At 39.0% G+C, this 72,089-nt stretch overlaps 1 protein-coding gene across 3 annotated transcripts; it reads right to left on the bottom strand.

The window, feature by feature from the left end:
• Positions 1 to 2,197: 2,197 nt before the first annotated feature.
• On the bottom strand, positions 2,198 to 31,461 carry SNX16 (sorting nexin 16). 3 transcript variants are annotated; one of them, XM_080610296.1, is made up of 8 exons: positions 31,342 to 31,461; positions 26,033 to 26,496; positions 22,163 to 22,249; positions 16,827 to 16,975; positions 10,674 to 10,743; positions 6,089 to 6,225; positions 4,231 to 4,347; positions 2,198 to 3,961 (listed from the first exon to the last, which is right to left on the bottom strand). In XM_080610296.1, the coding sequence occupies exons 2-8, from the start codon at positions 26,402 to 26,404 to the stop codon at positions 3,853 to 3,855; spliced, it is 1,041 nt and encodes a 346-aa protein (XP_080466422.1). In that variant the 5' UTR covers positions 26,405 to 26,496; positions 31,342 to 31,461; the 3' UTR covers positions 2,198 to 3,852. The 3 variants fall into 3 exon arrangements, with proteins under 3 accessions (XP_080466422.1, XP_080466424.1, XP_080466423.1); XM_080610298.1 differs by lacking the exon at positions 31,342 to 31,461 and adding an exon at positions 30,791 to 30,898; XM_080610297.1 differs by lacking the exon at positions 31,342 to 31,461 and adding an exon at positions 26,975 to 27,586.
• Between the last annotated feature and the right edge of the window lie 40,628 nt (positions 31,462 to 72,089).

Consider the following 72,089-nt stretch of genomic DNA (forward strand, 5'->3'; position numbering starts at 1 on the left):
TTCTCCTTCAGCTAGGAGGTTAGGATCCTATGCATTTAAAATGCGATGAAGATGAGAAATAAAAATGTAGACAAAGGACTCCCCTGGTCAGTACATGGAGACTGCTCATCCTGAACACAGACTGTTGAAGAGAGACGTGCTTTGGATACAGCTGCACTATCAGTTCTCCAGGTTCAAAGTTAAAAAAACCAATGGATGTGAGGATGTAGTTCAGTTACCCAGCATCCCTTTAAAGCAAGTCCTTTTCCTCACAGGAAAAGTACGTGTGTAGCTTTGAATGTTGGCTCTATCTGGCAATCTGAATGCACTGATCTCTGACACAAAGATTTAGCTGAAATGTAGAAAGGAATGGTAAGAAGAAAGACCCCTAGAGCTGGTATTCTGTAAAGGGAGTGATTCCTACAAGATTCTTCCCTTCCTTGGTGATTCCTGACCTTGAACTACTTACCTGTGTTACCTGACATTTCTTAAAAGAAATCAGAAATTATTGCAGCAGCAGCAACTTGAGACTCTTCAGAATTCCTCCTCCAGAACTGTGTATTAGAGCCAGCTGTAGCATAGGAAAAAGAACCCCAAACCAAACCAAACCACCTAAGACTTCCTTCAGAAAGTTGCATTTGTTATCAGCTCTACTAGAAATGAAACTTTCTGGCAGCATAATTGCTACTGCTTCAGAGCTACATCTCATCAAAGGAACAGAAACCACAGAGCAAAAAATCAAACTACTTCATGGTCTACTCAGAGGCACAGAGGGAAACCAATTTAGGACAGACAGAGCCTAAAGCAGGAGCTTTCCATGTCCCTTTTCCCTGCAACTATGACCATTGCAACAGTCCCATTGCATCTCTTTGTTGCTTAACACAAGGAGGTGAGGACAATAGCCTACTGGAAAACACTCGATGTAGGCTGTTCTCTCCTACAGCTGTCAAGTGCAGTTTGGTGGATTAGTGAATTTGCTCCCTTCCTTGAGCTGGTTCAATGGGATTGCTGTACTCACAGAAACCAGCAGCTGTTGCAGTGGGAAAGGTACAAAGCGGGAGTTTTATAGGGCTCATTCTTGAGTCAATACTAGTCAGCATTTTAACTGATTTAGAAGTGGCGTGGGCAAATTGCAAGTGCTTTGGAGGAGAAAAAATCCTGCCAGATTATTAAAGATGTATTTAAAAATTTAAACCAGTAAGGTTAAGCTGGATACAATGTGTTAAAATCTAACACTAAGGGAAAAACCAACGTCGTAATTCAGTGGCTGAACTATTAAAACAATTACCTTTGGAATGATTTAGCTACCACAGAAAAGAACAAAGTGCAATTCTTGTAATCAGCTCACTCTGCTACAATTCCAGTCTGAATCCTCTCTGCTCCTTGTGAAGAGCAGAGACTGCACTGTCACATTCTCATGAATGAAATAATTGAAAGTTGGCTGCTTCTGAACTAAAACTGCAGCAGCAACTGAAATGAGAGGAAGTGGGTGGAAAATAGTGCCAGAATGGGAGCAAGTGCACCAGAAAAAAATCAATATGAGATGAACACCCCTTGATCAGAGTGTTCAAGGGCACTGTGGGTTGTACACCTCAAGTTGTACATGTCCTTTTTGGGGCAGGAAAATCATGTATTAACCAGTGACATACGCCAAGTGATATCACATGACTGCTGAACAAATGCACATTTTTCAGCTTAGTTTCATTAAAAATCAAGATTCCTTTAAACATAAATGTCTGTTCATGTTATTAAATATTCTGGATCAGCAAAATATCTTACAAGCCTTAAAGACACAACAAAATTTCCATTCCTTTGTTCTCTCATGACTGAACTGTAAGTTATATTAATGCTTTCTTTAGTGACTAGGTTTACAGATTTACCTGAAGTACTCTAGAAAACACCTAGCATGTATGACCCCAAGTACCTTTTCAATGTTTTAAATACATTTATAGAATCACAGAACGGTTTGGGCTGGAAAGTACTTTAAGATCATCCTGTTCCAACCCCCTGCCATGGGCAGGGCAACCTTCCACTAGAGGAGGTTGCCCAAAGGCCCATCCAACCTGGCTTTATGTTCTGCAGTTTCACCTTCCCTCCTAACATTACTTTAAAATATACAGTTCAGTCTTCAAGTATGTAAGTGATGTTTGACAAAAAGATTTCATGAATTCTCAATAAGGTGTCAAAACTTTATTGAGTTCACTTGACATCTGTGAGGATTCATGTAGAATATTAAAAAAAGATCAGCTCCTTTTTAATCTTCAAGTACAGCAAGTTTTCTGGTGTCATTACAGCATTCGCATTCTTTTTCATGCAGACATTTTTGGTACAAACAGAACATAGACCAAAGAGTAACTGTAGGAAATCACTGAGGTAAAAATGTCTGTAATAGTATTTTTATCCTTTATTAGACAAGGCATTGAACTTTTTTCCTACAATGGAAAAAAGATGACAGGTGTTTTATCCATAGCTTTATTTCACCAGGAAGGTTTATACAGTTCTGCATAAAGGTCATTGTATGCACAGCCTAAAGTACAAAGCTCCCTTTGAAAACTCCAGCACAAAGACACTGCATATTGACAACATTAAACAGCAATGTGGGTGGTATAGGGTGAAAAGAAACAGATTAAAACAAAACAGCATTCTTCCTATTGAAAAAGCAGAATAAAACAAGGCACTTTCAGTAAATAAGTGAAGAACAGAAAACAAGCTGTATCAAAGGTTCCACAGAACTGACCCAGAGCACTGTAACAAAATTCTGCAGTAATGAACAAGTAAAATACAAAAAGGCACTACATAATCCTCTCCCTGCAACTACCCTTTCTCAACCAATTAGCCAACTAAACTTGGCACAATGGAGTTTTAATTATAAAGTGCATCTCCTGTCTTAATACATTTTGAAAAATAGGCTATAGAACACATGTAGAATTATCCCCATGTGTACAATATATTGAAACAAAAATACATTGCAACTAGATTCAATCTAGTTATGAACTGTGCAGGAAAAAGATATGGCTTCTTTACAAGTCTTTCAATAACCTCCACAAAATCTGGAATATTTTTAAACAAACTTGAATGCATTAACAAGATGGTAAGAGGTAGTGTTCCAAGTAAAAGGCAAACTCACTGATTTTATTGTTACATGGGTATATAGCAAAGGTATCCCAGATTTTCAAAGCAGCATTACCAAACAAAAGTATTACAGCATGCTCTCTTGGGATGAAAATACACAGTGTTTTGGGGGTCTCGTATTAGTTCCTTCAGCAAAAATGACCAGGCTTCTTAAGATGTCCAACTACAATCCCATTTCGTAAGTACTCTTCTCTTGGTACTGTCAGGGTTCCTATTGCATTGGATTAAAATTTCCAGAGAAATATCCTTCAACTTTAGAATTTAAAACCAGCATATTCTACACTCTTATTAAGCAAAAGATGAGTCTGTTTTTACTTCAACAAACATTAATTTATGGCTATAAGAATATGAAACCACAAATACCGAACAGATGAACACATCAAGTGTGTCACATAAGTGGCAACAGATGACATGCTAGTTAGACGGTTGGTGATTCAATGTGAAGCTTTTGTCACCCGGCTAGGGAAGTCAGTGTACATACACAATTTGGCTATCTAAACTTCAGCTGATTTTAGCCCTTATTAGACTTTAATATATTAAATATATAAAGGCTAGATAAAAACTGAAATCAAAGCAGCAATGGGTATATTTCTTATGTTAATAATTCGTAAAGATTTATGTAAACATTCAATATGTGCATTCTTGCTCTTTGCTGTAAATTCCTCACAGCTACTCTATACCCTACCCAAAGAGTATGTCCCAAACATGAAGCTTTCCCAGGTACCAGCAGCTGCTACTGATCTATTCTTCTTCATCAGCAGTATATGCTACTTCAGCAACTTCAATTTCTGGTACAGAATTTTCAGGCAAAGAGCCACTCCAGCATGCATCATGGTTCTCTTTATCTGAGCTGCAACAACAGATCAATAATAAGCTTTGTCAAATGGAAACAAACATGATTCTCCACAGTAATTTTATGCTGTCAATCCATGTAAGTTGAACAAGCTTTATAAATGTTATCACTTACTCCAGATCTAAAATTATCTATCCTGAAAGCCTTTATGCATCAGAGAGATGCATTAAAATGCTGAATTCCTCAGCTGTGCAGGATTCATGTGAGAGCAAGCATTTAAAAACATACTTTAAGAAAAAAAAAAAAAAAAAAAAAAAAGTATTTACCAGCTGTCCTCACCCAGGGTACCCTGGTCTGCTTCTACTGCAGAAGACTCCACCTCACCACTGCACTCACTTCCTTCTCCTGACATTTGACGAGTCATTTTTCCTAAAGATAAATCCCTACAACAAATAAGAAGAGAGTACCATCAATCCATACAGCGAACATTCATCACCGAAAAGCTGTTTGATTAAACTTCGCAGTTTCTGGGAACATATCAATCTCACTCCTACATGTCTCATTTCTTTTATCACTACAGGGATGCAGGGCTTGCACTGGATAGCTATTTAAACAGTTTATTTGCTCTAGTTGCTTATTCCTACACTAAATTAAATCCTCTGGTTGGAACACAATTTAGTAGCTTTACAAAATTCAAGTCCCAGAGGAGTGATTATGACTTTAGGTAAGAAATTACAAGCAGATGATCTAAGCCACACACGTTGCCTAAATGGCAGAAGGATTATAGCCAAAACACAGAAGGAAGAAAGCCAGTTTGGGAAAAAGATTTCTTCAACAATTTCCCAAGTTTCTCATTGTAACTTTATAGATTCACATACTAAATTTTGGAGCAGTACATTTTTCCATTAATAATCAATGGGAAGTTGTGGATGCTCCATCCCTGGAAGTGTTCAAACTCCAGGTTGGGTGGGGCTTTGAAGAACCTGGTCTAGTGGAAGATGTTCTTGTCTCTGGCAGGGGGAATTGGATCTAGATGAACTGTAAGGTCCCCTCCAATCCAAACCAATCTGTGATTCTATGCTCAAGAAAATAACTTTTTCTTAACAGCAAGACACATTGGCAGCCTGACTCGCCTGGCTACAAAGAGAAATACGGGTGTGCAAAACTTTGAAAAAAAAAAAAAAGTATATATACAAAATAAATTTGTTTCCAAAGTATTGCTCTTTGGGGAAAACATGTATTTATTTAGTGCTGAAAGCTGCCACCTAAATTGGAAAGAAAAGCTTGTGAACAATTTTGTTTTGAAAGTGATACTACTATATTTCACTCCCTTTTAAAATTACTCTAACTACTACTGTTTCTATAGTTTCACTTTAATGCATACATTTTAAGTAATACCTCAACAGTATTCTCTAACATGATTACTGGCCCATGTTTAGGCCAAATCCAGCATATGTAAAGGACTACAAGTCTGATGCCTTGTTGACTGTCCTCTCCTACCTCATATACATTCTAGATACCCTTCCTTAAGAATATACAGGCAGAAGATCCTTAATTCTTTTGGGCCATCAGATCAAAATTCCACTTCAGTGAGGCCAAAAAGAGATCTTTTTATTTTGTGTGAAATTGCCATCAGACAAACAGAAGTTCTTAAACAAGGATCATGGATTTACTTGTACTTTCTGCAACTAAAAATCACAGTTATTTTCCATCAAGACAGTAGACACTACTTGGCTGACTTTCAATAATTTAAGTGTCTGGGAAGCTTTCAAGGTGTTTGTCTTCAGGAAAAGCACTGAAAAAAAATCTTCTTTTGCTACTCATGCCTTCTTATTTTAGTCACACAGAATTTCCTATTGTGGTGTTTTAGCCAAATGCAAGTTATTTCATTTTTATTGACTATTCCATTATTTACGCCAGCATTAAGTCATAACTTTTGTCATCAAACAGGGAAAGTAATTACTTTTAGAGCGAAAAGATGGGACAACAGCTTCTCAGTCATTTGTACTAAACAACAGCTATTTAGCCAGCATATGAGAAAGAGCCTACTGAAAATAGTGCTTTGTGTGTGGTTACGTAGGGAAAATTGTTTCCAAGAACACAGTTAAAGCTAGCGCTTGTGACTATATAGAGAAAAAGTCTCCATGGAAAGAAACTCCTAAAACCCATGACATTTCTACATACCTAATCCTTCTTTCAACAGCATCTATATGAAGTTGCTTTTCATGTAACAATTTCTTCAGTGACTCAACCTCCCTTTGTTTCTCGAGCAGTTCTTTTTGTAGACGGTAATTTGTTTCCTCCAGAGTTTCACAGAAAGCCTAAAAGACAAATTTAAGAACATCTTCCTTTTAACTTCAGTGGACTGTCTTGATTATTTTTCCTTTAGAAATACCAACCTGTAACAGAATTGTACCTGCTTTTCTTTGTATTATTATAAAGAGTTATATAAACTTGAAAAAAAAAGTTCTGTCATCAATAAAACAATGCTGCTTCGTTTTGAACAATGAATTTATTATGCTAAACTGCAACACAAATAATTTACACAAGAGAAATTTTAGAAAGAGCCTTCTTGCCTTTCATGTGCCTTCCCTAATTTTGAACCTTTGTAATGTTCCACCTATATGGAACATCAGCTGAACTCCCTGCTCCCATTTCCCCTCATATAAGCTTTGCTTTCACATGACTCAGAAGTCAATTTTAAAGCATTTAATTAGAATAGAATCATAGAATCATAGAACAGTTAGGGCTGGAAAGGACCTTAAGATCATCTAGTTCCTACCCCCCTACCATGGGCAGGGACACCTCACACTAAACCATGCCACCCAAAAATTATTCCCGAGATTCTAGGAGTATTAGGATAAAGTGCATGTTCCTCCCACAATAAAGACAAAGTTTTCCAGCTCTGTATCAAACACCTGTTACTAATATGAAACCATTAGTCAGAAGACCAATATAAAATAATTTTTAAATTAAATGCTAACAAGACTAACTACTCAACCATGATAAGTATGTTTTGTTACCCTGCTAAGCATGACACATCTATGTAGTACATCCTGGCAAATTTGACCAGTGAGCAATCCCAGAACTTAATGTGAAGAGCCAACGGGTAATGCAGCAACCACCGAATGCAGGAAGTGATGGAAGCGTTGGCACAGAGCCTGCTGATCTATTACTGGAAACAGCATGTCTACCACCAGTAATGACAATTCTGATTTAATAATTTACATGTTCTCACTAAATAAGACCCATGCATGAGGCTTTCTTGGCTTAACATTACATGCAACTAACCACTAATTCAGAGTCCTCTGAATACAAACTTTTATATGAGCTCAATTAAGAACAATGTTGTTAAGACACCATTTTCCTAAAGTTGTAAAATGAGGTATCAAGAAGATACTATTCTTTGTGTTAACTGAAGCAGACTTACCGACTTCTTGTAAATGCTAAGTTTTCCTGTAATTACAGAATTCAAAAAAATCCAGTGTTTTTCAATCAAAAAAAAATTATTTTTTTTTTTTTGCATTGAGTTCTGATTTATTTTATTGACTCAGACAGCAAATGTATCTTTGTTGCCAGGCACTGAAGACCAACCATCAGTTAAACCGCAGCTTTATTCACATCTAGTAGAGCCAAGCACATGGCATGCAATCCATTCTTCACCCAGCATTTTTAGTGATTGCTTTAGCAATCAGTCTGGTTAAGCAGTCATCCGGTTTCATCCAAGCCAATTAAGTGACTTCCAGTGTATTTTGTAAAACTATTAAGGTTGATCGTGGCCAAAATGAAAGGTAACCATTATTTCCTTAAAAATACAATTAAATTATATGGCTTCTACTTTTAGATTTTATCCACATGCAAATTTCCCTATTCACAGAATAACAACAACAACAAAAAAATAATCCACAGGTGTTGGAAACTGTTTCATTTTTCTATACCAGAACTGAACAAAGCCTTTTGTAAAAACTCATCTCTAGCTGCAATTTGTGTATCAGCTACCCAAAGGAAGGAAGTCACTGTTCAAAACCGAGTAAGAAAACAGTATATTCTGAAGGATGCCTGTAATAGCAGAAAGGTGAACCAAAGCTGAAGACGAGCTATCAGGAAATTGTCTGTAATCTTGCTCCTTGGAGAGCTGAACACCTGGAGTCTGTACAATTCTAATACCCAGGTGGGACCAATTTTCCCTTAAAGTCCTGAAAGAGTAACAGAACTAGGACAGCTGGAAAAGAGCTTTGTTTCCTTCTTCAGTGGACCATGAAACACAGATGGCTGGCAAAGGACCTGTGGAAACAGTTACCAAAGGTATGATGCCAAAAAAACATGGATTAATAGAATAGACACAAACCAAAATGAAGATACTGTTATCATAAAAAGAATTGCAAAATATGGGTAAGTCGTAACAGAAGTAATTTTTGCGATACCTTTAAAAATGAACTCCAGGAATATGTATGTGAACCACAGTGCTTGTCCTGTACTTGCACATTGTTTGGAGAAAGAAAAAGGCAAGGGATATGTACAAGTATTTCTGATATGTAGTAGTTCAGGATCCTTAACAGGCAGAAGTGGGGCAAAAAGCAGGACAACCATGGATTTCAGGTGAGCAGACTTTAATCTCTTCACAAATCTGCTTGGAAGGAAGAAGCCATGGGAAAACACCTTGGAGAGAACAGCTGTCCAGGAGAACTAGCTGCTGTTCAAGCATCACCACCTTCAAGCTCAATAAAGGTCTAGATCAACAAGCAGGAAGTCAAGCAAAGGTTGCAAGAGGCCTGTAAGGATGAGCAAGGAACTCCTAACTCAGATGTAAAAAGCCAGTGTACTAGTGGTGGAAGCATGCAGAGGTGACCCAGTAGGAGTACAGGGCTGCTGTCTGATCTTACAGGGATAAGGCTAAGAAAGTGAAGGCCAACCTGGAGCTGAACTTGGCAAGGCATGTGAGAAGAAACAAGAAAGGATTCTACAAGTATATAATTAACAAAAGGAAGATCAGTGAAACAATGGACCTGCTTCCAAATTGAGTGAGTGAACTTGAATCACACCAAAAAGGTTAAGGTACTCGATGCCATCTTTGCCTGTCTTCATTGTTAAGACTAGCCTTCAGGAATCCCAGACCTCTGCAACCAGAGGAAAAGACAAGGAAGGGGAAGACAAACTTATCCTCACTGTTGGGGGACAAGACAAACTGGACATACTTAAGTCCATGGGACCTGACAGGTTGCACCTGTGAGTGTTGAGGTGCAGTCAGGGAGGGACCTGACTCAGCTCCAGCTTGTTGTCCACCAGGACCTCAGGTCTCAGGATTCAAATATCATAAACAAAGATAATTAAGGGGCTTAAGCATCTTTCATGTGATAAAGAGGACTGAGCTGGAACTCTTCAGTCTGGAGAAGAGAAGGTTCAGGGTGATCTTATCAATGGGAGGGAATGAAGAAGAGAGACCCGGACTTCTCAGTGGTGCCCACTGACAGGACAGGAGACAATGGGCACAAATAAAGATCCAGGAAATTCAATCTGAACACAGAAACCACTTTTTTACTGTGGCAGTGATCAAACACTGGAGCTGGCTGCACAGAGAGGTTGTGAATACTCTGCAGAATATTTAAACCTGACTGGACATGGTCCTGGGCAAGCTGCAGCAGATGACTTTGCTCAAGCAGAAGGGCTGGACTAGATGATCTCAAGAGGCCTCTTCCAACATCAACCACTCTGTAATAAAGTGGGCTAGCCCTTGGACACCAGAATTTTATGACAGCTGTCTCTAGCAACTTTACAGAAATGGTTAACAGCCAAAACTACACCAGCACAGCTATTTTAATAATTTATCTATATTCCCATGGTGGAAGAATAATCCTGAGATTTCACCACTGCACACATAATCAAAATATCAATGCAAGCATCACTTAAATTTCTAACTTATCTGAACAAATAATTCCTGTAATTTTTATTAACTTTCATCAGCTTAAATAACTATAATGAAAAGTGTTCAGAAATCAAATATGAGCTTGTAACACAAAAAAACCCCCCAACAAATCCTTCAGTTATACACAGTAACGTAACAAGAGCCAAGGCACTCCACTTGCATGCAAAACAAACTGGTAAATATAAATATAGTTGGAGAAGTATCACTTAACATTCATAATTTCTATAGTATTAACAAGGTATGTGCAATTCTAAAACATTCATATTCTATAAAGCAAGAAAACTAAGACCACTTGTTCTAGACAGACTTGACACAGCTTTGCATGCCAGTGAAACTTCTCATAAAACAGGCTGCAGCCTACAGTATTATTTGTTCAATGTGCTTATATGCATGTTGAAAGGCTGCTGCTTTACTACGCTACTTGACACTACTAAATAGAACACTTTTTCTGTAGTCAGAATTAATCTTTTCATGACATTTCATAGCAAGAAACATTTTACTGCAAGACCTGAAGTCTAAGGTGTAGGCATTGAGACAATGTGTTGAACATAAACCTACAAAACCTATCTTTATATTCAGTAGTTGCCTTAAAAACAAGTTTCACCCACTGATCGTAAAAGGCAACAAGGAAGAGATCACACCTTGGGACAGAGATGAAGTACAGAAGTCAAAGATTACAGTGTGCACCAATAATTAGACTGTCAGTTTTACAAATACATCTATTTGCAAATTTTTGTGATAAAATAGAAATTAAAGCTTCCACTCCCTACCGCTCAGCAGATTTTACAATATTCTATCAACAACTGCCTTTTGCATTCTGTTTTTATCATACTACATAGCACTTACCCTGCTCTCTTCTAGACTGTCAAAAGGACCTGGAGGATCATCCAGACAAAGAAATTCTCTCACTGCAAGGCTTCAGCAAACAAAAGAGAGTGAATTACTTGAAATATAAAAAAAAGCAACACTTAAATACGATCATACAAGGGCAGTATTTCTTTACAAGAAACAAGCACCTCTCCTCAGATTCCTAAGTATTCAAAATAATGTTAGCAAACTATTAAATCTCTTAAGACTGTGACTTAAGTTACAAAGGTACAGTTAAGAGTTCTTCTAAGTTTGTCAATTTAGAACATGATTTTTCAAATCTTCACAATATTTGTTGCTACATGAAAACTAAAAAGCAAGTTTATCAGTTCGGTACTAAAGACGTTTGAAAAATAAATGTTAGCAGGTGGATGAAAAAAGCGTGCTGCTAAAATCCACACAGAGATGTCTAAAGGAAATATCAGTGGAACTAAGCATTGGCATTAAACCATGCTTATGTGTCTCCATTTTGCTAAGATCATAATCCACTGACTTATACACAGTATATAATTTTTATATATACATCATATTTTAATATATGCATATATAAAAGAATAAGTTATAAAAGAATAAGAAGTGACAAGGTTAATGTGCCATGGATATACTATATAGCCATTTGCTCTTGTGAGACCTCACTTGGAGTACTGTGTACAGTTCTGGTGTCCTCACCATAAAAAGGACATGGAACTGTTGGAACAAGTCCAGAGGAGGGCCTCAAGGATGATCAGGGGACTGGAGCACCTCCCGCATGAAGACAGGCTGAGAAAGTTGGGTCTGTTCAGCCTGGACAAGAGAAGGTGCGTGGAGACCTCATAGCAGCCTTCCAGTATCTGAAGGGGGGCTGTAGAGATGCTGGGGAGGGACTCTTCATTAGGGACTGTAGTGATAGGACAAGGGGTAACGGGTTAAAACTTAAACAGGGGGAGTTTAGACTGGATATAAGGAAGAAGCTCTTTACTGTAAGGGTGGTGAGGCACTGGAATGGGTTGCCCAGGGAAGCTGTGAATGCTCCATCCCTGGCGGTGTTCAAGGCCGGGTTGGACAGAGCCTTGGGTGGCATGGTTTAGTGTGATGTGTTCGTGCCCATGTCAGGGGAGTCGGAACTAGATGATCTTAAGGTCCCTTCCAACCCTAACTATTCTACAATTCTATGATCTCTAAACATACTTTTCAAACTAATGCATTCAACTTAAAATTGTGTAAAATTGTGTAACAGTTGTCATCTGCCTCTGTGCAGTTTTACAAAGGCCAGAAGGAAGTATGTGTAATCCTGTGGTTTACTATAAAGTATATTGAGTATCTTGCTAATTCTATCTTCCGGGTTTAGACTACTTTTCAGAGAACTCTTCAGCATCTCCAAACATGTCTTTTCATCACTTAAGACTTTCCTATTCTGTTGTATTCATTCTTCTATAAAAAACCTTCAATCAGAACACTGTGTTCACAATTAACAAAAAGAAACTTACAATTCTGTGCCTGCACTCACTACTATAGATCTTTAAATAATCTCCTAATGGAATGAATATACAAAAATGGAAGACATGAATCCAAACTAATTCCCTGTCTCCTCCTTCCACCTATATCCCGTGGGAAGGTGAGGACAATAGGAAGTAATTTTCTGCCTTCCGCTCATTCTCTACATTTGAGGCAGACACAAAGTACAAGCACAAGAAGGTAAACTTTTACCCTGCTACTGCTCTAATCAAACAGTTTCAGGTTTGGCAAGCAAAATGAGGACAACTCTCTTCACCAAACACTAATCATTGATGATACTATCACTTTTATGCTTAGAAAGGCTATAAAGAATATTTATCTAAAATACACTGAACCTTTACTTTGTTGTTGGATTTTCATGTACCTGCTTTCACGTGCTTATTGCACGAGAAGATAAGAGGTGAGGTTTTTGGCCAATGGCTACTGAGAATTCTTGTTTTATTATCCATTTTTACCTCATCAGCCTTTACCCCATCCTGGAAAAAATTCTTCTATAATCATGATGATTCCTGTCCCCACTTAATCTATATGACAAATGTGAAAAAACCTTCCTTTTTTCAAGTCCCCTCTGCTGTTTTATATTAATCAAATCCAAGATCTGTGCAAGCCATAGCCTAAACCTGTACTAGAAAAACAGCTTTTCCATGTACTCAAAGAAGTAATAAAAAAAATCTGCTAGTTAAACCAAGATTATCACTCCAATTAGTGTAAAAAAAATTATATATGATAACAGGTCATTGGTTAAATGATTAGGACATAACACCTCAAGCCAAATAAAAAGTTATTCAGACATTCAGTATATTTCCAAAGAGAAGAGCGGGTTGGTTTTTTCCTCTCCAAACAGTTTAATGTGAAGTGACCCTTTTCCAACATTTTTTAATGGTCAAATTGTTCTTTTCATAAAGATGCTGAAGGAACTCGCTTAAGCATAATGCAGAAGAAATCATTATGCAGAAACACTTCTGCTTGCCATTCTTCTTCAATAACTTCATACTTATTCACCTAGCTCAGTTGAAAAACTCGAAAAGAATTTCATTTCTATATTTTGCTAGAAAATTTGTTGTGTTAATGGGTAACATTAAAATGACATAACATGCAGTAATGCTTGTGAGAGAAAACCAGAATAATCAGAAAAATAAATGTGCAGAAATATCCAATCTACATATATCAACTACTTACATCATGTCAATGCCCCCCCTTTTGTTTTCCCTGCAGTTGCTGGCAGAAAAGTGTCTCTCTTTCAAAATTTCTTTGAATCGAGAGCTGTAGAATCATTATTTTACATAAAGAGGTCAAGAAACAAAGCTACAGGCCACTGAAAACATTGTTTCTTTACCTAAAATATTCACCTGATTGTATGAACATCTATTTGCAAACTATCTTTACTCAGTCTGCTCTGACCCTGCTCTCCCCTCCATACGCTACATCTCTTCATTTAACAGGAGAGAGTTCTGCCTCAAAAATATAATAGAAAACTTCTACATCATGTAGCAGAGATGGCTGTACATGGTTTCTTTCTTTGCTTCATCCCATGCAAGCTGACATCCTTCTTAAGAGAGACACCAGCATTAAGGGCAGCAAGGGGCAGTGCAGCACACAGACAAGACTCCACGGCTGATGAGTTCCTCCCTTCCAAGCTGGTTCTTACAGAGCATGGAGGCAGAGGAGAGCTCTGTCATCTATATAAAGCCAGATGACAATTCTGTTTAGCAGGTCAAACTCTTCTCCTGCTTTGTGGGTTATATGCAATTTTCTCAAATGCATTAAACTCTGGGAGGATTTTAATTTGATCTTTCACTGAATCTTCAATACAACACAAAATATGAGAACAGATCCATAAAAACACAGACTTGTAATTTAGTGAACTGCCTACCATCCTATATTTTATCTTTAAACTACTTTATGAAGCTAGGTTTATTAAAAAATAGGTATACCAACTGAGGTCTCCTATCCCTGAAAGGTAAATTTCCCGCTGCCAATATGTCTCAGTGATAATACAGTACATAAAGAAATGAGAGAGACTACGAGAAAAGGCTCGTTTGGCTTTGGTGCAACTCAAGCAGTTTATTTGCAAAACTGCAGAAGTAAATGGTGAGCTTTTAAGGAGGAAGCAGGGTCATATGCTCACCACTACTCAATGTAAGGTGCAAATATTAATTACCATTAATAGTAACTTTTACTCTTTGATACTTGGTTAAAAAATACCAGATGGCTCAAATCTCCCTAGTCTTAACCACTTCCCAAGAAATCCAAACCTTCCAGAGATCCAAACAACTGAACAAAGCTGTACCAACAGGTCACAGACTTTTTTAATAAACTTTATCTTCATGCTGAGCCTTACACAGCCAAGATCAGAATTTTCCTCAAAAACATGTTCCAATTGTTGTTCATTAACCAAAATACAAACTGATTTCACAAACACTTAAATTCCCTTTCGCATCCAACAAGCAATGCAGACCAAAAGTTTTGTAGAGACTTTTTGCCTTAAATGACAAAATATTTTGTCCAATACTGACCACTATTGAGATACCAACAAGCTAGCTGAAATGCCAAACTAGCTGCAACAACATGAAGCATAAAGGTTTCAGATCTATTCAAGCCAACTAAAAGTCCATCCTGCTCACTAGTTTGCCTCCAGCAACATAACACAAGAGATATTTAATTCCTTTCTTCTTGGCACATCTATTATTGTGTAATTTAATAATCAGGAAGTTCTTAAAGTTCTCAGTCACATATTTCATCTGTACAATCATATTTAATAGCCACTGACAGAGAAATTCACAGGTTGATCCAAATTTCCTTTTGGAAACCATTTAAGCTTTCTGTCTCTGACATCTCACAACAAAGCTTCATAATTCAGTGTGATATACCTAGAGATGACGATGAATCATCCATAATGTTAACATTCTTTACTCACCTTCCCTATCCCCTTGATGATTTCACATGCCCTGTTTAGCCAGCCCTTTCCCAAGACAACAGACTATAGAAAACAGAACTCTTGTTGCAGAGAAGCTTGTCTGTGGCTTCACCTGTTCCTGCTTGCTTTCTCTGTACTTCCAGCACTCTTTTGAAACAGAATCCTGTGTTTTATCACTGGACTATATGGAAGTGTAATTCAGAGCAGTAAGTGTTCTCACAGCAGTAACATTTTTTTTCCCCTCCTTTCAAGTTCGACAATTTTTATGCAACTTTTATGCAACTTTTTGATTACTGCTGAACACTGAACTGATTCAGAAAACTGTAATACCACCAATAATCTTCCAGGTTGTAAGAGACAACTGAGTTTATGATTCTTTATGTACGTACTTACTGTGATTTTGCACTTCATGACATGAAAACTAACATTAGTCACTCAGTGGCTCAGGATCCTTCTCCAATACTTCATAATCTCATTGTTCATTCCTTTGTCCAGATAACTTACAGATATTGTGAACATCAGTGTCCATAGCTGTAATCCAGCATTCCATACGCAATACCGTGAAATTTCCATAATCCTTCTCCCTTGCCTTTCAACCATTTTATACAAGCTCCCTCATAACTACTTGTTAAATTTCCCTCTGCAAAAGACATTACTGCTTTTCCCAGTATTATTTTTATTTACCTGCTTACCACTTTGGGTTTATTACAAGCAGTACCAAACGTCAGACTTACTTAATAATCTCCAGTTTCCAGACTCAACAGTCAAGCACTTTATGAAAAGGTGCCAAATGCAGTAATACACATTCTACTAAAAAGTAAAGTAGATGCAAGCATTATATGGTCTCACTCCACAGCTCAGCAATTTTTTTCTTGAGGGAATGCTGTTTGCTCTAATTAATTTCTTACTCTTTGTTTGTAATGAAGCTTCACGTGAAGACAGCTAATCAGACTCATTCCTCAAAGAATCTCTGATACAGCAACCTCAAGTTTTTTATTTCTAAAGCTGGAAAAGGTTTTTAGAATTAACTGCTTTGCCTCTAGCAACCTGCTTACTAAAATTCTCTCTTGGTCTATATTAAAATTATTTTACATTTAATTTGCCAGAATTCTAGCTTTGGAAGAAAAAACGATATTGTTCAAAGAGACTTCTGTGCTTTGTTGCTTAAACATATTATGTTTCTTAGACTCTAAAGCCTTTTCTGATTTGTGGATTACATTTACTTACATAAAGCAATCTGTAAAGTTATTTCTATTATTTATATTTACATGATGTCATGTAAATTAAAAACCTTTAGTTTAACATGCATTTTAAGAACTAATTACATAATAGTGTAGGTACTTCCCATTATGAAAGCCTAACATTTGATCTTAATATAAATTAACAATATGTCAATTCTACGTTTAGTACAGGGAACTTCCATGTTCTAGAAGTAAACATGTTTTAGAAGTAAACATGGAATTAGTCTAATATTTTAAATATTACAGCTCTCAGCTAGTCATTAACCATGTGCAATTTCTGCTTTTTTTTGCTTAGGTTAAGATGGGATTAATTTAATAGAACACTAAATAATTCACATAATGACCAAACGCACAACATGAATGTCAATGAAATTCCTTACTATGCTGCTCAAAGATACACTGCTAGAGTCTAGGAGCCTACATCACGAGTTTGGACACAAAAAACCCCAACAAATCCACAAGCAAAGTCGAATCACATACCAGTTAGCAATATCTTTGTGAGCTATTAGGTTCTGAAGGAATGCTTGTAGTCCCAACTGTCGATCTTCCAAGAAGTCAGGATTATAATTATCCTTGAACCAGCGCTTTGGTGGAAGGGCCAACCGAAAGCCCGGAAACATATCTTTTAGCTGAAATAGAAATCACATCCAAAGAAAACCAAGAAAGAAAGTCTTGATGAAATACTGAGTTTGACACAGCACTAACTTTACTCATCACAGGATTTTTCTGTCTTCTGTTAAGTTCAAGCACAAGGTAAGTCTCAACCATAAATACAATCCAAATTATATCATAAATTATGGACACAGTTCTGCTACTTGCTATATTGCCTTGCACACCTCTCAAATTCATCACATAAAAATAGGAATGAAAAACTTCGCTTTGTTACGTAACATCTGTTGAGTCTGCTATCTAATACCTCTGAGTCAGTAAATATAAGAAAATTGCATGTAAGTAAAAAGTCTCAGATGAGTAAGCATTTCAGTGGGGTTTCTGCTAAAGTATTCAGGGACAGTAGGTACTAAATAAATAAAAGCCCATTACAGACCTATAACTCAACTTTTTTGGGAAGCTGGCAGAATAAATTACAACACTTGCATGAGGTACTTCTAGTAAAGAGTGGCTCCTTGAGCACCCAGAATATTAAAATTTTAACATGCACTGAAGTGGCTCAAACCCTGGTACTAACATGCAAAATAGTATTTTTGAGTTACTTAAATAGTAATGGGGTATACACAATGTCAGAAATACCTAGAATTTTTCTCAATGCAGAAATTGAATATACAAATGAAGCATAAAATTATGATGGACCTGTCCAAATATTCCAATTAATTACTTTTCTGATATACATGAAGAAAAAAAAATATTAATGCTTTCATAAAATCTACTTTAGATACTTTTTCTTAGAAGGGATGCTTGACAGTAAAACCGCAGAGGATTTACAAACAGGAAAAAGCAAACAAGTTTTACAAAATCTAATGCTCCTCCAATCGCCACAGGAATTGTTTAAGCTTTTTCTGAAGACAGGATCAAGCCAACGTCTGTCAGGGATGTCCCGCATACCTCTAATATACTTGCATGAATGTTCCAGTGACAGGGATTCCAGAATCTGCTTTGAAAAGAGTTTATATATAGCCGCAAGCTAAATCTTCAGTGGCTGGCTAGATCTTGGTATGGCAAAATTTTAGCCTTCTGACAATAAGTTTTATTTAACTACTCTTCATGGACTCATGGAAAATGCTAATGAACAGCTCTTTCAGCAGATTTAATTTTAAAAAAGTTAGCTAGAATCTCTCTACAGAGTTTAAAGGAAGAGCGACAATAGGGGATCACCCTTGCTCATAAGTACCATTTCACATTATAAGAAGGGTGTTGGTTTTTTTACATCACAAGTATTGTATATTATCCCATTAGTATTGTATATAGCCCATGATAACTACTAGTTTCTAATTTATAGAATGGTTTGCCAAAATGCTGCTTTTTATTTCTGCATTTAATTGTTTACATTTTCCTCTTACAAATTCATCCTGATAGTAGACTCTTCCTGATATTTTTAAGTTTAGCTTTGGTCATCCACAGTTCCATCATCTCTTACTAAGTTACCATTAATACCCCACATATGTAAGCATTCTTTATGCTCCACACACCCTCTTAAGTTAATGAAATACTGAATAGAACTGAACCCAGAAAAGAAAACAAAATGAATTCCTGTGTTAGTTGAAGAGAGGACCACAGCTAACCATTGCTGGGAAAGGTTTTCAACCACACGTTTCTGCTTAATGGTAATTTCACTTGTCTGGATATGTAGACCATGTACTTTACTTCTCAGGAAAGAGTACGCCTACCCACAGATTACTCCTTTTGTGGATGAAGAGAGCATGAGAAAGCTAGCTGGTGTGAGCAGACTAATTTTCAGCAGCACAGTCCTGGGGCATTCTTTCTTGAACGTTCCTCAGACATAACAGGAAAAAACTGTGGGTCAGACAAGTTAAGCTGGCTCTGATTGCTCCTTGGATCCATCTTCTCTAGATGCCCTTCCCCAACATCACCACATGACAGATTATACATGTCACATGAGGCTCAGCCTCAGCTAGAAATGGTTAACTTCTTGGTTCTTAAGACTGGCCATTTCATTATTTGTTAAACATAGAATCATAGAATCATAGAATAGTTAGGGTTGGAAAGGACCTTCAGGTCATCTAGTTCCAACTCCCCTGCCATGGGCAGGGACACCCCACACTAAACCATGCCACCCAAGGCCTCATCCAACCTGGTCTTGAACACCGTCAAGGATGGAGCATTCACAGCTTCCCTGGGCAACCCATTCCAGTGCCTCACCACCATCTCAGTAACGAATTTCTTCCTTATATCCAATCTAAACTTCCTTTGTTTAAGTTTGAACTCGTTACCCCTTGTCCTGTCACTACAGTCCCTGATGAATAGTCCATCCCCAGCATCCTTGTAGGCCTCCTTCAGATTCTGGAAGTCTGCTATGAGGTCTCCACGCAGCCTTCTCTTCTCCAGGCTGAACAGCCCCAACTTTCTCAGCCTCTCTTCATACGGGAGGTGCTCCAGTCCCTTGATCATTGTTGTGGCCCTCCTCTGGACTTCTCTACTATTATAGCAATAAACTTTACAAAGTTCCTTTTCCACCATTTTTGGGGACCAAAGAGTATTCTTCATATACTTCTTCAATCAACTAGATGTTCTTAAACAAAATCTATGCATCTAGCCAAACAACTGTATTTTAGCCTTTGTCCCACCTCCTTAAATCCTGTCATGTTCCAACATCCACTAAGATTTTTTTTGTTACTATTACACCAAAGGACAGTGTTTCAGTTTTTACTGTAACATTTGCTATTTGCTTCCCATAATTTGCTCTCAAGTAATGATTTGTTATTTTACTGTCTCTTTCCCTTAACTCTGCCCCTCGTGATTTACAGAACTTTACCTATTGCTTTTAGCACCCTGTGACAGTCCATCTTGCATCTTAGCACTTCTGCCTTAGTCTTTAGAAGTCTGTACTACCCCCCTTGTGCTGATCTCTATTTTGTATTTTATTTTTTTTTTTAATTACTTTAGACTCGAGATTACTATATAGCTTCTTGTGCACCTATACTAACAATATCTCATCTTTCCTTTACACTGGATTACTTTGCCATCATCTTCTATTTGTCTTCTTTCAGCAGGTATGGAGTCTCCATAACCTTTTAATTGCCTGAAAAGTAGATAGCTTTGACATCCAAATAACTTGCTGCTTATACTTGAAATCTGCTCAAGTCTTAATGTGCTGCTGCACTGATTTAATTCATACGAGGAGAGCTGAGCTCTTTTACTCCCATGCATTTCTATTTTATTAGTGTCCCTTACTAAAAATATTTCAGAAACTAGTGGAAGTACAAAATTTTCTAGGATCCTATTTTGCCTTCTTTATTTTCTTTGAGGCATCAGGGAAACTAAAAAATGCTACTCTTAAGTACTCTAGTTGCTTCTGTTAGCTGAGCTGCATTCATTCATCTAGTCCTGATTTTATCCTCATGTATTCCTATTGTGACACTGTTCCTATTCTCACATCTCCATTTTTAGCCACTGTCAAAGTCCAACTCTCACTTCAGCTAGAACTGGTGAGTAAGTATATACCTGATACTTACAAAACATACTGTTCTTTTGTCTTTAACTTGTCTTCCTGAAAAAGCCATTCCCTCTCTAGTAATACTTGAAACCAATTCACATAGTGATCACAGTGATTGATTATTCAATTCAGTTTCTAAGTTTCTATTATCATTTCAAGGAATGAATAATTTGCCACTAACCTCAAGAAGGATGGTGAGGAAAAGGTTTTATAAGATTGTATATTTCTCTTGTTTATATTGGATTTCTAAGTGATAGGGTACAGAAAAAGCTGAAAGTATACACATATGCAACTTCATGTCTGTATTTGTCATTAGAGAAAAAGGATTTGCAAGTGTTGTACCATGTCTTTTGAACCACTGAGGTCTGCATATAATCATTTACTCCCCAGTTCTTAAGACATCATGCTTCTTATAATATAGAAATGCCAGCTTCAGGAACTGAAACATAAACATAATTCTGAAGCTTCTAGAGAATTACTGAATAGGAACATAATAAAAATTTGTTTTCATCTGAAAGACGAAAAAGCTTGTCAGTGACACATGGGAAAAATAAAGTTCTTCCTTTCAAACAGAAATCCTAATACGTATAAATCATGCCAGAAGACAAACATTTTTTGTCAAAGATTTGACTAAGACTAAGGACTTCACTTGCAAAACCTAAATATCTATTGTAAAATGATAACCTGTGGCATTTTAATTTTTTGAACTACTGATAACCACATTATAAGTCAGTGCACATAAGCCAGTTCTTGATCTATATCTGACATAGTTCACCAAAATACAAATTGTTGTATGGCCTGACTTCTGAAATCTGAGTTGAAATCCCCAGAACATCATCAACTCAAAAGAAGTTAGGCTTTTGCCAATACCAAGGCATTCCTAGCCTAAAAGATATTCAAACAAGTCAAACCAAGAACCCAGAAAAATGTGTAAGTTGAAGTCTATATTCAAAATTTCAGCAGAATTAAGTTATTTGTTGGTTAGGCACACAGATCAAAGGAGAAAAGGTATACAGAAATAACACCCCTTACTATGTTTTGTACGTTTATGCTTCTATATGAATAATGCTAAATGGGATAGCCAAATGCTATTTACCAATTAATAAAACCTGTGCTTTTTAGGCCAAACATTTTTTTGCTTTCAAGTGTCCTAAAAATATTAAGTTGCTGACACAGAACTCCTGTTTACCTGGGGTCTCTGTCCTCAGCTTTAAAACTCTGATATAATACTTCACAATTAACTTCAAAAGACACTGAAAACAACTGAAGATTGACCAACACACAAGAAACATATGTTCATGAAACTTAAGTTCTATCATGAAAAAAACAACTTGTTGCACTGAAAATGACTGAATAATTATTCTATCAGAATACACCCCATAATTCTTTTTCTATGCAGGGGATACAGCTATTAAAGAGTTAACTTTCTTTACCACGCAGACTAGGAATAAATATAATGTATGATGCACGCTAACAGCGTGAGAACTACCTTCTTTAACACTAGCTGTATTTGTCTTTGAAAATATGAGAAAACATGTTTTCCATTCATTAATATAGTATATGCTGTATAGGTAGTGAAAAAAGAAAGCAAGAAAAGAAGTGACAAAAGTGTCAGACACAAAGAAAATGAGACATGAAAGAACAGTGAGTTAAGTTAGCTGAGAATTTATCAGTGCAAAATTCTCACCTTGTCATTAAGCCTGGAGAAGTCAGTGTACCGTCTGAAAACCACCCAACTTTCATCTGGGCTTCTTTTTACCAGTATTTTGTATACCTAACATGGAAAAACAGGAATATCAGAAAAATGTGCAGGATTTCACACTGCATTAGCTGGAAGGCTGAAATTATTCTCTTTTTCTTAATGAAACAAAACTTAAGGATTTTTTTTCTTTTTAACCCAGAACTGGATTAAAAAATCCCCACAAAACAAACAAGCAACTTAATTATCAAACAGTATAAATTCATTTCAGAATTTAAGGAAGGAATTTCTGTAATTCATAAATACGTTTAGCTATCTTCTGTCTGTAAAAAGGGCTTGTTAAATTTCATTCAGATTTCTTCCCCAGGAATACAAAAAAAACCAAACCCAAGTCTCAGCTATGAAAGTGGTAAGTGAGGTATGTTTTAATGATCTACTTTAACATTTGCCAAATTATAGTTCTCTCATTAATCCCTGAGGCAAATATGTTTTTCAGATGACTGTAATAATCAGGTACTGCGTGTTGCATTGTTTTACAATGTCTTATCTGACCTGCTTCACAAGGAAAAGTGATGCAGGGTAAAAATAAACATCCTCCTTTTGTTCCGTCTATCTTGAACATGAGGTTTTGTCTTTCCAGGCAAAATATGAACATTTCCCTAGATAACTGCATCAGAATGATTATGTTAACATTGTAGAACTGAAGTAATATAATTTGAATCAGATTTAGCCAGACAACAGCACAGCAGTACCATTCTCCTATTAAAAAGCAAATGGATAAATAAATAAAACAACAATGATAAAAACAATTACAGAATTACCTTTAGGAGGACAAATACTCAGATGCCTGAACACAACGAATCTAACAACACACAACTTCAAATAGAAAATATTAAACAATGTCTAGAAAAGCGGGGTTCTCATGTCAGAACCTTTCTCCGATGTAAGGAAAAAGACTCTCCACTGGTACTGGGTTAGCCCTCCCAGTCTAGATGTTCTCTAGTTAAATTTCCCGCTTCCCTCCAAACACAGGTAAAAATGTCTTCAAAATACGAGGAAGAAAAAGATATTTTTGAAATCATAATAATAAACAATCCCTTATGGGCATTTAACAAAATTCTATTGAAAACATTTCCTCATCTGTTACATAGCAAAATCTTTCCCAGTATTTCATGTTTTCAAAGCAGGTTGTCTTAGCTGACAGATGTATTTTCTTGTTGGAACCCCAGCATGTGAAAACCCCCGTGCTAGCCAACTTCTGCACATTTGTGAAACTCTTTTTAGCATTTTTGCATTCCATAATATATTAAGTGGCAAACAGTTACACAAGCTACAGATAACTACTGTGCAAATTAAAAGCAGTTTTTCAACGAGTACTTCTCTTATCTACATTTATAAACACAGTATTCCACTTTTAAGCAACATCATCTGTGGAAGTCATAGACTGCAACAGAGGCAATATTTCAGACATTAACTAAAAGCTATTAGCTTTTAAAATTCAAGCTGCAAGACATGCCTGTGAAGCCAGCGTTAAAATACAATTCTTCTGTCTTCCATTTCGTGTATAAATATTTGTCCAAGTGTTTTAGCTTTCCTGCCGTACTGGAAGTATAAACAGTTTCATTTTCCAACAACTTCATAAAGCAGAACTGCTATATAAAACTGTGAAACTTTGCTAGTACATAGTAAAACACAAAACAAGAAGCTGTGGAACATGCTTGAGGATTTACATGTTAATCTGTTTTCTATTCTACCATTTTATTCTACCAAAGGCATTGCTTACAAATGCACACAAGCCCCAATAATATCTAGCTAGTCTGACCCTCACTCTGAATGGTTTCCAAACAAATATTAGATAAAGTCTTCACAAATTATGGCCAACTTAAAGAGCACAATCAGCTTGTGATTACTGCGCCAACCTGAACATGGTTTTCTTGCCAAAACTGAATAAAGTTTTGCAGTTTTTTTGTTTGGGATTTTTTTCATGGTGGTTTCTTTTTTTTTATTTTAGATTTTTTATTAATAAACAAGAAAAAATAGACTGTTACAAAAACAACTGTCAGTTTCTTCACACAAGATCTTGCAAAAAAAACCCAAACCAAAATTAAGACTAATTCACACAATTCCAGTCAACCCTGAACTCCCTTATTCCGCAAATATAAAACATTCAATGAAGATATGCCAATATTTAGTAACAATCTCTGGCTGATTCGGCATGTCATTATAATTTCTAGTTGGCTAAAAATACTCCAGACGAAAAGGTCTAATTGAACATTCCAGCACTGCTCACTCAGAGACCAACTGCTTATGAACAGAGACTTTTTTCAAACCTGGGTTTTCTCTCTCCCAAGCTTCAGCAGCCATGTCCTCCAACATTCACTACCATTTAACTCCTGAAGTTAATACATGAACCAGCTTAACTCATTCAGATTTGTATTTTCAGAACTATGAGATGTTAAACTAAAAAAACAAAACAAAACAAAACCCAAAAAAACTTCAGCAGTTGAGTCTCCTCTCTTTTACAGGTGATGTCAAGGTAATTTCCATTGCCTTCTATCTCATTGATTTTCCACTACAGAAGCAACCAAAATTTCCAGCAATTGCTGATTTTAATGCACAATAGCAAGCTTACTTTCAACATGCAGCTGAAACCAGCTAATTATGTGCTTTCAGGAACAAACACAGAAGTGATTTCAGAAAGAACAAAAATGCATCTAAACATTTTAACAATGAAGAAAGTTTCATTTGTACTGCAACCTGGCCTTCTAAGAAATTAGGAGTCCAAGTTGTCATTTTAACTACAGCTGAAGAACATCTTATATGTACACTGAAATCTTCCTGCTCATATTTTCAGACTAGCCCTTGCCAATATAACAATACTAATCATGCTACCATGAATGAAGATGCTAGAAACTGAAAAACTTAGAAGACAAACCATTACTCTCAAATAATTAAAAAGTAGCATTAATTCTTTGCTAAAAAAACCAAAACCACTTGATTATTTTATTAGTATTTCAACTGTCTTAAGGGCATTAGATTCCATACTTTTCTAATCTAAGAGAAAATGGGAGAAAAAAGTTTGTCTGCTATTTCCTCCTCCTCACCTGTCATTAATGTTGCTCTCCTGAAGTAACATAACTGATAAATAATAAGTAACAACTTCCATCAGTTCCACAAGCTTTGCTGAATTAGCTCAAAATGTTCCAACCACATCCACAAAAACAAATGCGTTAATATATTTATGGCACGTAAAACATATAGAATTGCCAACTATGATACATTTTGCTAAAAAAAAAAAAAAAAAAATAAAAAATCAATACAAATCAGGTAAGCTGTTCTGTCACGAGATACTGCATATGTGACATCCCACTGATGTTTCCAGCACAGATTTCCCCTTATCAGAAACTAAACCTAGCAATGCAAGAAGCTGAAACCTGTGTTTACATTTTAATGCAAAATATTCTGTTACTAATAACCGTAAAACGCAAGTATCAGGGTGTCTTATCATCCATTTCAAATAAAAGACTACATTTTAAGACGTTTAACTATCCAGAATTTCTACAAGTTCAGTCTCACAAGGAATTGTAAACTTTGCAAAGAACTCCTGACTATTCCAGCAGAAATTTGAAGAATAAATTCCTCCTATTCTACATAGACAATTACAGGAAAGACTGCTTACAAGTCTATGTTTCCTCACCTGTATAACAGGAATTACATTTTTGTATTAGACAGCAATACTTAGAAGCTAAATTGGTATTTGTAAAGTACCTGAACTGTGGGATTAATTACTGAAAGAGAATGCAAAGTACATTCAATTGTTATCTTGTCATTACGTGATGAACTATCCCCAAAACTTACAGTGAATTTTGCCCTTTCCTCCATCACCTCATAACCCAGTATAGTAGGCGTGGACGGTCGATCTTCCCAGCTCCTGGAATCTGTATTCTGTTCTATTTCTTCTGAAGGCTGCGTACAGTATTCTATGGATGTGTCCATACCTGTAAATTTAGTCCTAACAAGTGGACTACTACACGCAGATGATGTAGAACCAATCTGGTCAGGCACACTCATCTTTTTAAAACTACCAATTGTAGAGTCCTCCAACTGTCCTTTTGAGGAGCTGGAACTCGTCGAGATGCTCCCGAAAGAAGAACTTCTTTGGTTTCTGTTTGTAAAGCTGGATGAGGAGTTTCCAATAGGAATAGGAACAGGAACGTATGGTGTTGCCATCCTTCATGAAAAAAAGATTCAGTTTTCGGCCCAGGAGCTTAAGGTTCATTTACTGTATAAGTCATGTTTTCTCCTCTTTTCAAGAGCAGTATCTGCAGTGAAGGACAGAAAATATTGCTGTAATTTTTAAATAACTTTGAGATACTGCTTTGGAAGATTCTGTAGGAGTACTGATGCTTAAACATTTTCATAAGGAATTTGGCTTCATATAAAAATTCTGCTTTTAACTGTACTTCTGCAGCTTGGCACACAGCTTTACAGTTCTGACTTTCACAGCTACTAGAATAAAAATGACAGAATGTTAAAGTAAGATTACAAATGAGAAAAATGGTTTTGTCTTTCATAATTCACATGCTATTTTTTGTTGTATTGAAAAAGTCAGCAATTTTGAGGCACGTAAGAAGCTGGTGTAGTTTTAATGACTGTTTAGTACAAACAGCACAAAACCTTCTCTCAGAATTGCTTCTGTAAGATATCAGGCGCAAACTACACAAGCCAAACATGCATGCGACAATACACAGGACATGAATCAAAAGGCAACACAGTAAACAATTTAGATGAAAAACATACCTGAATATATTACATATTCGCTGAAGTATAATGGGCCTGTTTCCAAAGCCAAATACTTTTCAAAACCCTGTTGCATATGCTGCAGACATTTGTAACAATGTTAACTGGACACATTTTCTGTAGCTTGAATTGGAGCAATTAAGTTTTACAAGCATGCACATCAAATGCAGTGTTGTAATAGCAGCTAGTTTCCCATTCCAGCAGATTAAAATATATTAAAAAAAACCAAGTTCAGGGAAAAAAAAAATTCTTTTTCTTCAAGGAAACTATTACAAGCCAAAATCAATTTTTTGCATGCATGTGTGTACATTTCTAAAAAAAAAAAAAAAAGCAAAATAAAATTAAGACAGTCATATCAAACTGCCAAGAAACCACCATCTCCTCATTTTAACAAAGTACCCAAAGAAGAGGTCCTACAAGATACAAATTAGATGACACCTTCTTGGATTAATAGTATTTGAGTCATCACCCATTTCACCTAAGAGTACACGGATCAACCACAAGGCTGCGGAAGGCTCTGAAATGGGAAACCATCAACCTGATTCACATCATATATAGAATCAATCATCTACTGAAGCAAAACCAAATGAGCTTCCTAATTGCCAAGGTGAAGTGATTCTTTCATTCTCTTGCTCTAAATAAATCTTACAGAATATAAATAAGAAAGTAAATGAGAAATGGACCAGCGTCAACAAGAAAGACTGAAAAATGCTCATGAAAGAATTCTGTGAATGACAGAAAGAACAAACTTTCTGTTCTTTCAGCTACACAGGGAAATCTTCACACACTCCAAACATCAGAAATCTCAGGGAAGTTAATCAACAAAAACAATTTAAAACTGGCAGCAAGTCCTTGAGAGCAATTCTTTTTTGCTGTGGGATGAGGCTGGACACTAAGCAGCATCAGAATAGAAATGTTGGTATCATACACCTCTGCTGACTTTGCTGGTGTGGTACAGGATTTGGACTATCCAGCAGCTTCTGTTGCAGAATAGTCCTGTGCTTGGTTGTGTGACTTAACCCCAGGTGTCAGACATGTGATCTGCTTCAGCCTCACAGTCTGAAAGAAGCAAGTCACTGCTGTGACTGGGACAAGACATCCTCTAAATCCCTTTTTCCACCTGTATCTCAGTAAGTAAATCTGTTTTCTGGCTCAAACAATAAACTTTGCAATATATTTTTTTTAATAGAGATATAAGTATCAAGGCATGAAGTATTCTCTGGTAGATTTTTCTCTAAAAATACACTTATCTGTATAGAACACTGAACAAGGTAACTCCTTTTTTCACTTGCCACTTCAGTGACTCTTTCATGTTACCAGCATAAGCAATGCCCCACCCAATCATGGTCCTGAGAGGTGTGGGATTAAATCCCTATGAATAGAAGAATCCAACTGAGTCCAGATTTGCAACAAATCAAAGGATCTGAAATGAAAAAAAGTGGTTATGAGCTTCTGCTGTATGACTTTATGAATCTGAGCCAGGAAGCGAAAATAAGGCCACATCTCAGAGCATCTGATGCTGTTCATCCAGGAGTTCATAGAGTTTCGAAAAGAAAAAAAGGCCTGTGCTTTTCAGCACCTTTTGGGAAAACAAACCAACCCAAAAACCAATCACAAGCCACAATGACATTTTCAGCAGTTACAATACTTGTGAACTATGAGGATGCTGAGATGCTGGAACAGGCTGCCCAGAGGAGCTGTGGCTGTCCCATCCCTGGCAGTATTCAAGGCCAGGCTGGATGGGGCTTTGAGCAACCTGGTCTAGTGGAAGGTGTCCCTGCCCATGGCAGGGGGTTAGGAACTAGACGATCTTTAAGGTTCCTTCCAACTGACACCATTTTGTCATTCTATGAACAGTGTAGTTTCTAGAATGACTTCTTTCTTCAAAGTGAAATGCCAGTCAATAACTTACTAACTTGAACTTACTACTGCTCTTAAATGCACATGCATTACTGAAAGGCTATATGCATACTGGCAAGCAAGACAGCTCAACCTTGCAGAATAAGGCACTTGGTGTTAAGAATCCAACATCTACACTGTACACGCTTCAGCCGCTTTTATAACAAACTAGCTGTAATTTGGTACCACTGACTGAAAGCTTATTAACAGCTGCATTAGGTCTGCTCCCAGGGTACATTTTCTGGTTTAGTTTCTCCTGTGCTTTGCAAGACCACCCCAGATTGTGAGCCAAAGTGTATTAAATAGTGATAGTCACAGCATTTGCTTCTAAATGACAACCTTGACTCAATCTGACACAGTAACATATAAAAAATAGAAGGGGCTGATACCACTAGCGTCACACTCAGATTCCTGTAACTCAGAAGAGTACCGGAAGCATATTATTTGAGTAACAGAAATGTCAGGTAAAGCGAACAAAGAGCATACCGTGTCATTTGATTTTTTTGTTTGTTGAGGGATCAAGGAAATAGAAAAAGAAACATTAAAAAAAATTACATTAGAGCTTACCAGACTCATAAATACATGTATATGCATGTGTGCAAACCCCTCTTAAACTGAAAAAGTATCCCAATTTTGAAGTATCTAAAATATTTACATGCTATGAATCACAACAGGGTTTAAAAATCACATTATTTTGCACTTTATGAAGGCTAAACATTAGAAAAAAAAATTACAATGCTCAAATGAGGATCACAACCTTAGGACTCAAGCCTTTGCTATGAATACGGAAGCTTTCTGCCAATTCATGCCATAAAAAGGAACAGAAAATAATTTGATAAACCCCCCACTTTTAGACAAACTGTATCACTCCTTGCTTACACTGATGCAGTGAGGAGTGAAGACGTAGGTGCACAGACTGCTCCTGCTCAAGCTTCACCATGCACTGGCCTCACAAATCACTGCACTGAAGCAGTGGAATCATTGCATCACACCAACTTTCAGAGCAAACAGATCACTTGTAACACCTAAGAAATAATTCAGCAACTGCACTCTCTTTCTTATCTAGATATTTACTTACTCCACTTTTTGTAAGAATATCGTTTCCTGCTCAGAACCTGTATTTGGTTTAGCCTGATTCCCAACTGTAAGTTAAGAGTGAAATTAAAGAACAGCTGCTGGAAGTACTGAACTGCTAGAGCTGCAACAGGACAGGATGGAGTCCCAGGTACCAGCCTGACACCAACTCACCCTACCAGGTGTTTACAACAGCCACCTCCCTTCTTGTGGGTGAAGCAAACAGGCTGTAATAAAACCACTTAAAAAGGGTTTGCCTCCAGCTTGCAGCTCTTGCAATTCCAAACCCTTTTAAGCTAATGGTTTGTATGTTCAGTGAGAAACACATAAGTCATGCGATTCAAGGATAGCAGATTAGAAACAAAACAATCCTTACTTAACAGGTCTAATTGGATTTAGAAGACATTTAACTATGCAATACTATTTGTGATCTGGTTACTTACATTAAGGCAAAGCAGTCAGGTTGGCCTCTGCTGCTTAGGATTTAAGTGTTACCATGGAATGTCAGCTGAAGAACTAGTGGCATATTTAAAGAGGCAACTTGCCGAGTTAGGTTTTAAATGTATCTATTTTAAAAACAATCATTTTGTGCCGAATTCAATCAAGTTACTTCACAAGATATTTCACCTGGTCATGAACTCAAGTTTGGGGCCTACTGATCTCACCTCGCACACAAAGGGGGCAGTTTCCGCCCTGAAGAACCTGCTACCAAATTAGAACCAACGAAAGGTGAACTGTGCCGTCCCCTCCCCCAGCTCCAGGGCAGGACGTGCTCACGGTGCCTACCCCTGACTGTGATTAGTGCTATTTGACAGAAAAAACCCCAACAGCCCCGGCAGTTACCTCCCGGCCTGCCGCCGACGCGGACACAGCCCGAGGCGCGCAGAGCGCGGCGGTTACGCCGCTGTTCGCTGCCGCCCGACACCGCGGATCTGTCACGCTCGCCGGATGCCGCTCGCGCCGCTTTACGTAACTTCGGGAGCGGTCACCGGGCCCGCCGTGCCGTACCCCAGCTGCACGGTACGCCCTGCACGGCCGCAAGGCTCCGGGAACCGGCGGGTTCCACCACGGCGCTAGCTGAGGATTCATTGCTGAACTGAGCTGAGGCTCCCCTGCCCCGCCCTGGTAAGACAGCTCCGTCCTCGCCGTCCCGTCCCGCCCCGCAGCCCGCGCGGCGCACCTACCACCCGCGGCGCCCCCCACCGGCAGGGGCCGGCGCAGCCGCCTCCACACAGGTGCAGGAGCTGCGCCACCGGCCGGCCCGGCGCGCGGCGGGCAGCGGAGGGACTCCGCTCCCAGCCTGAACTCCTCCCGCACCGCACCGCCCGCCTTCCTCCAACAGCAGTGTTGGCGCCTACTGCCCCACTCGCCCGCTCCCGCCTGCCCCCGCTTACCTGCTGGCCGCCGCGATCGTCTCTTCTGCCGCGTAACGCAGGGGCAGCCCCTGCCGCTCGGCCGGCCTGGCCCGGTCCCGCCCCTCCGCGCGCCGAAAGGGAGGTGCGCGGCGTCGGAGGGGGGCAGGAATGCGGGGAATTGGGCTACTACCTGCGGCGCGTGGCGGCAGGGGGCGGGGTCAGGAGCAAGGGCGGGCGGGGCACACCGGTAAAGCCTGCACTTTCCGGCAGGCAGTGCGGTGTTGTTCGTGGTGGGGGTTGGTTGTGGTGCATTTCGGGTGCTGTAGTTTCTTGGTGTCGCGGTGCCTTCCGGGACTTGTAGTCCCGGGGCGCGGCTCAGTGGAGTGGGGCACCGGCTGTCACCGCGCAGAGAGAGCGGGGTGGGGTTTCGAGGCCCCCGGCAGGGTCAGCCGCCCCTCGCTCGGGCGGTCCCCCGCTGTGAAAGGCAGGACGGAGCTGGGAGGGATGGGGCTTGCGGGCTCCCGGGTGCGGAAACTCAGGGTGCTAGCGTGGTTTAGCGCCATCGTATGGCAGCGTAACAGGTGTAGTAGTGGAGTTCCATGTGAAATGTCGGGATAACCGTGATTAGTGAGGGGAGTAGGAGATCACTGTTCTTAAATGGTGGTGGGAATTAAACAGTGTCTTGCTATCTCGTAGTGACCTAGGTATGTGAACAGAAATATGTTATTCTGGAGAAACACTGCACAATTTGTCTTAAAAAGTACTTTTATATTCTTTCTACATCACATGAAAGCATAATACCTACCATTTCTTATAAAGTTCTGTTGAGTTTTCATCCAGAGGTTACCACACATCTGCTTCTCCGGAATTGTATCCCTTTCCGCTCTCCCCCCCCCCCCCCCCCATTTTTGATCTTTTATATGGAAAGTAGTTTGGAATTTTAGGGAAGAGCAGCTGTGCCCACTGCCTGACATCTGTCTCCTGTTCATGGGTCTGGATGCCAGTAGATGCTTCCAGGAAAATACTGCACCTCTTGTTCAAATGCTGTGCAACTGATCTGCCTGTTTATGATAAACTTGATACTTTCTGCAAGGCACGGGCACAGAGGTAGCGTAGCAAAACTGTGCTGGTAAGGTGATCTGATCTGTGATTGCAAACAGTAATACAGGCCGGTTGCGTTAGCCATGTCAATATGTTCTGCTCTGGGGGCTACTGTTACTCTTTGAGGGTAATTCTTCTGCATTGGTAATTATATTCATAGAGTCTTAGAAAATTCCATTTTTTGTTCTATAGTTGACCATGACTGAGCAGTAGTATATTCTATGGGTGTTTTTACTGTAAATACTTATTTTGAAGTTTGCTCCTTTCACCAAACTACTTTTTAAAAACAAATGAGATATTTTTCACCTCTAGAAATATTTGATAGTTATAAATGCATGTTTTCCAGTTTGCTAGTCAGCTATCCTAACAGCTTGTGACATGATATAGAGGTTAAACAGTTTGACAAAATCCCCTCCCCCCAGCAATAGTGAGGTCAGCTCTCACTGTGACGCTGTTAATCAAACAAGAGTCCTATCCCAAACACTTTGAAGAGAGCAGGATGTTTTTCATCACAGTGAGCAGGTATAGGAACAAGGCATGAGGCTGCATTACTTTAGTCATTTGGAAATTGCAAGGAAGTTAGTGGGATTTTTGGCTGCTGTGGAATGTGGGCTTGGTGCCTTCATGTCACAAGGCACTATCCACCCACAAGGTCGTCAGGAATGACTGTTGCTTTACTGGTGTGAGAGAAACTGTGCCAGATTAAGGTGAATTATAATTGGATCTGTGCCCGTGCTTGTTTTCTCTTTACAGTAGTTCTTCCCTGTGTACTCTGGCTGTAGCAATCCATAAAGCTCTTTGAGATTGCCTTTCGTCAGCTGCTTGTGTAAGTAGAAAATCTGTGGCTTCCACTGCAGGCTAGATGAGCCACCCTGTGGCAATACTGTGCATTTCACCCTCATTGAGTCGAAAGGACAACAAAACTAGTTACTGGATATGTTTAGGGAGTGGAAACTATTAGCTGATTTTTTTCTGCACATACTCTTACCAGGTGCCATCCATGTCCTGCCTCCATCCACTAGTTATTTGGCTCTCCAGAGGATTGGCATGTATATTCTAGGCCTGATCAAAATCTGTCAGGCCATCATAATCCTTCGTGCCAAAGACATGATTTTTCCTAGTGCTAACTGGTTAGCTTGCTTCATTTAACGTTGGTTAGGGAGTAGTACTTGCAGAATCAGAAAAGCTAATTGACGTCAAAGAACTTTATGCAGTCTCTGTGAACTTCCTATTACTTCCTCTGCTGGGAAGATGAATACAGAAACTGCTAATCATGTAACTAGTGATTCAGCAATTCAACCTATGTAAAAAAATAATCATGTAGGTGAGAGCTCTGCAATAATCTGTTATTGAATTAAATTCAGCTTCTGCTGTGCTAGCTGAAGCGTAATGCCATATGTTTTTGAAGTCACACCTGCCCTCATGATCATGTGAAACAGCAAGGGTAGATTTTTTTCAACCATGTTAAGTGGTTTAGGTACTCAAATCTCATTACTTTTCAATTGGATATGGGCACTCAAACTCCAATGTATTTTTGAAGAATTTAGGTATTCAATCCCATTATATTTCAATGGGATTTGAGCCTTTCTCTCTCAGGGTACAGGGAAATCTGACTTAGAGGATATTTGTTTTATGACAGAATCGCAAATTTTCTTTCTCAGCTGCACAGCCTTCAGCATTAGAAATGATGGAGTTTCTCCTAAAGGCAATTTTTTCTGTAATTTCTCCCAGGTGCAAAACCTACACAATTTTAAAGAAGTACAGCTGGATATTTTGAAAGTAGACATAAACATTTGAACTTGGAATTTCATAAATGAGGGCATCTAGATCCTGAGGTGTAATCCTGTAATTCTTTAAGCAGTGGCCATGTCATTCTGATGTGTCTCCACTTCATAGATATGGTATCAGCATGTGAACATGTCATATTTAAATATTTCCTGTCTGTGCAGTGCTACTTCAGCACATGTTCAGAAGGATCTTGGCTTTTAAAGGGCTGAAAAAATTGACCTTTTATACATACCTTTTGGGAGCTTCTGTCCTTGGGAGGTAATACTGCAGTGTCAGATACCCAGTAGTCAAAAAGGACTGAGGGAGAGGTAAGAGGTGGGTTTTAAACTCCATCGCTGTCTGGCTTTTTGCAGGTTTGGTCTGATTTTTACTGATTTGCTGCTCTGTGACTGGCAGTGTTCAAGTTGACTTTGAAACCATCATGAGGCATCTCACTTATGCAGTGTAGACTTCTGGAAGCCTGCACTTCTTGTTCGAAGTATCATGCTGAGGACTAGACTCTCTCAAAGTCCAGTTCTTTGTTAGGTCTAGATCTTTATGGCTCCTAGGACTTTGTTCTAGCTCAGTGTTGTGGTTTAAGCCCAGGCCGTAAATTAGAACCATGCAGTCTACCTCTCCCCCCACCTTTTTTCCCCCTGCCCCTGGAGGGACGGGGAAGAGAATCAAAAGAATGCAACTCCCACGAGTTGACATAAGAACAGTTTAATAACTAAAGTATAACACAAACCACTACTGCTACCACCAATAATAATAATGATAAAGGAAATAACAAGGGAAGAGAATACAACCGCTCACTGACCGGTACCTCCCCCCCACCCCGCCATGATCCAGCCCTTCCGGGTAATTCTCCGTTACCTCCTGGGCATGACGTGCTGTGGTATGGAATACCTCTTTGGCTAGTTTGGGTCAGGTGTCCTGTCCCTGCTTCCTCCTGACTTCTCCTCCTCCCTGGCAGAGCATGAGACTCACAAAGTCCTTGGTCAGGGTAAACATTCTGACCAGCAACTGGAAACATCGGCTTTATCAGTATTATTCTCAGGCCGAAAGTCAAAACCACAGCGCTGCACCAGCTACTAAGAAGGAGAAAAATGACTGCTACTGCTGAACCCAGGACACTCAGGTTTTGGATTTCAAACTTGACCTTTGTCCAGAACACTCAGATGTGAAAGACTGATTGTCCCTTTGTCTCCTGACTGATTACTCTTCAGCCTCGTATATTATCTTCTGATACAGAGTACACTGTCATCAGGTTTGTGGACAATTAAAAGCTGTGAGGAGTGGTTGATATACCAGGTAATTGTGCTGCCATTCAGAGAGGCCTTAATAGGCTAGAGAAATAGACTGTTAGGAGTCTCATAAAGTTCAACAAAAGGAAATACAAAATCCTGCCCCCATGGGATAACTGGTAGAGGCTGGGAACTGGCCAGTTGCAGAGCAACTTTGCAGAAGAGGCCCTGGGGGTCCTGCTGGACACCAACCCGAACATGAACCAGCATTGTTCCCTTGCAGTAAAGAAGGCTAACAATGTCGTAGGCTGCGTTACAACAAATACTGCCAGCAGGCTGAAGGAAGTGATCCTTGCCCTCTGCAAGGGTATTGAGTCATTCATCAATAAGTTTGCAGATGACACTAAGCTGGGAGCTTGTGTCGATCTTTTGAAAGCAAGGAGGGCTCTGCAGAGAGACCTGGATAGGTTGGATAGATGGGCAGAATCCAATAAGATGAAATTTAGTAAGTCTAAGTGCCGAGTCCTACATTTTGGCCATAAAAACCCCTTGCAATGTTACAAGTTGGGGACAGTGTGGCTGGATAGTGTCCAGGTAGAAAGGGACCTGGGGGTATTGGTGGATGGCCAGCTGAATATGAGCCGGCAGTGTGCCCTGGTGGCCAAGAAGGCCAATGGCATCCTAGCCTGCATTAGGAATGGTGTGGCCAGCAGAAACAGGGAGGTTATTCCTCCCCTGTACTCAGCACTGGTGAGGCCGCACCTTGAGTACTGTGTCCAGTTCTGGGCTCCTCAGTTTAAGAAGGATGTGGAAATGATTGAGCGCGTCCAAAGGAGGGGAACGAGGCTGGTGAAGGGCTTGGACCACAAGCCCTATGAGGAGTGATTGAGAGAGTTGGAGTTGTTTAGCCTGGAGAAAAGGAGACTCAGAGGTGACCGTATCACTTTCTACAACCTCCTGAAAAGAGGTTGTAGGCAGGTGGGGGTTGGTCTCTTTCACCAGGCAGCAACTGACAGAACGAGAGGACACAGTCTCAAACTGCGCCAAGGAAGGTACAGGTTGGATATTTGGAAGAAATTTTTCGCAGACAGAATAATAAAATATTGGAACGGTCTGCCCAGGGTGGTGGTGGAGTCACCATCCCTGGATGTGTTTAAAAAGAGGTTGGATGTGGCACTTGGTGACATGGTTTAGTCGAGGTGTAGGGCATGGGTTGGACTCAATGATCTTGAAGGTCCCTTTCAACCTGGCAATTCTGATTCTGATTCTGCTTAACACTGGTAAATGACATCTGGAGCACTGTGTCCAGTTCTGGGCACTCCAGTCAAGAGAGATACATACGGACATAATGGAGCAAGTACAGCAAGGGGCTATAATGATGACTGTGGGCTTGAAGCATCTGACAATGAGGAGAAGCTGGAAGAACTAGGATCGTTCAGCCTGGAGAAGAGAAGGTTCAGGGGTGTCTCATCCTTGTGCAGAAATACAAGATGGGATTGGTGTTGGGACTGGTATTGTTCAACATCTTTGTCGGTGACATGGTCAGTGGGATTGAGTGCGCCCTCAGCAAGTTTGCCGATGACACCAAACTGTGTGGTTCGGTTGATACGCCGGAGGGAAGGAATGCCATCCAGAGGGACTTCGACAGGCTTGTGTGGTGGGCTGATGCCAACCTCATGAAGTTTAACCATGCCAAGTGCAAGGTTCTACAACTGAGTCGGAGCAATCCCAGGCACAGCTACAGGCTGGGCAGAGAAGAGATTCAGAGCAGCTCTGCAGAGAAGAACTTGGGGGTGTTGGTCGATGAGAAAATGAGCATGAGCCGGCTTCAGTGTGCGCTCGCAGCCCAGAAAGCCAACCATATCCTGAGCTGCATCAAGAGGAGTGTGACCAGCAGGTCGAAGGAGGTGATCCTGCCCCTCTACTCTGCTCTCGGGAGACCTCACTTGGAGTATTGTGTACAGTTCTGGTGTCCTCAACATAAAAAGGACATGGAACTGTTGGGACAAGTCCAGAGGAGGGCCACGAGGATGATCAGGGGACTGGAGCACCGCCCGTATGAAGATAGGCTGAGAAAGTTGGGGCTGTTCAGCCTGGAGAAGAGAAGGCTGCATGGAGACCTCATAGCAGCCTTCCAGTATCTGAAGGGGGCCTACAAGGATGCTGGAGAGGGGCTCTTCACTAGGGATTTTAGTGACAGGACAAGGGGTAATGGGTTCAAACTTAAACAGGGAAAGTTTAGATTGGATATAAGGAGGAAGTTCTTTACTGTAAGGGTGTTGAGACACGGGAATGGGTTGCCCAGGGAAGTTGTGAATGCTCCATCCCTGGCAATGTTCAAGGCCAGGTTGGATGATGCCTTGGGTGACATGTTTTAGTGTGGGGTGTCCCTGCCCATGGCAGGGGAGTTGGAACTAGATGATCTTAAGGTCCTTTCCAACCCTAACTATTCTGTGATTCTAAGTTGCAAAGAAGACCTGGAAGGAGCCAGGCTTTTCTCAGTGGTTCCCAATCACAGGGCAAGGGGCGCAAATGGAAATACAGAATATTCCATCCGGATATAAGAAAGTACATTTTACTGTGAAAGTGATCAAACACTGGAATCGGCTGCCCAGAAAGGTAGTTGCTTAATGATATTTAAAACCTGACTGAACACAACCCTGCTGTAGCTGACCCTGGTTTAAGCAGGCAGATGGCTAGGTGATCTTGAGAGGTCCCTTGCAACCTCAACCCTTCTGTTATTCTGTGAGCTTAGAGGCCTGCTGGCCTGCTGTTGCTGAAGAGCAAAAAGATACCAGACACTGTTTCTATTTCTGTTTTCTTAAAAGCATCGAAAAGCATCTGCTCTTGAAAGAGTATGGGAGAAAACGTTCTCCTCATTTGCTGTTGTGTGATGAAATAAAATTGAACTTGTGGCAAGTTGACAGGTAATCTTTGAATGTACTCTCTGATACTTCTTTTCTGAATAAGTGTGGGGTTTTTTCTCTTCCTTTTTCTTCCCTGTAATCAGTGTGAAAAGAATAGGATATTGTAAGAAAAACCCAGAGAGCAGAGAATAAAAAATTATTGTTAATTGAACAGTAGACTGCATGGTTTCTTTTCAATCTAAATACAGTTATTATGGCAGAGATTTCAGGCATTTTGATTGAGGAGTTGTACTCTTGTGCAATAATGACTTCATTACATGCATTTAAAGCTTCAAGTTTGAAAATGGTTAGTTTGCTCTGAGTTAGAAGTGGTTTTAAATGTTATTTGTTTTACATCATTGAAACATTCATTCGCTTTCCTTGTGGGGAGGAGGTGGTTCTTTCCCAGTAATAACTGTGTCGACATGATGGTACCCTGGGTTGTAATTGCACATGGCAAAGCTTCTGGTCTTTTGATCAAGCCTTTGTAGGAGCTTACTGTTTTGTATAGCATAATGTGTTTTAGTATTGATTTGTGAGAGGTGTCAAAAGTGTTTCTTTCTCTGTGGGGTAAAGATGAAACTTGGTCTTGTTAAAACATGCAGACACACAAGAGGGACTAATTCTCTTGACTATTTCACAAGATTATGTGGGACCTTGGACAAGTCACTTCAATTTCACTTCACTGTTGATTCCCAGGTTTTACCTTAGGCTCATTAATCAAGCTAACAAAGTTGCAGTCAATATAGTTGACCTGGAAAGCATCACTATTACTGCAATGCACAGCCCTGCATTCTGAATTTAAAGTGATGCTTGTCTTTCCTGCACAACACAACTCTGTTACAATAAGCTCCTTCTGCACCCAGTCGCTAATACAGCCCTATGAAGAAGGGCAATATTCTCAACTGTATCCTGTGCACAAAGGATGCGAGTTTCTTTGTTTTTTAACAGTAATACAGAAACCTTTCCATTTATTTCCAAAGTTCAAATAGCAGCAGTGATGTGAAACAGCTTTGTCTTGGAGAAACATGTGTTGCATTGATATGGAAATGAGCACACCCTGTGCTTTAGTAAGTGCCAGGGTGACAATGTTCAGTACTGCCACACTTAAGTGAGCTTCTGCATTGTGCTCAGCTTGTGTTCAGCTAGCTGAAATTCTAGCACTGTTTCCTTCTGTTAGAAGCAGACTTTGAAATACTGCTATACTTGACATCCTTGCATATAAAGTTGGATAGGATCATACCCTTACCCTTTTCTTGCGAAGTAGCAACATGTCGTTAGTTATTTTTAGATGAATAATACACAATAATGTATTTTGTTTAAGGTAGAAGCCAGCAGATAATGTGGAGTTTTGGCTTTGAAGAAGAAAAATATCTCTGTCCTTCAGAAGGACTCCATGTTTTACCTTCTGTTTATTTAGCCCTTAGTCTTTTTCTATTTCAACTCTACCTTGTGAATTGCAATTCAAGAATTGCACACTGACATGTTAATTTAGCATAAACATTTGCAGGCTATTCTAGAGCTGGAGGCTACTGTTTAGTTATTATTATTATTGCTATCTTGCAGAGCCCAGAAGTGTGCTAAACATTTGCAGATGCTTAGGGAAAACATTTTCTGGATGGATTTGTAGCTTTATATTGAGCAGGATGAAACAAGCAATGATAACAAATATTTTGGACAGAAGTTGAACAGGGTTTATCACATGACGATCAATCATTTGAGGTCTTGACATAGAGGGGTTTTTTAATTATTATTATCAAACTGTATTTATCATGATGGATGATTACATAGAGCAGACTCCTTTAGGGGAGATGAGCTCTAGTGGCATGTCTCAGACAATTTCAGCAGCAGCGAGTTTCAGAGTGAGCATGGTAGGAAGTCCCCAGATCGCAAGAACTGAGAGGCAAGTTGACTACATGGTGTACTCTGCGCTACTTGTCTCACTGTCATCTGGTACCAGCAGCTGGAATGCCCATCCCTGCCTTTTGAACTGCCTGCATTTCCTTCTTCCCAGTGAATGTAAGAGTACGGGAAGGAAACAGAGAGTGGGATGGTCCCAGCATGCCAGAAGGACACAGCCATGTCTCACACCCTCACTCAAGACAGGGAAAGAGCTCCCAGTACCACAGCTTAGAGGCAGTAATAGGTAGCTGAAATGTCTTTTCACCTAGAAACTTGGACACAACTAATCACTAGCATATTGCAGCATTCACCAAAGTCAATAATTTTAAATGAAAGGGAAAATTAGATGGTTGTAAGAGTGAATAATGTCATTTATGTGCTGAAGCGAAGGCAATGTTTAGGATGCCTTTTGAATGAAAACATTGCTATGGCTAGATGTAATGGAAATGGCAGGCATTGCAAGTGTAGGGTCAGATGACAAAAAGCATAAGGGTGGTTATAAGAAAGGCTAGCAATAAATTTGCTATCAGAACTGTCGCAGATATTTCTAAGGAGATATATAGTATGTGATGGAACAGAGTCAATATTAAAATGGTCAGGTTTTAATAAGAAATCAATACTACTTTCATCTCTACAGGCATGAACGCTCACATCCCCACAAATGCATACTACCTGCATAATTGAAAAACAAACTTGATTTTGATTGTATTGTTTTCAATGGAATAAGTGTTCCTGAATGGTCTCATGTGTTATTCTGACACTCTCACTGTATGATACTAGGGACATGAAGTTTCAGCATGAAGACTTTGGCTTGCTGAGTTCTCAATTGCCACTGAAAATTGTTTTAATATTTTGATAAAGATATAGGAAAAAAAGAAGAAAATTATTTAGAGAATTTTAAGTGTAATTTATTAAGTGAGGTTTTTAAATATACATTTTAAAATAGACCCTATAACTATAAAAATATGTAATACAATAAGAGGTAAGAAGTTTTAATTTCAACAGCGTCCCTTGTTTTCATTTGTATATAAAAAGATTTTGGAAGGAAGCTTTTCCTCCTATTAAACTATACTATAGCTAGTATTAAAGACTTTATACAATATCTTTTTTTCTGAAAAAGAAAAATGTATTTGAGGTGGATTCAAGCTATTGCTTTTCCTAAGTTTATGTGGCTTTGCTGGGAATAAAATAAGGTAAACAGACACAAAAGGGGAGACAACAACAAATTATGACATTGTACTTTTTATTGTTGATGCTGATTTTCAGCTTGGAGCTTCACAAGTTGGAATGACAGGCACCTTATGCCAACTTGCTGTCCAGCCCAAGATTCAGCAAGCCCCCAACAGCCATCTTGCAGGTTGTGGGTTGACAATGAAATTAAAAGAGGTTCTGTCTTGGTTGGCCATATCAGGTGTGAAAGAATCACACCAAAGGGTAAAAGAGACTTAGGAAAGAGCAAATATAACCAGAGCAAGAAAAAGAGACAGCAGAAGTGTTACATGTAGGACCCAAAATTTATGTTCTGGATGATGGTACAGATTAAAGAGCAGTAAACAATCATAGGGGGGTTGGAACTGGATGATTTTAAGGTCCTTTCCAACCCTAACTATTCTATGATTCTACATTGCAAAGGCAGCTGGACTTCTTTTACTCTGTACAATGTAGAATACAGGATTTTACATGACAAAGCTCAGTGTATACATTCTCCTTGCCTGGTATTAAATGGAGTTTCTTTGGTGTGAAATGAATTGTGTGTGTTAATTTGAATGGCAGCAATCTGACTTTTGTATGGGAGAGATGGTTGACAGGAAGCGTAAGTAATAAACTTACCATTTCTTTCTCACATATAGATAGATCATGCTGCACATTAGATGATGAAGATATTCCTGTTCTTTGATATCCTGTGTTCTCACAACAAATTATTATACATCAATGAAATGCGCTCTGGATTAAAATGATAGTAGAAGTGATGAGCTAGAAAATAATGTAAAGAGCTGGTACCTATGAAATTACTGCAAATGTCTGAAGAAATGGAGTAAAGGAAATTGCTCACAAAGTTGTTCAAATGACTTAAGTTGCTGTCCAAAAAATAAATAATTCGGAATATGAGTATTAAAAATGAAATGTGATTAAAAGCTGAAGTTTTGAATTTTGATAGTGTATTACAAGCCATCTTTCCTTAACCTCCTTCCCTGATTAAAGTTTTAGAAAGATTGTAGTGGGGGCAAGTAGAGGGCAAAAGGATTTCCAATGTTATAATCTTTCTTGCCTGAGTCATTAGTCCTTTTCCAGCCAATAGTGGGCTGAAGTCATTATTGCTGGAAGTTTATTCAGTGGTCTATGTGAAATGAATTGATTATTTCATTCTCATTCTACATCACAAAGATTCCCAAGGTTGATAACACCCAACTGATACTAGAGACCAAGCAGTGACTGAGGATTCATTGCCGAGAGAAAAACTGTAGTTAACGTGATAGACGATTCTTTTAAGAAAGGGTTAAGTGAGTGATGTAGAGTGGCAGGGAAACTTACCCTTTTTTTCTGACTAGACTCTTGTGTGCCCTAGTCTAGTCTCACTTCAGTGCAGTGTCTTTCCATACCCACTTGGAGACAAGGCTTTTTTGATGTTTAGCCATCTAAAGTTATGTTTGAGGTGGTTGTCTAGGATCCTTCATAGCCTGTATGAAGACAAAAGCATTTTCAGAGGACTTCATTTTCTCTGAGATAACCTTTTCAGAGGTTTTTTTGGATCACTTCATACAGATTATCCATGTACAGAAATACTGAGCTCCAGGTGATCCCCTTCTGCAGAAATGGCTGGGTCTGGGTTTTATTCATATGGCCAGAGAGGAAATTAATGTAAAAACACTAAGTAAGATTAAGAGCAGAGATAAACATAAAACAAAGTGTTATGTATTCTGGGTTACTTGTGCTGTGAAAAAAACAAAGGAGGAGAATATAACATTTTAGTTGGTGTTAAATATTCATGCCTAAAAAAGTTAGTGATGGAGCTTAACTCTGAAGTCAAAAGGCAGTGTTACCTGTTACTCAGAGCACAGACTTTCCACAAACTCATGCAGTATAAACTTGCAGGTAACTTCTTTTCTGGGGCCTCAAATTAGTTACTTAGCTCTCTATTTCAGTTTCTAAGTCAACAAATTAGGAATACCAGTACTTTTTCCCCTCAAAAAAATGTGACTTAAGAATTCAGTGTTGAGTTATAGGTGAACAGTGGTAGATATGTTCTGCATATGCCCAGACTACCACCAAGATCTCTTGAAGTAGATGATACAGACTCAACTTAGCTATCTAACTGTCTCATTTCTGTCAACAAACAGTTAAGCTGTACATAAATTTTTCAGCTGTATCTTTCAAGCCCTCCCTTGTGCTTTATGTCTGGTTGTGGCTTTAAATTTATTTATTTTTTTTTTCCCAGAAGGAAAATACAGAGCCGAATGGTTACTCTGAGCTGTGCTCTTTGTGGTATATTTGGATATTATGTAAAATTGGAAAACAAATTATTGCCATGTCTTATTAAAGACATGTGCCTGGACCAGATGTTTGCTCTACAGCCGGTTCTGCTAATGAAAAAACGGGTAGCTAACCATAACATGATTGATTTCTGTGTGAAGGCCCATCTTTGCCTCTAATCCCAGCGGGTGTGTGTATTGCATAGAATATTATGTAGCCTGTCCACTGCCAGGATTTATGAAAGAAAATATGTTGGTGAAAAACAACATATAAGCACTCTTGCTTTAGGACATCTCTCCCACCCCCTGTTATTTATTAAATGTATCTAAACAAGCAGCAAGTGACTTTCTTTGATTATACTTGTTTTACTGGTTGTGTTGACTGGGACTGTGAATTGTGATTGCTTAGATAACTGCACTGAAAGACTGTCTGTTCTCACTTTGGCTTCCAGAAATACCTCTTTATGTTTTTCAATTAGGCAGTGTTTTGTAATTTACGACATCAGTCTCATTGTGTGAATCTCTACAGATATCTCAGCAACCTCTTAAGGAAAAATACAGTGTGGCTACCATTTCCCTCTGCTTTCCCGCAGTGAAAAAGCTGTGCTACATTAGAAGACTAGCTTTTTCTGTGCTAACTCCCTATTGTTATGTACAATTTTAGTAGGTATCATTAAAGAAAAGGATGAAGCATCCTAGCTTTCTGGGTGGTCTAAAAATATCTGTCATCTCCCTTCAGATTTTCCACAAATGCACTTGAGCTTTCCTTTAAGTCTCATGTCTGAATTCAAGAATCCCCATAAAGGAAAGAAAGATTCAAGCAATCTCAAATGTAACTATAAAAAGTTGGAAATAGGACTAATGAAACCTCAGTGTGGGTCCCTGAAAGATAATTTAATGGTAGGTACTGAATAAAGCATGCTGGGTGATTTGCTGATGAATCTAGTGAGATTTACTTACATGCAGGGTCAGCTACACTGAGAGCAGAGCAATAATTCAAGCACTTCTCCTGGTGACAAAATTGCTGTCTTCCTGTAGCTGAGTGAGTGCTGAAAGGTACAACAAGCTAGCTCATATATTTTCAATAGGATTTTTTTAATAAAAGGTAATAAATATAAAGCACCCAGCTGTTCTATAAAGGCACCATAATAAAGGGACAGTGTGTAATAAATTACCTATCATTTATTTTAAAAAAGGTTTTCTAATGAAAGCTTAGCACTAATTGGATTAATCATGCTGGGAAAATTTGGCTGTTTTCCAAGACATTTAGATCCTGTTCATTGCTATTCTACCTTAACACTTTTTAGATTTCTGTCTCATCTGCAGTATGTGCACTCTTCTTCAAAATTACCTTTTCCCTAAAGACCAGCAACTACACCTTCCATTATGAACTCTAAGTTTATGTAGGCAAGAATTTGAATCTTGAATAACTAGTCCCACTTTCAGAGCAAGCTTCTTTTTGCAACAGAAAACGTGTGGTCATGTTAGGTGTTAGTAATGCACGTTGCTCTGTTTCATCTCTTTCTCCATATTCTCTTAACTTAGTGTTACTTTTTCTGTTCAACAAAGAAAGTTTTGAGGCTTTGCAGGTTGGTGGTTTTTTTTTTTTTTTTTTTTTTTTTTCTGTTAGTCTCATTCTAAATTTATCCTCATCTAACTGCATGTGCTGTCTGCTTGCTTGGGGATCTAGTTTAAAACTCTTCTGTACTTGACTGCATTCTCTATCATCGTTGGCTATGCTTCCAATTAAGTATCATCTGAAAAATTATCCATTTCTCTTTTTGCCTACTTTATTTTCTGTTTCTTTTCTAACCCTTAAAAACGAAAACAAACTAAAATTAACCTGATCTTCAGATATGTTAATATCCAAAAAGGAAAGAGACATAATAAATGGCTACATGTTATTTCTGACAAAACTCTCTTCCATTCCTATTTAACTTACTTCAATTGAATAATAGCTCAATAACTATTCTATGATTCTGTGATATGTTTCAGTCCATTAAATAATTTCCATTGGAGAATATAAAAACCCCATGGTTTAATGCAGAGTAAAGGCACTGATATATGTAAATTTGCATTTAATACAACTAAATACCCTCTACTTTTTTCCTCCATGCAAACAGAGGACGCTTTCAAGGACGGCGACAGTAAAAACTTAGCTCCAGTCAAATGCATGGAAACGTCTAGCTTCCTTTTTAATAATCCATAAAGATTTCTTTAGATACTTTTGTTCATGTTGTCTGCAGTCTGACAAGATTTCTACCTCGGAACCTCTCTGTAATGAATTGAGGCATCAGCTTCTTAGCACTAGTAAAATAACACCCTATCAAATATTTGATAGTGGAGGGATGGCAAGTTGATCATTCAGATGACTGTCCAAGCCATAGTCTCAAGATTTCAGGGTACAGGCTAAAATATTGCTTTTGTTAATGCTTTCTTTCACCTAAAGGTGCTGAACAGTCAGGTGATGTGAAATCAGTCTTTTTAGGACAGAAGCTTGCCAAAAAGGCACTTTTGCATTTCTACCTTATACTTGGTTCATATTTAACTCTTTTTGCCTTGATCTAAATAAACATTGTGTATCATTGATAGAAAATGAATTAATTTCCTTCAGATCTACCTTCTCAGGTGATGCTTCTTTTTTTTAGTGATGCTTTTCTCTTCCTGAGTTTTGAGCCATGGTTCTTTGGTCAGTCATGTCTCAACATTTGTGATAGACCAATATGACTTTTAATAAAGTTTGTAATCAAAAGCATTTGGAAAGCTCATATGAGCTTGGAGACTCCCAGTGGTGGTCTGAGGGTTGCAGTTGCTGCTGTTATAGGGTATTTTACTTTCTGCCCTTTCTGTGCAAGGATCCGTGGCTGCCCATTTGTGGCTGCGCATTTCAACCTCTGATAAAGGAGCGGAGCGCTGACTGTTGTACTGTTTTCACTCCTGATGACATCAGGTCGTGTATACCCATTTGGTCACTCATTGTCTATCTTCTGTGCACAGGAACATGACTTGTGTCTCCATACTCACATTGTGCTAAGGGCTTTGCAGTATGGGTACACAGAAATATGTGTTGGATGGGCTGTGTTTTGATCTGACAGTCACATTTTCACCCATTTCAAGGTCCCTTTATGCTGCTGGAGCACTGTAAACAGGCAGTAGTTGTGTGTACCTGAGAATTAAGCCCTGTTTGAACAGAAAGGGCTCAGTTCTCTCACCTTGGCTCAATTTCACATAATACCTTACTGTACAACTATTACTAGGTTGAGTGGATCTGTTTATGTGAAAAAGTGTTATTTACGTGAGGAAGGGCAGCAAAATCAGGCTGCTTGCCCTTAAGCCCGATGGGAAATAGGGCTTAACTAATTCTGTTGTGGAAGAAAAGCTGTCTTAAAAGAAATATTTGACGCTGGTAAGGAAAAAACAGGTTGGCAGGATAACACACCTTGAAGAACACAAATGGTGATTACATGTCATTATTTGTCAGTATTTCTCATCTATAATCTAGAGCAGTGTTGGCAAAGTTAGCTAAAGAGCTGGGGAGTAACTCTAATGGGATGTTGGCATACCTGAATGGCTTAAGTAATGGAGACTGAGTATGATCTGCTTTTACCGGTAGCAGGCAAACAGAAGGCAATTAGGTCAAAATTTCTTCTATTATATTTTCAAGGACGTTCTCTGTAAAAGAAGACGTTGCTTTGAAGTGTATTTGTTTTGAAGCACTTACATCCACAGAGCTCATATTACCTCTGAGAACTCAAGAATAAAGTTTTAAGAGGAACCCCTGTGCCTAACAGACCCTATACTTTTGAAGTACATTTTCCCAGCATGCGTAATTCTAAATATTGAATGATGGCAATTACTAAGGGCATTTGAAGAATGAGACATTGAGCAGTGTTGTCATGTTATACTTGTTGCGGGTAATAGCTGATGACTTTGGAACAGTGATGTGAAAATCAGACCACTTAGAAGCTGAATTTGGAAGCTAAGAGAGTCATGCAAGGTGACAGATCAGTGCCAATGTAGGAAATGTCTTGGAGGCAGATAACTGCTGTTTCATGCATAAGTTGTCAGGGTCCCAATATTTTTCCTATGCAAATCAATGTCAAAATTCAGGTTAACCTGATTAGGATCTTCCCTGGCACCTTGCAGAGAAGGATTGTCTATTACTATATCACAGAGAAGAGTAACAATTACATTTTAGATGGAGAAAAGTTATGAATTCTGTCATTTGCATAATATGTTGAATCTAGCAGCCCTAGGAAAGCTCTTAATATCTATTATTGTCTGTATAGAACAGTTCTTTTTCAGAGAAACAAATGAGGAAATTGCTTTTCCATGAATTTAGGAAGGCATTTTAAATTGATATGCCGGGTATGCATTTCTGCTGATCCTGCAATGTGCATTTCTCAAAGACATATTCCTGACTTGCTCTTATATTTGGTGAGAGTACATTGAACATTCCAGCAGACTGCTCGCTCGTCTTTGGTAGCTGCCTAAAACAGTGTGATCTCCATAGCTAATGATGCTCAAGGTTTTTTGTTGCATCTCATCCCTCATCTACATGGGGTCACCTTTGCCATTTTTGAAGAAAGACTCCTGCAAAAAATGGGTGTTCAGGAGACATTGGCAGAGACCTGCAATATGTCTCAGGGAGAGAGGAAGATTCCCTCTAATCTTTCCTATAAGTAATAAAATGTGGCCAGGCAAATAATTCTTCTCTGCAAAAGTTCAAATAAACCATAAGGGAGATATTATGAACTCATCCAGCATGTAAAAAACCTCATGTTCTCATTCATTCATGAGGCAACAATAAAGAATTTATTTTGTGTCTTGCATATTTATCATTTTTGGATGTCAGAAGTATTGCTTTCTGTCATGACCTAAAAAGATTTTCTGGTGGACCCCTCACATCTTCCTTGGAAGATGTGTATTATACTGGAAAAAGGGTTCTTTTGCTATCATAATAGAAGCAGTATTTTATAACGGAATTAACTGTATTCACAAAGGACTGTTTTTAATACCTGGGTATCTAGATTAGGAGTGTTGCCATTGTAAACAGAATTTCCATATGGGAAAATTTTATAAATATGGAATTACTCTGGACAATGTAGTGGCTTATCTTAAGATTTTCATAAGCTGTGCCTAGTTTGGGCAAAGTATGTGTTGCAGTGAGATTGGTTTAGTAGGATGTTTTGCTCACATACAGGAACACTCGATGCTCTCAGCAAATGCATGATTTCAGATTTAGTGCCCCTGATTGTCTGTTACCTCATGTCCCTGCTCCAAACTGTGAAGCTGCTATTCCTGGATTATATCTAGTGTCATCACAAACATTAGTCCTTAGCTGATAAATCCAAATATTAATGAAAGTTCTTGGACATTGAAAATTACAGAAGTGCTTTTCTGTATGTGCTCTGTCAAAGTAATTTCTATGCTCTTTTGTTTCAGTGCTACTTTTTGCTTTTGTATGACCTGATTTTCCTTAAGTTGTCTGAGAAAAATACATGTGCTGCTGTTTACATTATTGCTCACGTTATTTTAGGATTAAAAATTGGGTGGTTGTCCTGCAGTGTGTTACTGAGGATTTACAGTGATACACATCCTTAACTGTTAGGGTGAAAAGTAAGGTTTTTTGTTTTTTTTTTTTTTTAAAGCATAAAAGTAAGGAGAAGCAGAAAAATGCATGGACTTTGATTACGTGAATGCCTATTGTTATATCTTGGATACAGCCTTATTCTTTAAGTAGTAAGGCTCATGCTGATTCCAAGTACAGAAGAGCTGTGTAATTTTTGGTGCTTAAAGTAAGATTTGGGTTTGTGCCTTTTGACAGTTCTGGCCCCTATTTTTTCTTAGATATTGCTTTACATTTCAAGCCAAGTATAAATGTACCTAAAATTCAGAAATAAAAATAGGGCATAATATGCTCTGAGTCTGAATTCATTATGTGATGGTAGGTGTTGCTTATGACAAGAGTGATTGTATTATTACCTGACCTGGACTTCTTTTTGTATAATTTCTGTATTCATTTTCATAAGCTTTCCATTTGTAAGTATTCTGCTGAAAGGGAGTTTAGAGGTGAAATAGCGGGGGGAATGTTTTCTTTCCATAGCAAACACTCAGTCTTCACTCCTAGGAAGTGCTACTGGTCTCTTTGTCTTCCCTTCTTGATAACTCTGGGGAAGAGAGGTTAAATTGCAGTAAATTTCAGTGCATACTACAACTTCTATATTTAATTATGCCTGTTCACTGATAGATAGGTAAGAACTTTAATATTCCAATATCTGCAATCTAAAGTTATTATTTGTTGCAGATTTTTTTCTCTAAGTACATGCAGTGGAAGTACAATGAAGCTTCCTTTCTAGGAAAGGAATGTGGGTTATTTCTGCCATTCAAGAAACTTCAAAACAATAGGAAAATCTTGAATTTGGAAATTTGGAAATCTTGTACTTGGAAAAAGTCTACTTTTAAACAGGACAGCACTGTATCATTTTAAAGCACTGAAGAGTAAGTAATATAAAATCAACCAAGAGGATAATCTCTGACATTTGCAAACATTTATAATGGCATTAGTTCCAAGTAAGTTAGCTGAGGCAATTTGAACTTGTAGACCTGAACAAATAAATAAACATGGCTAGCCATCAGCTGTTTCAGAAATATACCAGTATTGCTGTGGAGCTTTGTGCATCCAAATATGCAGGGAGATGTACTAGATTTCTCTGAGGCTTCTTTCAGTCAAGACATTTCTTCACTAGGAGGTATTTCACAAACAGGTTTTTTTTTTTCTATGTTGTAGAGAATTCTGGGCTTTCTGGAATTTCTGCTACAGTGTTTTAGAGCTGGTCTGAAAACAATGGCCTTACAAAAGACTCAGTGACAAAACTTAAAGGTGAAATTAGTTTTGATGAAATGTCCCTGACTGGCAGGTCTGGCAATACTTTCCTTTGCTTACCTGTGAAATTAATCCATTTTTTACAAAGCTGTATGCAGTGGTTAGACTGGATTGCCAGTGAGGGCCTGAGCTTGCACTTGTTCCCAGACTTGTCCATGTTCTCTGAACCAAAGCCAAGGCAGAAGCAGCCTTCTGCAAGCACTGAGGAGTGCAGGAGAATAATAACTGAGCCTCTGCAAATTTTTAGCATGAGCAGAGTGTGTGCTTAGTATCAGGAAGGAGAGCTAAGTGTAGGCATGCCTGCTGTTGCTTAACTTTCGTCCCCTGCCATAAGTGCTACAATGACTTGCAGTCGTGTAATATGGCCATATGTGGATCAGAAGGACTGGTGTTATTATCAGCATGCCCTTAGGGAAAGAGATTACTGTGGCACAAGTGACCTAGGTATAAGCATGCGGAGCATGGCTTGGGGAATGTGCTGTGCTTTAGCTCACTCTTTGGTTCAGTGGACACTTAGCAGGGCAGGCATGGCTGGAGAGATTTGCTATGCTGTCTTGCCACAAGTGTGTATTGGTATATGAGGGACAGAAGCACTGATACTGAGCTCTGGGCTGGAAAGGTAATTCAGTTCCCCACTTACTCAATTGCAACCTGTCTTCAGGGGAAATCTTAATTATTAAAGATATCATCCATGTTATTCTGCAGGGGAAAATGTGAAGAAGAGGAGGAAGAGATGTCTGAGTCAGCAGTCTGAGGGCCAAAGGAGTTTGGAGACTATTAAGCAGACATGGCAGCAGCTCCCGCTCAAGACTCAAGCAAGAATGTGCAGCATAGAGCTGACCAGTAACAGAGACCCTTGGTAGGACAATACTCATCAGGGCCCAAAGGCCGTGCATCAGCAGTGCTCAGTTAAACCTTTTAGCCCTCCAATCTCAGCTCAAAAAACTTCAAATATTGGCTTTGAGAACTGTTTAAGACAATTAACCTGATGTGATGTTCAAAACTAAAAGCTTGATTTAAAAGTAGGGAATTTGCAGAAGCACAACTGAGAGTTAGATTTGTCTTGTGAAGCATTTGTTTCTGGTACTAACGTTTAAGATGGAAACAGCCCAGCTTGGCTTCCAGTTCCCCAGGGTGAATTTGTAGGCCTGATATTTAGAAGAAAAAACCCTTTTACAAGTATATTGAGATATTTAACTTGAAAATCCATAAAAGAATACAAAAATACAATTCTTACAATGCTTTGATTCTATTTTTTAGAGGAAAAACATTTAAAAACTGGAAACAGTGCTAAATACCAATTGTAAGATGCATGCTTTAATGTTGATTTCCTGCTACCATCTGTTGTGTAACAAAAAGGCAGCCTCAGTTTCTGGGTCAGAAACAAGGCTCTGGTAGTAACCTTGTACTTCTTGGAGGATGTCATGTGCTTTAAACTAATTCACTCCTGTGGTGCTGTGCAGTGAGAGGTTGAAAAGTTGGAGATAACCCAGGACAATTTAAAGCACACAGTTTTAGCAAGAGTCTGTTCGTTTTAAGCATTAGCACAGTTTGGCCAAGAACTATGTGTAGATTGATTCTTCAAAGTTGAGTGCACATCTAAGACCTGGAGCCTTGCTGCAAATGGTTTTATGTTTTTTCTTTTTCAAGACTTCTTTTATAAAAGTTTCTAATTGGGTGATACTTTCTAGTTTATACCAAACTTTTGTAATGGTGAAATTTAGAGCGCAGGATGATTGTCCTGTCCATAACTGCAGCTGCAGCCTCATTGAATATAAATCTGTTGTCCCCTTCTCTATATTTTTGTTCTAATGAATGACTGTTTTGTTTGGGGGTTTTGATTGTTTGTTTGTTTGTTTTTCCTGGAGTTGCCACACAAGTCATCTTCTGAGTTAACAGCATATTGTATTTTCAAAATCGTAAAAAAAAAAAGAAGTTTTTAGAAGTACCTGAAATAGTTATTGACCTCTGGTAAAACTGAAAAGGGCAAATTAGTGCATTACCATAGTGTGTGATCTAATGCTTTTGTATATACAGGGTTTTGTGGGAGCTGAGAAATTGCTTTTTGTTACCAATTTTTTGAAATTAACTCTTCTGCCCTATTTTTTTCTTCTTCTTTTCATTCCTTTTCCAAATGAAGTTCATAGATTGTTTATGAAAATAAAAAACTATCAGCAGTTAAACATTTTCATCTTCTAGAATACCGTTTTAGTAGGTTTAGTTAGGGTTGTTTAGAAGAAACCCAGGAGACTAATATTTACAAGTATCACCATCTTGGAAATGAACATTAAATATTTCAAATATATCTGGAAATGTCTTGAAACTGGTAAAAGAAAATCCATCAGCATTCAGTGAGGATCTAGTCTCCCTAATGTGTGTGTCTTTCTCTCTCCACTGGCAACACAGGGAATATAGCACCTTCAACCTAGCAATGTGCTTCAATTCAGTTACACTGGGACCCTACAGCTGGGAATATAGGAAACCCATAGGACACACAGGGTGTCCTAATCTGTACCAGTCAGTCTGGTGTTGGCATTGCCACTCACCTTCTGCACAAGAGTCAAGGAGCACCCTGGGGAAAACTGACATTACGGCCCCTGCTGCCGGGGGGTGGCATGTGCTTTGCATGGGACAGATAAGCACAGGCGTGATTCCCAGTGAATGAGCTTCACTGACCCCTTCTCCTTTCTTTTGTGGGGTGAGTGGGCATCTAGGAAATCCTGCTGCCTGGCACGAGGTCTCACCCTTCCTTAGACAGACCCTACAGGCTGGCCCAACTCCCTGATGCAGGGCAGCAGGCCTGTCTTCCCTCCCATGCCAGCAGTAGTAAATCACTTGTAATTTTTTCAGTAACTGAATGTCGTGGTTTAAGCCCAGGCCGTAAATCAGAACCACGCAGTCTACTTCCCCCCCCCACTCCCCAGAAGGATGGGGAGGAGAATCGAAAGAATGTAACTCCCACGGGTTGAGAGAAAAACAGTCCAGTAACTAAGGTATAACACAAATCACTACTGCTGCCACCAATAATAATAATGATAAGAGAAATAACAAGGGAAGAGAATATGATACCGCTTGCCGGAAAAGAGAGCCTGACCGAAAAGAGGACGTGCCCTTCTGGGTAGCTCCCAGTTACATCCCCTGGCATGACGTGCTGTGGTATGGAACACCTCTTTGGCTAGTTTGGGTCAGGTGTCCTGTCCCCGCTTCCTCCCGGCCCTTCCTCCTCCCTGGCAGAGCATGAGACTCACAAAGTCCTTGGTCAGTCTAAACATCAGTGTTATCAGTTTTTTGTTCCCAGGCCAAAAGTCAAAAACACAGTGCTGCAACAGCTACTAAGAAGGAGAAAAAACTGACTGCTACTGCTGAACCCAGGACACTGAAGTAGAGTCCTCAGGCTTGTCTGCTTTGTCTTATCTTGCCCTGTATCTTCATTTTCAGATTCTGTGGTGGGTTCCCAGTGTATTTAGCAGCCTATAATGTTGATAGATGTACTTAGCCATTTAATCATAGATTCTGCTAGAAAGTAACTGCTTGGATTGTTGTCTTGAACATTCAGTGGGTTTTCTAGAGCTTTCTGAATGTTTTTCTGTCCTCTTTTTTCTCCTGTTAACCCTGTAATGCTAATAATTGAAATCCCTTCTCTATTCAGAGAAACATGAGCAGTGGCCCAGCAAGGCTACACATACCACAAGCACTTATAATTTTACCTTGCCTATAACAGAAGCTGAGGTCAAAATCCAAATGAAGACATCAGAGTTTATCCTTGGAAGTACAATGAAATTCACAAATTGTTTATTTGAGTTTAGTTTGTTTGTCTAGCTGCTGCTGTCTATATAATACAACTATCTCTTCTTGATAAAGATATCATTTACATGGCTCAATTTTTTTCTGTGCTGGTGCACACGACTAATGCAATCTAGAGAGAGCAGTTTGGAGAATGAAAGGATAATTTTGTCACCATGGGCATTCAGTCCTCAGTCCCCTTGCTGAGATTTCCCTGCTGTTTTGGATTCTGTTTTCTGATATAAACCAGCCCTACCTGTAATAACCAGAAACATAGTGAGCCTACTAGTTTAACTCAAGGATAGGACGGTACAAATTCTGTTTGCAGTCTTCAGAATTCAGAAAGTTCAATTCTGTTTTAATCTGCAGACCTGCCTAGTTCTCGTGTTGCTACCTCTGTATGAGTTGGAAGTTATGTTAGGAAAGACAATGAGATAGTTATGATCACTAAAATATTAATAGATTCATATTGATTACACTGAAAATAGGTATGGATTGACTCCATATAAGAAAGAAAATCTGGAAGATGTGTGTGGATTTCAAGATGTGCTGTGCTGCTGGGGTGTTGCACAGTGCTGTAGGTACCAATGTGCCTTAGCCTTAGCAAAAGCCTGCTCCTTGCAGCTCTGTAAGCCCCCTTGAAGCCGTTGAGCTGTTAGCTGGAGCCTCTGTGCCAGCATTTTTCCATTATTGTTTTCATGCTGTTATTCTTTTTTTTTCTTTATTTTGAGCCACTGGAATGGATTGCCCAGGGAACCTGTGAATGCTCCATCCCTGGCGGTGTTCAAGGCCAGGTTGGAAAGAGCCTTGGGTGACATGGTTTAGTGCTAGGTGTCCCTGCCAATGGCAGGGGGATTGGAACTAGATGATCTTAAGGTCCTTTCCAGCCCTAACTATTCTATGATTCTGTGATTCTATGATTCTTGTATTATTCATATGGACTTGTACCCTCAAATCCTGATAGTGTTATTACAGCAGGGTTTGTGGAAGTAGCTACCAGTGGTTGGAGAACCACCCTCTTTCCTCTCTTTCTTTCTTGTTTTGTAGATTTTAGTTTATGTTAGAGAAACCAAGCACTCTGCACAACAAAGTAGATAATAGTCATCCAAATGCTGAATAAACATTAACTAATAATATATGTGGACAAAAGCCTAACAGTCAGTCAATGTACAGCATTTGTATCTGAATAGCTTACTCTGGTCAGTGCAAACAGCATCATAAGCAGGAGCAATCCATAGAGAATTTGAGTGGATCTCAGTGAAACATTTAGGATGAAGAGAAAAGCCCCTCTTCTGCTCTTCATCAGTGTCACCACAAGTGACACTGTTCAGAGGATGACACTCACCTGGGACCCCATGGTGCAGCCCTTAGTGGCTGACCTCTGGCCAGTTTTTCCTTCTCTCTGCCTTTTCCCCTCTTCTGTCCTCTTTTATCTGTCCTTCTCCTCTGGTTCTACTTTTGGTTTTCCACACAAATTACTTTCTTAGAGTCCATGTGTGTCATCATCAGTGGATCCTGGAACACGCACAACAGATCTTTGTGCATGTTACCCTGCTTGTGCAGCAGGGGAATTGATGACCAGGGTTGAAGTAGAAAGCTTAAGAGCAAGTCAAAGGCTGTGATCCAGACAAATAGAAGCTGAAGAGGAAAGAGGGGTCGAGCAGAAGGATGTTAGGCCTGGTATAGCATTGGTATAGATATGCTGGTATGGTTGTACTGATCTTTGCTATCAAGGCTACAATTTGTAACAGGAAAATTATGGGATGCCCTGAGCTTTCTGCAAAAGTGCAATTTTTCTGTAATAAATGCATCAGTGGAAGGACCTCACTGGCACTGGTTTGTCAGTCACAAGGACTCTTAGTGCCAGCAAATGTCAGTAAGACACCAGAGTGTGTTTGTGCATGCTGAAGGAAGCAGGATGTGTGCAGAGACACAGGCTTGCGTTCACAGCTGAGCCTAGCACATTTCATTTGACAAAATGGGGTACAGAATGTGTCAGACTTCTTTTGCAGCCCATGAATGACTCCGGCCTTCCTGCAGTGTGCTTATTAAATATCTGTTATTTCTCCTTCTTCTTGGTAGAGGATGCTGGGCACTGTGTAATCCCCCATGTAGGGAGGCGAGCATCCAACCCAGTGAACAGTCCTGAGGGTTTATTAGCTCAAAGCCTGGCTTTTGTGTAGGTGCCGCAGGGCTGAGTTCCTCAGTACGGGGAACAACACACCAGCGGCCCCTGCCTCTGCCTGTTGCCCCCAGCAGAGCTTCCAGCACCTCTCAGAGGCCTGTCTGCATATCTCTAGGGCCAGGAGACTCTGTAGAGTGACCTATTTTTATATTTGCTACTCCTTTTGTTTACAAAAGCAGATTTAGCTCGGTCCTTATTTTGTTTCAATTGTATTGTGTACATACTAATTTTATATTCCATGGAAAATAAAACTAGCTGACTTATTTGCAGAGAGATGCAAAATAAAAGATAGTGTTACTTTTTCCTATTCATAAGTAATTGATAGAAAACAGCAGGTTTTATACTTTGTCTTGGAGCAGATAACATTCAAGGAAGAAGAAAAGGAAACCTCTCCTTTTCCCACAGATAAGGGACTGATAAATTATTCTGTGGCAGATAAGGCTAGAACTCACACAGGTAACAAAGCGTTGGAAAAAAAGCTGTAATAGTAACAGTGGTGGTAGTAGTAATAGTAATAATAAAAGATGAATGTATGCTTGCAGTGCTAAAAACTTGCTTGGATGCAGAGCTCCAAAGCTTTCCATATATTTGATACTAGAAGAAAAGCTTTCTATTGCTTTTAAATTCAAAACAAACACATAAACAAAACCAGACCCAAATCAAGCCACTGTAGAAATACAGTGGATTTGAGGCTTTGACTGACAATAGGTAACCCAGAAGTTGTTTATTTTTACTTTCTTTTCTACATTTGTGTGTGTGGCACAGAGTTGAAATTCGAGTATAAGAAGGATTTGCAACTCCAGTTGTCTTTGCATGTATCAAAAAAGGAGAATAAATATACTGAACGCTTCTAAAATTGAAGAAAATTCTCCTGGAAGGAAGCTGAAATAAGAGGAAAGGGATATAATGGCACCTATACCCATTCTACCCATTCCTGTCCTTGGCTTTTCTGCTAATCTCCTTTTTGTTTCCATTGGCTTGTTCTTCACCATGAGGAGTCTTCCTTCAGCACGTTTCTTCCATTGCTCTTGAGCTGCTCTTAGTATCTGATAGGTATAGCATATACCCAGTGAGTTGCCAAGATCCAGTTCCTGGTATATTACACAACATTACACAAGTGTGCTCTCAGAGTGCTTGGCTTGAGAAAAAAAAAAATCGGAGTTTCAACCCAATTTGTTTGTTCACACAAAAATCTCCTTATTCTGGTGCTCCTCAATTCATTCTTGGTGACCTACTGGGTGGTTTGACCAATGTCTGGTCTGTGGGAGGCTGTATGCCAGATCTGGGTCTGCCATGCTAGCCACACAATCTGCTGACCTGCACCTGAGATCTGCAGTGCTGCTGTGGCTGCTCTGGTGGGCCAGGGAGAGGGGAAGAGAAATCCATGCGGAGAAGTTCACCCTGAAATCCACACCTAGGTGCTGGCCAAGATAAAATTTTCCGCTGGTCTGAATGTTGGCCAGAGTCTCTCATTACAACAATTTGGCCAAGAACAAGGCTGAAACACTCACTGATTATTATGGGCTGCATAGTGGGCTCTGTGCACAGGCTTGTACTACTTAAAAAGTTTTATCTTGTTGACTCCATGCAATTCATCAATACAAAAAAGGTGAAGAGAAGATTAAAAGTTAGTTTTAATGAAATATAAGAGAATTAACTCACATAATGTGTTCACATTCTTACATTTCATGCATTCCATTGCTGATTTCATCTTTTATTGATATCCATCTGAGTTGGTGATAAATCTTTTCTATGTATTCTTCACTCCTCCAGTGTAGTCGAACCTTACCTATCTGAGGTATATTTAGATAACTGGCTGACTGGTGCTGTGCAATTGATTTTAAATTGATGCTGAATAGTGGAATAGCTGCTTGTGCTACAAAATAATAAATGGAAGCAGCTCTGAGGTCTATCCAACAGTAGTTTAGAGATCAAGGTTAAATCAGACATTGTGAAACATGACACAAATCTGCACAAGCTGATGGAATCACTTATGACAGGGCTAAGTGTAGCATAATGAGCTACGAGCTAGTTTGAAAAGGTTTCTGGGTGCACAAAATAGCATTTGAACTGAGCTTATCTTGGTCTTGATTTAGCATAGGGAAAACTTCAGATGTTTTGAAATTTCCTAAAAATAATGAGAGCAAAAATGGAAACCTGCTGTCTTAGAACAGAAACTATTCAGTTATTTCGGACACTAAAAATACATCATGGTAAATAATGGTCTGAATCTCTGCTTTCTCTGGCTTGGAACAAGGACTTAGTTGTCCCTCTATTCAGAGGCCAAAACAACGTAATTTGCCGTTTGGCTCTCCCGTTAGGTCATTCTTCACCTGTCCTCTAAAATGGCAAACAGATCTGAGACATGTTTCCAGCACAGAAGTTAAAAATACCTCATTCTGGAAGTGTTTGCATGAAATGAACTTTTGTCAGAAATTATGTTAAGCTTAACAATTTTTCACCTAGCTCATTAGTACATCTCTTTACTTGAGAATATGGCCTGGCCTGATCTTCATCCAGCTCTCTGATCTGTGTTTTCAAATCGATTGAATTTTGTGCTAGACATGTAATAATTCTTTGGAGGTGAAAAAGAGTTATAACTTGTGATTTTAAAAGTTGGAAATTTTAGTGTGGATGTCAACTTGCTGCTGTGGTAGGTAGGAGCTCATTGCAGCTTCACCAGGTACATAAAAAACCTTCCATTGTATTTACCCTGGGAAAATAGTACCTCTCTGCTAACATCTGTGTGTCAAAGACAAGGATGGGCTTATTTTGCTTATTAGCAAAAACCTCAGGATCTACTGTGTTTCTTGGGCTGATGGTTGTAAATAGGCTCAGAGCTGAATCAGAGATTTTGTATCATGTTGCTATTCATTAAGTAGACTGAAGTAAAAGAAAGGGCTGAAGGTCTGACTTGCTTGGCAGGCAGCAAGGAAGAAATCCTGAGCTAGCATCTCTGCCATTCAGTTTAAAAATGTTGAATGCATCTGATGAAATGGAACATTATTCCTGCCCATTTTAATTCTCTCTGAAACTTTGCCAGACTGACTTTCCACAACAAAATGTGAAGGTTTCTCTGATTCTCTGGAAATGTCCTAGAAGATGCGTATTGTTCCCAGCTGCCTTTGAACTAGTTGAGATGCAGCTCAGATAACAGGACTCTCAGTTTTGTCGGTTGTATAATTTGAACTTACTGAGTAGGTAAGAAGGAAAATGAAAATAACTGAGCCAGAGTTACATCTTTGTGGCAAAATCTGGCAAAAGGAAATGTCTTTTTACAGGTTCCAGCTGAAGGGAAAGATATATTTTACAGATGCAAAGAATTTTTTGCTGAAACCATTCTTGTCTATTTTTCTTGAAGAGAAAGGATGGAGTCATGTTCTGAAGCAATTAATTTTAAAGTCAAAAGCTTACTAACAAGTTCAGGGAATAAAAAAATAGTAAAAGCACATCTGTAAACTAAATGTTATACTTGGAAGGCTTTGTCACTTACTTCCTTTGATGTGGTTCTCTGTTTACTTGAGATTGCAGATAAGAATGTTTCAGACTCTTGACACAATGGTAGTACAGATGTTTAATATCATATTTTAGAAATTTTTAAATAGCAATATTTTTAGTAATATTTTGCAGATTGTAGTGATGATTTTGAATTCTTAGTCCAGCTGTAATTTGAATGATTTTGTAGTAGTTTTTTCCATGTGATCAGTGGGCCAAACATTATAAAGTGGGATTGCCATAGGAAACATAGTAAAACATTTAGATTTAGTTATGTACTAAATAATCTGTGTAATTTTTGATTACTCTCCTAATAAAAAAAAATGTTTTGGAGTTAAAGTACTAAACTGATTAACAGCAAATCTAGTGTTAGTGCCCAGCTCTGCCAGAAACTTCTTGACTGGTATTTGGCAAGTTGCTTTATCTCTCTGAGTCTCCTTCCCTGTCTGTTAAAGGATGGAGGAAGGTTGATGATTTGTCCTTTCTCCTTTTTTTTCTTCTCGAAGAAACTTATTCTAGAGAGTGTTTAAATATAAGTTAGATGCCACTGTATCAGTAGTTCAAGGATGTGTTTCCAGCTTGCTTAAAAAAGCATAGATATGTGCCATTAAATCTCTTCCTGAATTGAGATCATGAACTGAAGCTTGTTCAAGGTAAGAAGCGCCCTTTAGAGTGTGCCTGTGTTTTTACATTATGTAGGGGCATCTGTCAAGAAGGACATCTCAGCAGGCTTAAGTGGTACAAATGGTTGTAAAGGGTGTTTTGCATAAGGCCACTTGGATAATCACCATACAGCGAGAACATTTTGGTTTGACTTGGGCTCTCTTCAGAGAAAGGGCTTTTCTTAATGCCTACACAAATGCTTTCACACATTGATGTCACTCTTTGGCCTGTTCCCTTGCACACTGCACCTGCATTAGTTCTGCTAGCATGTCTGGAGGATGGGCTGAAGCTTTGATTTCAGCAGAATTGTACTAGGCCTGCATGTGAAACTGCTCTGCAATCCTATTAAAATGGGAATGACTTTGTCTCACTATCCTGCAGAGGATTCAGCAGCTACTGTCAGGCTGTGTGAGAAACTGAAACAGTAAGTTCTTGACTATTTCCATCCTGATAAGCTAATGGTACTCTGAACAATCCAGTTAAGAGTCAGGTCTGGTCTCTTTGCCTGTCAGTGCTGACCCTGAGTGCTGTGAGGAGAGCTATTATTTAGGTAAAATTCTCACAATGGTAGAAAATGCTGTGCTGAAATTTATTGTGTTTAGCCCTGAAATGCAAAATAAATATATTTTGATTCTGTATTTGGTTATGAATATGATTACTTCCTTATTGCAAAACATGGTATAAATAACAACCCTAGATGCACTCCTGGCAAGCATTATTGGCATTATTGGTAATCATTGTGAAAGGATAGTTGGTCTTTTGCAGAATTGGGCAGTTTATGTTTAAAGTTGGTGGAAGGGAGGCTAGACTGTAATTTTACTGAATTAATCCCATGCTTGGAGATTAATTTAAAATGTTATTCTTTTTGTTTGCTTGTTTGTTTGCTTGTTTTTGTTTTGTTTTGTTTGTTTCCTGGGGGAAGATTATCTGTTTGGCTTAACATTTGGTGGCATTTACACTAGGTCTCAACAGTTCACATAATCTTATTTGTAAGTCTGAAACTCATTTTGCATTTTGAATCCTCATTCGCCTCTCAGTTCTCTTAAGGGAGGTGGAAATCGTTTTAATTATTGGATCACCTATGAGCATTATGTTTAGTTTTAATCACGTTGTGTATAAACAAAGTGCTTGCTCTTAGGCATTTCTCCTGAATCTTAAGGAGCTAGCATTCATATAATTTTATAAGAAATACATTGATAAATTGAGTGAATTGATAAGGATATATTTTCCCTTAAAACATGATTGGTAGGAGCTGTATGAGGCTAGTGAGGATTAGAATCAGTAGCAAGTAGCAAAAGAATTTTAAAGAAAAATCTGCTAATGCATTAGTTATACAAGGAAGATTCTATCAAACTGTCTATCTCTTCAGAAAAAAAAATGATCTTATTATTTGTATTTTAAAAAATTTGAGTTGTAGCTAATGTAGCTGAGTGTTTGCTTCAGGGATCGTGTGTGACGAATCTGATTCAAATCAACACAATGTGCAGCTACTCATCCTTCTGGAAGACAATGCAAAAGCCTGCTTTATATATCTTATTGAGAATCATCCCCCCACCCGTAACTGGTTAGAAAGATACTGAGGCTTCATTTTATTCATCTTAGTTACATCATTTTTCACCTGTATTCAGTGGTGTTTCTTTTCCAGTGTAAATTGTGTGCAATTCATCCTCCCATGTTACTGAAAATTAAAGTATAATAAAACTAACTTTAATTGCACTTCATTTGTACATCAAGCTGTTCTCTCCTTATGTCACATGAGACCAAGATGTGGCACCAACTGTGAAGCCTGTTTCCATTAGATGTTTAAAACAAGGCAGCAAGATTAATGTGTGCATATTCATAAATTAATGGAATTAATTCCTTCATGTTTTTTTCCCCAGTTTCATGTACCATATAGAAAGTGTTTTATTCTAGGTGAATGCATATGCGAAAGGGTATGTTGCTCCTTTAAGATGAATTGATTCAGATTTGAGTACAGATGAAAGCATGCCTGACATTTATTTCCAAGACTGTTGTGAGACAGGGCAATTCTATTCAGCAGCTGAGTTTTCTATTCATGCTGAGAGGCAGCAACATACTAATGCACCACAGAATCATTTCTTACAGATCCTGAATAAAATGCACTGGGATTTCATTGATGTAGTGTATCAGGCTTCAGCAAGGTAAATTTTGTTAAGGTCTTATCCATATTCAGTAATGGATGCCAGTGACTGGACTACCATATTTATTGTGACAGTGAAAATGGAACATTTTAGCACATGTCATGAAGTTGCTGTGCTCAGAAGCCCATAAAACAATACTGGCTCTTTTTTATATCATACCAAATCATCTTTAGAATACAAAATTCAAAGTCAGTTTTATTGCACAGCTGTAACTTCAGTGAACCGTTAGAAGCCCACATCTACTTCTAGCAAATTTTGTTATTGTTCCTGGTGGATGAAGGATCAAATCTTTCTGGTATGGAGAAAGGGAAATAAAGAGGATTGCTCATCTGCCATTATTCGTGGTGGTGCAATATGAAGGCTAAAACTAAGATGAGAATTTTACCAGTTTGCAATAGCTTCCATGCCAGCTGGAGACTGCCAGAAAACATTTTGCCCCTGTCCATTCCCATCACTGTTTCCAGAGCTTTTTGGAAAGGTGACTCTGAGGGTCTGTTTCTGCTGAGAGCTCTCTGTGCTGGGGAATTACCAGAAGGGGAATATAGAACTCACTTCTGGTCTTACTGCACACCATGAAGAGCAATAAGGAAGTAGAGCATTTGGCCTTATGTGTTGTAGTTTTATTAAGCCTCTCCTTGCACTCAAGGATGCTTCCAAAATGTATATATCAACGTTAAGCTCCATGGCATTCTTATGTCTGCTTGAAAATACCCTGAAAAAGTGTTGTGGTTTAATCCCAGCCGGCAGCTAAGCACCACCCAGCCACTCGCTCACTTTCCCCTGGTGGGGCTGGTTAGAGAATCAGAAAGGTAGAAGTGAGAAAACTCATGGGTTGAGATAAAGTCAGTTTAACAGGTAAAGCAAAAGCTGTGCATGCAAGCAATGCAAAACAAAACAAAGAATTCATTCACCACTCCCCATCACAGGCAGGTGATCAGCACTTCCAGGACAGCAGGGATCCATCACACTCAGCATGGTGTCATATGTATGGAATATCCTGGGTCAGCTGTCATGGCTGTGCCCCTCCCAACCCCTTGTGCACCCCTAGCCTGCTCGCTGGTGGGGTGGTGTCCTAGGTTCAGCAGTAGCAGTCATTTTTCTCCTTCTTAGTAACTGGTGCAGTGCTGGGTTTTTGACTTTTGGTCTGGGAACAGTGCTGATAAAACCGATGTTTTCAGCTGCTGGTCAGAATGTTTACCCTGACCAAGGACTTTGTGAGTCTCACGCTCTGCCAGGGAGGAGGGGAAGCCTGGAGGAAGCAGGGACAGGACACCTGACCCAAACTAGCCAAAGAGGTATTCCATACCACAGCATGTCATGCCCGGGGGATGTAACTGAGAGTTACCCGGAAAGGCTACTTTGCTGCTGGGTGGGGGGGCTGGGTATCGGTTGACGGGTCGTGAGCAGTTGTATTCTCTTCCCTTGTTATTTCCTTTATCTTATTATTATTGGTGGTAGCAGTAGTGGTTTGTGTTATATCTTAGTTACTGGACTGTTCTTATTTCAACCCGTGGGAGTCACATTCTTTCGATTCTCCTCCCCATCTCTCCAGGAGTGGGGGGAAGAAGGAGGGGAGTGAGGGAACAAGCTGTATGGCTGGGTTTAAACCACCACAGGTGGTTTGAGGAGCAGTGAGTACTGCTCAGCAATCCCTGAATTACCAACAGTGCTTTCAGCACAAACCGAAAACATAGCCCTATACTAGGTACTATGAAGAAAATTAACTCTATCCCAGCCAAAACCAGCACAATAAGTCATTACGTAGTTGACTTTAAGTGTAAATGTGAGTCAGAAGTCTCCTGAGTGACTCTCTCTGACTTTGCTGCTAATGATTTAATGGTAACAACCTCACATGGAGATGTGCAGATGTGCAGAAAGACTTGGTCTCTTTCCTGAACAACATATAGGCTAAATCAGATAAAAGAAAGAGATGAAGATATGCAGGAAAGGCAGACAGGTTGGTGGTAGATGTGCTGATGTTAGTTTCCACTCTTCATTGGTACTGCTTGAATGAGTTACTTTACACTTCCCAGTCTTCAGACCTCAAGAAAACAAATGGCAGCTAATTTTAAGTGTTTTTCCAGTGGGTGCGTGCAGTATGGAAACACATCACTCCATTAGTTCTCCGTACTTGGAAACCCTTCTTTGCCTGCTGTCCCACTGAGGCTTTCAGCTACTTGCGGCTTGTTCCTCTTGCAGCTGCTGTTAATCCAGACTGTTGCTGTGGCAGAAGTGTGAGGTCAGTGTTTTATGGCAAGACTGAAGGCTGTGGTGTAGGTATGTGGCTCGAGGGAAAGGACTTTGCAGTGGCAGTTCCTCACTCTGGCTGTGACCCTGCAGGAAGGCCAAGGCCTTTGCTCTCCAGTACATGTATGAGCAGGCTGTGGACCCAAGAAAAGTAGCTAATCTGCAGCAAAGAAGATGAAGAAGATGATACATTATTTTCAGCTCCCTGCTTACCTGCTGCTTTAATCTCAGGTATAAAGATGTTGAGGTAGTCACAGACTAATGGTATTTTTACAAAAGTGAAGTAATCCTCCAGGTAGGAGCAAGAAGGCTCTCACTGATGATGGATCAGGCATTGCTGCAGGCTTCAGCCTGCTCACCACTGAGCACTGTATTCACTGACCCTCAGACAAGGTTGTAGTTAATTTTACTGTTTATACCATTTTTCTGGAAGAAATCAAGCAGTGTGGAACAGAACAGTTGCAGTCTGGTGACGCTGTGCCTATGCCTCAGCTATCCCAGACCCAAGTGTGGGGCTGTCCCCAGGGGCAGCTCTGTCTTGCTGGAGGTCACAAAAGGACTACCCTGTCAAAACCCCTTCATTGAAAAATAGATCAAAAAGTACAGGTGTTTGCATAACACCAGGTTATAAATTTTATAACCTGGTATAAATTTTAGCATTCAAAACTTCTGAAGGGTTAGAAAGGGATACTTATTTTCCACTTTGTAGGCTTGCCTGAGCGTACAGGCACTGGGAAGAGGTCGACCTTGGAGTCACGTATGTTCCTCAATATGGAAATATCTTTTGTTTGTTGTGGTTTGGTAGGTTGTCTCCTGTAGTTAGGGCTTGTCCTTGCACAGTTTTCTTCCCCTATCTCATCTGACCCTGAACTCTACTCCAGAAAATAAGTTTTCATGTGAGGAAAATATATTGCCAATCATTTAGTTGCAAAAGCAACTTCTAAAGTTTGAGCTAGTAAAGTCTGTGTGAGTTTCCAGGCATTCTGGCTGTATCTAAAATGAAGATATAACCAAGCTGGCTTTGAACCATGCAGCTTGCATGTAACAAGGACAGTGTACTTAGAGTAGTTAATTAGCTGTGATGAAAAGCTGATATGTAGGGCTGGGTCAAGGCTTGCAGACTAGCTTGTTCCAAGGAACCTCTGGGATCTCTCCACAGAGCAGCACCATGTTGAGCAGGCACATCTCCAGCAATGGAAGGCTGTACAGCTGTAAGCTGCCATTACTAATCTCACTGAGGTGCTGTCTGAGACTGTATCCTGGCTTCTTTTCAGTCTACAAGCCTGGAGTGCACAAGGCTGCTTCCTCATTACATCCCATTGCTGTGATTTCAACAGAAAAGAAAGCCAAGCTAACTCCAGCAGGATCCCAGCTGGGCAATCAATATCCTGGAGCATGCTCTGTTTTTTTTCTTGGTAATTAGGTACAGCCTTAGGCAGTAATGGTGGGATTCATCTCATTTAACTGAAAATGTTTGTAAAATTAGCTATCAGTTCTGGACTGGTTTTGTAGGTTGCCTCAAAAGGAGAGGCACGTTTTATGGCTAGTGTTCTAGGGAGTATGCTGCTTTATTTTCCTTGGTTTGGCTTCTAATCAAGTCATATATGTGACGAATGGCTTTCTATTAAATTTCCAATAGATAGCAGCAGTTCACACAGTATTTTTTTCATTTTTCCTTTTTTTTCCCAGAGATTGTACATGTGAATCAAAGAGGACCTTAAAATGTCTTCTTTTCACTCTGAAAGTTCAGTATAATTCTAATGCGTGCAATAGTGCTGATTTTGTCATCATAGCTAATTTGTGAGGAGTATTGTTGAAGGATTGATTTTGTCTTGAGACCAAGCTGTTTAGAAATGCTTATTCACAACACCAAGGGATAAAAGGAAAAGAAGAAGAGAACAGGGTTTTTCTTGGTTATTTTTTTTAGATTAAAGTTATGTCCATCAGTTCAAAGAGAGCACTATAAAGTGTGTTTTCTTCAGAAGCTAGATTAAAGTGAAATAAAAACTTGTTTTAGAAGCTAGAAGCATCAGTAACTTGAAATGCCCCCACAGACCATGCCTGGGCTGTTGAACTGAATTCTTCAGAATTCCCAGGTTTGGTGCACACTTTGGCCATGACAAAATGATAGTTTTGGGCTACTGAACTCAAGTGGATATATAGTCCTGCATCTGCCAGGTATCTCCTGAAGTGATTGTATGGAACAGGTAGGAGCCCAGCGTGCTCTGACAGGAGTAGGTTCTGTTTGGCTTCAGCTGCCAAACAGACCCTTTTTGAACATTTTTTGTGTAGATTGAGAGCTGAGTTTTGGGAAATGCTGAGAAAAAATGACAGTGTTATGTAGATCCCTAGAGGGCAGTAAAAACAGATTATGAAACAGGAAATCTAGTATTATAATTCTTATGATGATTTAAAATAGTTGGTCAAAAACGTGAAGGACAATCGAAAAAGCTTTGAATTGGTTGTTGTCTTTCTTGTCTATGTTTATCAAACCTTAAACACACATGATTAATAAATTTTTTTTTGTTCAAAAATAGAAGGGAAGATAGTCAATTGCACATCCAGTAACTGAAAATCCTGAATGGGTTAAATTTGATGACAGACTGGTTCTTACTCCATTATTTTTAATAGCATGACTAAACCTGCTTCATTGTCCCTGTTTCTGCAAACACTTAAGCAGTTAACTCCACATATAAGCAGCAAATAAAGTAAATGAAAAACTTTTTATATAGTAGCTTGGGGGATTCTTCTGTACAGTGCTATAACACCCATGCAATGTAAATTGGTTTATTCTCAAGCACCACAGATATAGTAATAAAGTGATCTCTGTGGAGTATACAGTTCAGTGACAGCAGCACCACGTTTTAATGAAGTTATTATTTATTCTAAGTAGATTTCATAACAGGAACACAATAATACATAGGAAGCATCAAGCTAGCTACATCCAAAGACATAGACTGGTGAAAATTGAGCCTATTAATCAGTTGTATTCTACTACTAAGTTAATTAAAAGAAAAAAGTTGATAAGAATAAAGTGAAATTAGAGAAAAATTGAAATTGAATTTTGCAGAAAACCAGTTAGAACAGCATCTTGCCATCAATTCAAAATCCAATCCATATGGAAAGTGGGGCCTTGAATATTTAGAACGTTGTAAGTACTCATCTAGTGATTTCTTTTCACATTTTCATTGGCCCTGCCCCTGAAGATTGCTAAATGCTTCTCTTCTATGAAAGGAAGAGCCTTAAACCACAAGCATGCACTGAGCATATATATTTGCCTGTAGCATCAAGTGGTGACTTTTAGAATTTGTGTACACCCCTCTCAGAATGCAATATTAGCATATACTCTGTTATTAGCAGAGTCAGCTTCCAGATATTTAAATGTCTGTAATCCCACACAGATAAACTTTTTATGGTTATTTTGTGAGCAGCGGCCACCGCATTTAGCAAGATGTGCCAGTGATATGGGTAATTCAGTGCGTATTCACAAAAGGGAAAAAAGAAAAGTCCTCAGCATAATGGATAATGAATGTGTCTGACTTCACTGACTACAAGTGGTAGATGGTGAATCATTTTCCTGCGAGACTGAACATAGCTTTTTTTCCCAATACTTTCTGACATTTTTCATACTGAAGAGTACATAAATCATTTTTTTTTTTTTCTATGCAGCTTGGCTTTAACAGCATCAAGCAAGTTAAGCTGAACAAACCACTCTTACTTCATGTCTGTTGTTAAAAAGTTTATTATAATTTCACATTATGATGGAAGCTATTAATTGTTATGATTCCAAGTGCACACTTTTGCCTGTATTCACTTACATAGTTATTGTGCATTTTTTTAAGGAAGTGACTGGTCACAAAAGACATGCAAAATATTAGGACCTCAATATTTACCTTAGAAACTAGAGTTTCACCTGCTCATTTCAGCGCTAGGAATGGGAGCACATTACTTCTCTCCTGGCAACTTCTGAATTCTTTCAAGGTGAACAGTACTGATTTCTTACTTCTGTTGCTGACTGCTGCTTTGCTTTCCATGTCCAGAAGAGACCATTATGATATCTATCCCTCAGCAAAGTACAAGCTGTTCACTTAGATCAGGCAATTTTGTATCGAAAACATAAGTTTGAGTTATGATAAATGTTTTAGGATATGTCATGCAGGAAACACGATCTTGATTCACGTCCTCACTCTCTCCCAAACTTATCATCTCCCTGTCCTGAGGAGATTCCTTTTTCAACCTCTTTCTCTGTACTTCCAGCACTCTCCAACATAGCTAATTGTGGTATATGGCTGGAATTGACTGGTGTTGGGCAACATGACTGCCAGATAGAACACCATGCTACTTGGTTCTGGACACGACTGTGATGTGTCACACATTGAGTGACAGCATTTTTTAAGTGTTTTCTTGTATAATAATGTAAAACTTAGTGTAATTTTTTTCAGTCTCACTGTTTGGTCCAAATAAGTGCATATTTGGCATTATTAATCTTGTTTATCCAGGATAGTCTTTTTAGTCTAATGAATCATAACTCCTGATGAGGTCCCACAAGAAAATATAGGGTTTTAAAAGCAAAGGAAAGCAAGTCTTGTTTTTCTGTCCCACAACATTTATATTTTTCAGTGCCAAACACTGTCAATCTGCCAAAAATAAACATTGGTAGTACCTTTATTCATCTGCTTCTCTTGATTATCTCAAAAGACATGTCAGTCTCAAAGTTCTGAGCTGGAATCTGACCTGCTGATAAGCTGATGCGTAAGTTGTTGGAGTTAAGAAGAGAACAGATGCTGTCTTGACACATGGTCTCAGTAAAGGGTTCAGGCAAGAATTCATTGGAGCCATCCATGCTGCAGGAGCTAACTGGGGATGCTAGCCTTTGCAACCAACTTAAATCCCTTTAGTGCCAGTCCTAGATGCAATTTAGAGGTGAGAAAACACTTGAGTTTGAAAGTCAAGGACACTTTCACCAACGAGAAGGACACTCTCACCAACATACAGCCTAATAGCTGTGATTTGGGACTTTTAAAATAAAGGCTGCTAACTTCATGAGAAATTGCTTATAGACAGAGTTTTTCTAAAGCAAATTGATATTTGTTGATCATTCCCTTAACAAGAGTAAAAAAGAATTTATGTAGACACTTCACAAAAGGCTCTTCAGGACCAGGAGAAGTAGCTGTGTTCCTCTCTGGAGTATAAACTGATTTTGTCTTTCCTCTTCTTTACCTAAATCCAGTTTTTCTCCATGTGATTTGATTTGCAGGGCTAGGGCTTAATAGGAATTTGTGGGTAAGATTTACCCTGCTTCCAGTTTCCACTTTTGAAATAAATTATGTTACTGTCATTATGTAAGTAACTGATCAGTTAATGAGCTCTTCAGGAGTTACTAAAAATATAAATTAAGACATTATAGAACTTAGTAAAGGACATAAAGGACCTGATTTAAAGAAAAGATTGGTTTTTTTGTTATCGAAATTTCAGAAGCCAGTCTGATATTTGATGGCAGATTTCAGAGTGTGTAGAGGATGACAAAAAATGTTTATTTCAGTGTTGCTTTGAGAGGTCTTTGTGATTTGGTTTTTTTTTTTTTTTGATTGTTTGTTTATTTGTCTGTTTTTTTAAAACTAAGGAAAACCTTGCTTTCTTACCTCCTTCACCTGGAGAAGTCTGCATTCAGAGTTGTACATGAGCAAAAGCTTCTCAAAGCTTTTTACAACCAGATATATACACTAACACCTGTGAACAAGTGGGATTTTAGTTCAGAAAGACTGGAAGTGTATCAAGACTTAATCGGGATCTTGGTTGATAACCTTCTAGCCATTTCAAAGTCCTTGCTGTGATTGCATGAGGCAACAATGTGTTCTAGTGGTGCCGAGTCAGCTGCATTCTGTGGAGATTACAGGCCTTTTATCACCTGCAAATAATTAATCTGGCAGTGCTCAAGGCCATAGGAGTCCTGCTCTTGTCTTTTCACAGTAGAAAACAGATCTGGGAAAGACCTATTTGGTACTTAGCAACACAGCTATCCATTTTAGCTACCCACTTGAAAATGTCGATCAAAGCATTTCTTGTCTAACATTAGCTGTGATGAAATCATTAGACATTATTGGTGGTTTCATAATTGTTGCATAGTCTATTCTGCCAATTTATATTATAACAAAATGATGGGTTGCAGGGCTGGAATTTAGAGAGCAATGCTTTTCTTTTCTTTTCTTGGTCCTTCTTCTGCTACCCAGGACGTGATTCGTTTCTTTCTGATTCCTTCTTGGCACCCACACTTAGATTATTCCTCTTCTTTCATGTTGATATATGCTCTTTGTTTCTTCTTGACCTTCAGGAAAACTCTTAAGATGATTGAGCTCAAAGCAAACTGAACATGAGGATGTGTCCTGAATGAGCACGAGGTGCTACCCAAGAGAGGGGGGAGATCGGAGGGGGAAGGGAGCCTAAGAGAAAAATTCAGTATTTTCCTTAATTTTCCTTTCACAAATTGTTTTGAAAATTGTTTAGAAGACCAAATACTTCTGACATGGAGCACTACTTTATTCATTTCAATTTTTTTGAATTTTGGTTGAGTGGCCTTCGTGGGCTGTTTTCTTCAGTTGTGTTTTCGCAACCTTTTCTCTTTGAAATCTTAAAGATAACTTCATTACATAAAGAATATAATGAATTAGGACCGTATGATCATTTTTAGCCATATTTGATAATATATCCAGACATGCCTGCAGCAAAATAACATTGGTGCTGGCAGAAAACAGGAAGTTAAGCAGATAGGCTGTAAATATCTGCAGTTATTGCTTGAAAGCTATCCGTTATTTGTGTTCCTATGTTTAACTATTACACTGAATATTTACCCTGCAAACTAAGAAATAGCAGCCAATCTAAGCAAGTCATTTGCTTTTCAGTATTAATTTCACTTCTTGTGCCAGGCTCTGTAAATATTTCCTCATACATCATTGTGACGGTGCCATACATTTGA

This window comes from Psittacula echo (genome assembly GCF_963264785.1).
Source record: "Psittacula echo genome assembly, chromosome: 2".
NCBI lineage: Eukaryota > Metazoa > Chordata > Aves > Psittaciformes > Psittacidae > Psittacula > Psittacula echo.

Bases quoted from the DNA above. Each gene is read 5' to 3' on its own strand.
- SNX16 (XM_080610296.1), bottom strand. From the start codon at position 26,404: ATGGCAACACCATACGTTCCTGTTCCTATTCCTATTGGAAACTCCTCA. The intron at 16,976-22,162 runs GTGAGAATTTTG...TTTCTATTTCAG, and splicing joins TCTCCAGGCTTAATGACAAG to CTAAAAGATATGTTTCCGGG. The intron at 3,962-4,230 runs GTAAATACTTTT...CTGTTGTTGCAG, and splicing joins ACCCTGGGTGAGGACAGCTG to CTCAGATAAAGAGAACCATG.